Source organism: Cryptomeria japonica, chromosome 4 (genome assembly GCF_030272615.1).
Source record: "Cryptomeria japonica chromosome 4, Sugi_1.0, whole genome shotgun sequence".
Taxonomy (NCBI): domain Eukaryota; kingdom Viridiplantae; phylum Streptophyta; class Pinopsida; order Cupressales; family Cupressaceae; genus Cryptomeria; species Cryptomeria japonica.
In genome coordinates, this window is record NC_081408.1 from 45857843 (window position 1) to 45929931 (window position 72089).

Consider the following 72089-nt stretch of genomic DNA (forward strand, 5'->3'; position numbering starts at 1 on the left):
AGATCCTCAACACTAGGCATCAACAAAATCAGAAGTCTAACATTCAATTGGAGAAGAGTTACTCTTGAATCCTCAACTTGCAATACATTACCAAAGGGTTTTAAGTAGATTAAGAATAATTTCCATTACTTAAAAAAGACATTTATGATCTCCATCCGTTTAGGAGTGAATTTTGGTATAATTTCGTCACTTCTATCTTTTGGGAACCAAGAAATGACCCCAAATAAAGATTAACCTAAATTCCAAAACTCTTTCTTACGAACCCTATCTTACCTGCATACTTCCAACTTTTGTAAAAATCCACAAAAGACCTTGCTCCAACATCCTAGAGAAAGGAACATATATTCCCAATTTCTTACCCCAATATAGGCAACCCAATTGTTAAAAAACTTCGTGAAGGAAGAAAGCTTGCATCTAAACACACAAAGAATACAACAAAGAATATAGAACAAATAAAATATAATACCGGTATTGGGATTTTTAAGCAAAAGGGTACTTTGTTTACAACCTCTCTATTGAAATGATTTTATATTTGTTTTGAAATTGTGGTGTTCATGTGATATGCAATCGTTGTTCGTGTGTAACTGATTCCGTTGGAGCGTTTTCCTGATTTATGCCCTGGCCCAATTGGGTGGGATAAACCCTAGGTAATTGCAAGAAATGTGATCTGACAATTGTGTTTCCCTATTTGCATTATTAAGCTGCTTCGCACACTCATTTTTCCCCTTTTTCTCTCCAGGTTGTATCTACTAGTTGCAAATTAGCTGTTGCCATATCAAATCCAACTTTTTTTTGGAAATGGTTATCCAGCCTCTAGGATCTATCAATGCATAAGTTATGGTGTGTGCAGGTAATTTATGCATTGGTGCATCGTAAGATCTAAATAGCCACTGTCCAACTTTTTTGATTTCATATGACTTTTGAACCATTAACAATTTGCATGATTAATTTTTTCGTATATATGTGTATGTCTATGCATCTATATGGCATCATATTTTCTATTACCCAATTCAGGCAGAAAGAGACAAATCCCATGTCAGGTAGAAGAGTTGACTATACTGGGTGATGCATATTTTTCTCGGATCCTGCCTTTAAACAAACTCTGCTGTATATATAACAAAGGAAACAGCAAAATGGAAACAAAAGATAACCATAAATCCGGGCTGCTAGCCCTGCATTCCCAGAATTTATTTTAATTCTTCCTTCAGATAGTTACAACCTCAAAAACTAGCTCCTACGTTTACCAGCAAATTCCATTTTTTTGAATGAGTAATCCTAAATTCCATCCTATGGAGATTAGGATGCAACCAGCTCATTAACTGGAGAATCTCTGCCTTACTTCACTCCTACGTACCCCTCCAATCTGCTGAAAAAAAGCTCCTAAACTAACTCAACCAAACTCTAACACTAACCAGATCATTGGACAGCTGTAACAAAGAGGACCAGTCAGACATCTAGTTTGGAACAGGTGGCTAAAACTTATAGTCAAGCCCCAAAAAGACTGAAAAAAGTCACCCACAATTGAACATGAATGGATGTTAGGCTAATGCTCCGCATCACTGGGGCCATGGGGCCATTGTTGTATAAGCTTGGTTGCCAGATTTGTTAAAGCTTAAAAGCATTTGGCTGTTGGGACAAATTTTCTTAAATTCTCAAGCATTTAATAGTTTTTTATGATTAGTGTAACTCCCCCAACAATTAGGGTGAAATGAACACCGCCAGATGTTCAAACTGTTTGTTTTTGTGTTTCTATTTTAAATTTTGGGTGCAACATACTTGTGCCATTTCCATGTACCTTTTCCCAGATCATAATGCAACACATGCTCCCAACATTCTTTAGAATGCTCTGGTGGGCCTCAAATAAAGAAAAAAACAGTCGACCAAAAATAAAGCAGCTAGGAGAAAAAGGTTAATTGCATTTTTAGAAATTTATAATTTAATTTCTACATTTAAATAATAATAATATAGAAATAAATCACAACAGTCCACCTTTTCAATTGTAATTGCAAACCTTGTAGGTTTGGTCAATTCATCACAGAGACTTCAAGCTTAATGTAAATCGTTTACCTGAAAACTTTGCCTGATGTCGCTGAAAGCTGTGTAGGAAACAAAAATACTTGCTCAAATATGAAAACTGCCAAAACACTTAAATGTGAGGAACAGTCACATTTTTGATATTATTTATGTGGGGAAATCCTAAAGGAATAAAAAACCGTAGGAAGCAGGAGTAGATGCTTGATTATTGGGAATGGAATATTAAAGAGCACATACATGATAGAAACTAGTAAAAACTTGATGTTTATATTTAGCGGTGTGTTGGTGTGTGTTTTATGACACACCGAACACAAAATAAAGATGCCCAAAAGACACTCTATCCTCTCTTGAATAAAATCATTGCGTATGCTAAGATTGCAAAGAAGATCATATGGCTATTGCGAGGTTTTTATTGCGAACTAGCGAATTTAATGTTGGATATAGCTCTTTTGGTGATGTATGCTGGTAATGCAAGGGGGACTTGCAAATTTCATTAATTTCATTCACAATGAAAACTTTCAGCTTTATTTTTTTGGATTTCAACAAAAAGGACAAAAGGAAAAGGATTAAGGAATTCTATACTATTCCTAGGAAATCAAGAGACGGTAGTGATTGGGTGAAACTAAACCACGCCTTGGTTTGCCAACTTAAACAACTAAACAATGTGGGTGCAATCTTCAAGGGTTGTGCTTAGAATTTTCATACCATGAATAGTACTATCAAAATGACCAATACTTATCCGAAGGTAGAAGTTAAACATCCACAAAATATGCTTAGGCTAATTTTGCACAATGAACAAAAATCATCTTGTGTTCATTTAACAACTTTTATAAAGAAAATTCTATTTTATGTTGAAGCAAATATGAAACCATGCAACTATGAGATAACATAGAGATTCAAAGCAATGCAAATGAACTATATTATCATAATAGTCTTAAGCAATAATCTCACCAATTTCTTCCATACAAATGAGAAAAGAGGGGTTTATAATTTATATATATTATAGTGTTTTTAAAAATGAATGAAAGGCCCAGATCAAACATAGATCAATGGCTGAGATCAAAACATAGATACCCTAACTAGGGTTTACAATAGCTCTCTAACAAGAGCAAATAAAAGATAGACACATGTCATATGGAGCTTTCTTTTAGAAGAATGCGTCCCTTATCCCCTTTCTATGGCAGCATATTCGATGAACCTGGACACAAGAGGATTAACCTCTTCCATTGTGACATGTGGCAGCATGTTTATTTTCAATTCGATCACATTCAAGTCATCAGCATGGGTGGCAAAAGCATTCTCCCAGTCTAATTCCTGTTTCTAAAAGGCATCCTTGATGGAAAAAAAAGTTGATGCCTTAGTCAAATTTTGCTTAAGGATCGGTCTTGTGAAAGTGAAGAAATTCTCTTGAGCTTTGACCTTTGGATTTTCCATGTTCATTTCATTTTCTTGAATTGCTTCCTTTCCAAGCACATCAGCGGCCACAAGGAAAATCTTATTTTGAATTTCATCAGCTCTTCAATTTTGACACCATCAACCTTTACCTTCTACAAAATTTCATTTCTTGCTATCAATGCCCAATACCATGTGTTGAAGTCATAGTTAGTAATAAAGAAGTTTGCCCATATGCCAACATCAATTATTCCATGAATGTGACAACTTCATTATGGATGTCTGCCTTCCATTCCTTAGTTTCTTTAGCTGTCGCCTTCATCTCCTCAAAGCCTTCAACTGTTTCTTGTGAAAGAGCCAGCCTTCAACTGTTTCTTGTGAAAGAGCCAAAGGCGGGGGAACTGCTGCATTTCCTTGAGCAATATGATTGATCAAGTGTTGGAGATAATTTCTCGGTTGCTCATTCTCTTTCTTTAATTCTTCTGTCTTTTCTACTTCTCTCTTCAATCTTTCCTTGATTGTCTTTGAAGTCAACATGACCAAGGTTGGTGTCTCCAACCCTCTTTCACTTTGAAGTGATTTTAGATTCTGGCTGTGCTCCTTTGTTGGCGAACTTCATTTGAACTTTCCTTGAAAGTCCTCTTTGAGTGGTCATCTATTGCCTAAAAAAAGACAAAGAAACTAACTTTTCTTTCAGCATGTGAATTCTATGTCTGACAAGATTTTTATTCCTGATTTCGAACTTCGTTGTCTCAACTTTTCACCTTCAGCCTGTCATAAATTTGAAATCTTGTGAAAAAAAAATCAGACTTATATATGAAAAGAATCTGCTCAACACTCAGTAAAATTTGTGAAAATTAGCCTTTGAGACAGAAAAGTGATGGAAAAAATCAATCTACAACTAAAATTCTGGACTGAAAATTATACATTTAACTCTAAAAGTTGATGGAAAATCTGTCTTCACTTTTGAAAGAAGATGAAATCCTTCAAGAAATTGATCAATTCTTTCACAAAACTCAGAAATTCTCTTGTTGCTCTTCAAATATTTCACAAAACTCAGAAATTCTCTTGTTGCTCTTCAAATATCTTCTTTCTTCTTGAATGAGAGAGAGAGAGAGAGAGAGAGAGAGAGAGAGAGAGAGCTCGAGCTCTTCAATTTTGAACTTTAGAAGGAGTGAAAGTGAAATGAAATGTTGAATTTGAATATAAGGCTAAGAGGTTTGAACTTCTTTAGCATCTTTCTGTTCTTTTTTGGGTTCAATGAACTTGGTCTCTTTCCCACATCTCCTTCCTTGTTTTTCTCTCCTAAAGATGGCGACTTCATCCTTCTAGAAGATTCCAAAATATATTCTTTCCGTCTTCCTTAGCATAATTTCACAAAGCCATTTTTTCTTCTATCTTGTTGATGTGTTGGCAAAGAATCTTCCCTACATTTTCTCTTGGGCGAACTTCACCTTGGTTTTCATACTTAGCCAAACTTTTTTCACTTATCCACCTAGGGCGGATTTGGCCATTGGTTAAGATCATCTTTCTTCTTGCCTTGGCGGACTTCATCATGTTTCAAGACATTTTACACAAGGCTTGGGTAGGCTTTGCCTTGGCGGACTTTATCATGTTTCAAGACATTCTTGGGAGGACTTTGCCTTGGTTCAAGACATTTTCTCAAGGTTTGGGTGGACTTTGCCTTGGTTCAAGACATTTTCTCAAGGCTTGATCGGACTTTGCCTTGGTTCAAGACATTTTATCTTTACCATGAACACTTAGTAAAATTTCTTGCTTATCACCACATTTATCTAGAACTTTCTGGATCGACGCCTTGTCTGGAGAATTTTCTTGATTTTTCTCTTTGAAGATACAAACTTTTCCTTTTGAAAACAAGAACCTCATTGTTATGACTTGAATGACCTAATCTTAGGTCAATTTTCCAAAAAGCTGAAAAAAGCAAAAAGCAAAAAACAAAAAAGCAAGTAAAAAATTGCTTCCTCGATTGGTCCAAAGTGCCAAAAATGAAAAAGCAAAAAACAAAAAAGCATAATACCACAAAAATAGGAAGTTGTCAGAATTGACCTTAACAGTTGCGTTTTTCGTCCTTTGGCTTGAGTATGTGTGATCTTCATGATATTTGAGGATGTTGACATCTTGAGGGCTCAAGGAGTCCTTGGTCGAGGTGTGGTTTTATGCTTTCATTTGATATGTTATCATGGTTGTTCTTATGTCATGGTACACTCTTGATTGCGCATTAGAGTTATGGCATGTTACAATTATTTGATATGTTCATATGGAGCATGTTATCTCCTTGGAGGAGATGGTTAGATTATGATGTCATGTTTATGTTCCTAATTCAATTGTTGGAGCTTTGATATTGATCTTGGTGGTTCTCTTTGTATTGAGTGCATGATCATTTGCTTGATGACTTCATGATGGTGTTATGTTGCATTTGGAGTGGCATGGATTGATCGGTTACAGGTGCTCATAGATACATGGAGATGTTGGTGATGCTGGTATTCACTTCTGATTAGAGATATGTGTTGAGATGGTCGATTATTTCAGCAGGAAGATCGAGGAGCATTCACCTGGTATGGACTTGAGAGGAGATTGTTCTTAGTGTGAGTCATGATGATTTGGATAGCTTGATGAGCATTCTCATTCCCCACTCTTAGTCTACTCAACAATTTACTACTCGAGAGGTATTGCCCATTGTTCCTTCCAGGTGCATTATGTTTATGCTTATCTTTCATAGATATGGATCTTGAGCTATGGAGATGTTTAGTTCCGGAGGGTTCATTTGAGAAATGTATAGCATTGGCTATCTCCTTGTGCATACGGTTTGATATTATGATATCATTTTGAGGATGTTAGGAGATGGTTTAGTGGGCTGATTTCCTTCATTGGGAATGGTTGTTATGAGTTTGATCTTCTTGGTTATGAGACTCTTACATCCATGTTGGCATTATATAATACTTATGTTGGTTTGATCTAAGAGATTGAACGAGGGTTTTGGGTGTCGTTTTGGCTTCCCTTTTGGAGTGTTTTGGAGAGGATCATACTTGACACAACATTGTTTATTTGGGGTGTTGGTAGAAGGATAGGTTATGGTTTACAGGTTGTCTCTCTTCATTCTATGTATTCTTTCTTGTTTGGGAGGGTGGTGACATATTGTGGGAGAATATGCATCAGTTGTGTTGCATGTGTGGATCATTGTGGTTGTTCTTGGTACTGCATGTTTTATTTACTTATCACACCTTGAGCGGTTATTGGTAGACTTTGTATGCTTTGAGCTTCATTTCAGATTTGGTATTACCCATGTAGTGGGAGTTTCTGGATATTTATGTACTTCATTGACAGGTTTTGATATAGGGAGCTTGATTGCGGTTTATGGGTTGATATGATATTGGCATGAGTTTACTGATGTTCTTTATACCTAGGAGGTATGGATGGTTGGATGTATTGGCATGTGTTGTGGATGTCATTTCCGATCATGTGGGTTTTTACTTTATGACAGTAGCTTGGAGCCTTTGTTATCACATTGGATTTTATGCTTGTGTTCATGGATTGGTGCATCTTCACCTTGGCTTGTTCCTTTTCTTCCATAGGTGGCATGTTGGAGGATGAGAGGAGTTCTTGCTTGAGATATTGGTCACTTGGTTTTATTGCAGGTATCTTGTTGGAGGACGAGAGCATGTTGGAGATTCATGTGGTTACATGTATAGCTATGATGATGTATCTCATTGATTGACCCTTATGCAATGTATACAACAAGTGGGAGAATGTTGGGAAAATAGGTGTTGTACACCTTGCATAATAATGTTGTAATTGTAATATTTATTTATTATGTGGTTTCTCATGGACATGTAATGTATTATTTATTTATTTGATGTTGCACATGGAGGTGTAACATGTAGAGATTCCTTGGGAATATTCTCGGGGCCACTTGATGAGTTGTATTGTAACATTGGGATTATCATATTGTATTTATTTAATATTGGGGAATATATTTTAAAAGAGAATCTGTTGTGAGGTATTCACACATCACCCCATCGCAAATGGGGACCCCACATTTTTCTTGCTTTCTAGATAGTGTTTGGGTCATTTGCTATTAGCCTTTGCATTTGAAGGGTGTAGGTCGTCAAAAATGGCAAGGAGTCAGGTGAATAGCCTTGTGTGAAATGTGAAGTAAGTGAGTAAATTTATAGGGTTTGCATGTCAAGATGGTTAATCAGGAGTCTAGCTAAAGAGTTGAATAAAGTTGCTAATAGCATCTGTAGTCACATAAATCTGTCCATTTTAATTAAATGAATATTTCGTATTTATTTGGTTAAAAATCCACTAGCCACCAGTTAATTAAATTAATATTTAATTAATTCATCCCCAAACATTCTTCTATTAATTAAATAAATTATTCAATTTATTTGTAATTAATTCATTAAATCAAATTTCAAATCAATTAAATAAATAAAATCTATTTATTTAATTAAAATCTCCCTTTTCCTCTTTTAAATAAATTAAATAAAATATTTATTTAAATCATTATCCCCACCCCACTTTCATTTTCCTACAAAAGCAACTTGCACACATTTATTGAAATAAATGAATTTTTATTTTAATAAAATCCTATTTTCTCTCACCCACCAAATCCACTTGCAAATCTAATCCCCTTCTAGATTCTTCTAACCCCTTCCTAATTAGCCTAATCCATCCCCTAATTATTGTCACATTCCTAAGCAAAATGGAGTCACTTCTCAAAGTCTAAAAGTCTTTGATAACCATTAAAGGCTTTCAACCTTCAACCACTTAATTCCTCAAAGTCTTTGATAACCATTGAAGGCTTCCAACTTTCAACCACTTGATCCCCAAAGTCTCCAAAAACCATTAATGGTTAACCCAAACCCTTCCACATGGTTAAAACATTTGTTTTGACTCAACCTCTACCCAACCCAAGGGTCTCATCAAGCCTTTAATGCTTTGACCATGATTATCTCTTAATCATTTGCACAAAGGTTTATCCTTGGATTAACTCTTAATCCAGTGGATAATCTTAATTTAGGCTTGACCCTTAGCCTTTAGATAACCATGAGGTCTTCTCAGGCCTTTAATGCCTCCAACCTCTTCTTTCAACCCAACCCTATGTTGACATTTGTCACCATTTCATTGGTGTCAATTAAGCACATGGATCCCCAACTTTCAAGCTTGACCCTTGATTAAACCCTTCAATCCTGGCCATCCATTGCTCCATTTTTCCTATAAATAGAGCCCATTCCTTCATAATCCAGATCCTGAAAACTTGTATGCATCTAAGCTATAGACATTTTAGAGAGCATTTTAGCATAAACAATCTAACATCTTATCATTTTGGTTAAAATACATCATTTTAGCTTAGTATTAGCTTTTTATTTCACATTTAGAGCTATACTACAAATCTCAATCCTCCATAAGCATCCATAGCGCAAAAAGCTGCTGAGAGCTACACTATTTTGGAACTTGGAGAGGAGAGGAACAAGGGAGAAGAAGCTAAGGCCATGCTAAGAGGCAGTTGGAGATGTCTCATGATCTTTGTTCTACTTATTAGATATATTAGCATGTCTCTTTGTGTTTCTTTTGGTATGCCTTCATATGTTTAGTTTTAGATTGACTAACACTAACGGTTTTCGTGTCTTTTGTGTTGTTTATCATAGACTAACCTTGTGCCATTTAGGAGGGCATCAACATCAATCCAATAGTTCAAGGTTGTAGGTAAGCTCCAATTATTTTAATTTCCCCTTGAGTCTTTTGTTTGAAAATCGGTGAGTTTGAGCATTTGAGTGTGTAATGAAGGGATCATTAGCTCATTTGTAATCCGCCTCATCTCTAAGTCTTTGTTAGGTTTTAACTTCATGACTTCACAGTTTGAAGCAAAGTTTAGGTTTCAAGGATTTGGAGCGACCTTCAGGTGTGAGAGGTTTGGAGCAAACTTCATGAAGGAGACTGAAGCGAATTTCACCTTCAAGGCTTCCTAAGCGAGATGAAGAGAAAGAGATGAAAGAAATTTACAAATGCTTACTTCATGTTCAAGTATCCATGAATGAACTTCAGGAGTTAACATCTTGGAGCGAACTTCATGACTTTGCCTATAAGAGCAAAATATATTACTTCATGACTTGAGCTTTTGGAGCGAAATTCCTACTTTAGGAGTTGTCATCTTGGAGCGAACTTTTGGTTTGAAAGATTTGGAGCGAACTTCAGGTTTGAAGGGTTTGGAGCGAACTTCAGGTTTGAGGCTTTTGGAGCGAACTTTAGGTTGGAGAGTCTTGGAGTGAATTTCATCAATGAGCGTGCACAAGCAATCCTACATGAGCAAAGTCAATGAGAAATGAAGGATGATTGCCTTGAGTAGATGCAATGCCAAACGAACTTCATGACTTTGTGTTTTGGAGCGAACTTCATGACTTTGTAGTTTGGAGCGAACTTCATGAGTTCATCTTTTGGAGCGAAATTCTATGATCTCACAAGTTGGAGCTATTTACATCTTCAAGCCTTCATAAGTGAAGTTGGAAATAAATGAATGAAGCGAATTAGAAAACATGAACTTCATGAGTTGCAAGTTGCAAATGAAGTTCATGACTTTGCTAAGTGGAGCGAAATCCTTACTTCATGAGTTGCAAGTTGCAAGCGAACTTCATGAGTTGCTAAGTTGGAGCGAAATTCACAACTTCATGAATGAGCAAATTGGAGCGAAAAACACACTTCATGAGTTAAGGATCTCAAGTGAACTTCATGAATCAAGAAGGAGGAGCAAATTTCATGCAAGACTCAACTTCATGTGTTGCCTTCCAAGAGGAAAATTTACTTCTTCATGAGTTGAGCAACAAGAGCGAAATTCGCTTCTTCATGAGTTGAGTGACAAGAGCGAAATTCCCACTTCATGATCTCATAGTTTGGAGTGAAATTCACATTTAAGGCAACTTCGTGAGTTGAATTATTGGAGTGAACTTCAGTTTGGAGAGTTTTGGAGCGAATTTTACAACTCCATGAGTTGCTAGGTTGGAGCGTTGTTGATGTGTTTTTTGTACACATGCGAACACAAAATAAAATACCTAAAGGTACCTTATCCTCTCTTGAACAAAGTTCTCGACTGTTGAAGATCTCGCCGAAGGATCAATCGAGGCAACTCCAAGGTTCTTGTATGTAGGTTCTCTACGTGTGGATAAGCTCTTTGCAGTACGATGTGATTTTGCTGGAATCACAAGGGGACTTACATTTGACGACTTGAACGTTTGATTTGCTTTGGATATTGCTAGATGTAATATCCCTTGCCCAAACTGATTGATTTTGGCTCAAGGAATATTGTCAAAAACTTTGTATGCTGTCTTTCTCTATTCTGATTTTTGTATTTCAGATTGTTTGATACACTTTGAAAGTTGCCAAGAAATTTAGGAAGTTCACCAATGATGTTGACAATACCTCTTACAATGAACTAGTATGCGAGTGCAGTTCTTTTTGGTATTTTTAATGCATATACATGAAAATTAGATATGGAATGCATACCTACAGCCAACTGACATTTCGACAAACAACTAGCATGCAACTATTATGCTGATCATATATGCTATTAAAAGGACATTTCGTCAAACAAATGGTATGCAACATATATCTTCTTTATTGAATCCATTCCTAAGTACAATGCTGCTATGGATTTGCCAATACTAATTGGCTTACAAAAAGACTACATCAATGCCAAATCTGATTCTAAGTTATCACTTACAACAGCAAAATTATATGCCTAATATTTCAATACTAGCTACTAATAGTTGCAAGAGGAACTTGATAATAGCGATGCTTAATGATGGAGATGAAAGTTGCAATCGGAATCAAGCAAAATACTGTAGCGCGGCACTGTTCATGCGCATTGTTCACGCGCACTGTTCATGCGCACTGTAGCAGCAAGAACAAACTTGCAATTTGCTCTTAAAACCCTGAATAATTTGTTGATAATCTCTCCCAACAAGAATGATATAACTCCATGTGCCAAAGAAGGACGATTCACAACCAATTATAAATGTTCTCCAACAATAAACTTCAAACCCTTGTAGAAAAATTCACCAATTTGCACAAATGAAAGAATTGAAGTATTCTTTCCCACAACTGCAATAATTCAGGTGTTATTTCACACCTTCAAAATTACTATCAATAGGAAGTTTTCGTTTCCTATGATCAAAGAAGAAAATTGCGAAAGCCCAAGGCTCCACAATAAAAATCATTCAAAATACTATTCATCAACTGGATGCCGAGAATGAACTCTTGCCTTTCCTTTTATTCTTTCCTTAAGAGAGCTCAAACACCTTCCTGGCCAATGTGGGATAAAAGATTTATTCCCACATTAAATTATTCACTTAACGCACTTTATTATATTAAAGTGACTTTATTATTATAAAGTTACTTTAGAACTTTATAATAATATTAAAATATTAAATAAATCACTTAAGTCACTTAAACTTTAATATCTCTTGATGTACTTGTCTGATTGCTAAGCCGTCTGAGCCAGGAGTCGACTCTCCCTGTTCTCCATGTGATTGGATGCCTGTCTAAAAATAGAAACCCTGAATAGTGACTTACTATAAATAGTAAGTATGTGGAACTGAGTCTAGAAATAGCTGCAAAGGCCCAATCAAGGTCGACACTGCCAATAAGCTCTGCTCAGGTGTCTTTCTATTAATAGGAACCCTGACTCTCCCAAAATAGTAACTTACTATAAATAGTAAGTGTGCCAATCTGAGTCAAAAAACCTGTGCAAAGGCCAAAACCTGAATCCAGCTGAAGAGTAATGTCTCTAATCACCAAGTAACTGCCACACGAGGCCCTCTATCAATAATTATTAGCCTACGAGGGTCAAATGATAGGCTAATTCTTACAAACTCTGATGCTCGCAAAATGGGGACATTACAGTCCGCCCTCCCTGAAATTGCTTGTCCCCAAGCAATCTCCACTGCAAAGAAACTCCAATCCTCAGGAGGCCCAAAAGGAGAATTGTGAAATGTCCCACACATCCTTAACCGACTCCTGTAGCACCAACATAAACATAGTTGCGCACAATATTCCTGGATCCCAAACCCGGAATGGAAGTCTGCCAAGCCTAATACCCTCTGACTTCCTCTGCGCTACTCTGATCTCAACTTCACCATGCCAGAAGTGGTGAAGCCAACCAATGGGACCCATCCAATACACTGTGCCAAACCTGTCGCCTCCTGGATCCCAAAACAACTGAACCCCACATCCATTCGCCATATAGAGATAAAAATATCTGGAAGCGTCTATAACACAATATCTCTCTACAGCTCTCGGTAAACTCCCATGGATGTGATAACTAACCAAACCATCATGCCCACTGACACCATAGTCATTCTGTAACCATGTACCCATAAGAAAACTTTGTGACATAGAAGTAGCAAACCCTGTTGGATACATATCAGCATGATGTATAACTGACAGCTGTCCCTGCAAGTAATCCCCCATAAACTGCTGAGTCAGGCGCTCGCAACTGCTAATCCCATCTTCTGAAGATGATGAATACCCATCCCACAAAGGATGGCATCTCGGAGCCAATCCACACGGATGCATCATCAAGTCCTCTGTGTGTGGATCAAAAGAAAAATGATGAGCACTCCTCACTGTGTAGTCGCGGTAAAATGCTCCAACCTCTGTCAATGGCTCGTCACTAACAACACTTGAATCGAGCAGCTGATCCCTTTGATTCTGAAAAACAACAAGCTGGCATCCAAAATCAGCTGCATGGGATGAAGTGACAGATTTGCTTCCAACAGATGGAAACAAATCAACATGGGAGCCATACTCCCAACTAGATGACACTCTGCAAATGCCCTGTGAGGACGGAGTAGCGTTGTGTACTACCACACAACTCTCAAGAGAATCCACCATTGTGACACAAGAGCTACCAGTAAACTGTCCTGCATCAACTGTCACTGTACTGACCTCAGGAGAACTTGATGCAACTAGTGGTTCTCTACTGCTCTCAACCAAGGTACCCATCCCAGCTGAAACTTTCGTACCTATATCTGTGATAGATGTAACCACATCCTCACTACAACCAGTGGATATAAAATCCTCATCAACTGCCTCTGTATATAACTGTACTATATCTGCAGTTGGTGGAGACTGTGCCAGACTCAACTCCTCGGTAAGCTTCTCAATCTGTAACTGTGACTCTTGAAGAGCCAACTCGGCACTCTGCCATGAGTCCATAGTCACCTCAAGCTCATGAGTGAGCTCATCGACCTGCTCCTCCTTTCCCTTCAATGCATCATAACAAATGCAATCCCACTCGAGAAGAAAATCCCTATCCGCAAGTAGTTTTAGGTAATTTTGTTTCATCATTCCAATTGCTTCTCGAAGTGCATGTATCTCTGCAAGGGAAAAACCACTATCACCATGCTCATCTGTCAAAGGAGTACTCCAACCATAGGTAGCCAACATCTGACGAGCAACATCAAAATGCTCAATGGTTGTGGCAATCATATTGTCATTCACTTTTAGTTGCCCAACCAAATGATGAGGATTCTGTAGCTTATGACCCCCATACAAGTTTTCCGGTTCACAATATGCACTATGATATGAGGCTGATTCGTCATCACTCACTACATGATAAGCAGCATCATGTGTGCTTTCATCCATGCACACCTCAACATCTAAGGTACTGCTGCTTTGTACCTCAAAGGATGGCTCAACTGATAAGGTAGAAGTTGCTGGTATGACAGTATCTTCACACACCTCCACTATCAAAGTAATTGCATGCCCATCCAAAGCACGATCTTGGGATTCCGTATCAACATATGAATATTCTAGCTTGTTTTCAAAGGTCTGATCTGGAAAATCAGACTCACCATGACATGAATCCTCCACATACAATGCATCATTAGTACCCAATTTCTGAGTACTTTCATGTGACAATTCAATAGGATCATTTTGCACATGTGAAAACACTGCTGTCTCATGCTCATGCAAAGTTTCATCATCGCTGTCATGAAAATCAGAAGTAGCCTCTATATTAGAAACTTCTTGAGTCACCTCTTGCAAGGATGATGTAGATAAATCATTACCCAAAGTTGTGCTAGTGTCATCTTGAATCAAATCAGCATGTCTATCAAATTCATCATATAAATTTCTGCATACTTCATAGGAATTTGAAGATACCAAATCATTTTGATGAAGAGTTGTATCATCCTTATGTGTAGATTCTCTATCCATTTCATGTGTAAACAATTCATGAGCTATAGTGTGATATTTCTTCCTTGCAAACTCTGTCTTATGGCAAGGACTCGGGTGCAAATCCATGTAACTCATGAAAGGAAGTTCCTTCTTAATTTTTTGAGGAAGAGTGCTATACTCCTTAAACATGCTAATCACTTCTTCTTCTTTGTTTTGTGGTGTTCGACCTTTGCTGGTAGGAAGTGAATTGAATCTTTTAGGCAACCCAAACTTTGAAAGCGTTTGCTCTAAACGCAACAACTCTCGACTGAGCTTGTATTGTGATTGTTCAAGTTCTTTCAGTGCCTGTTTATCGCTGAACAATGTTGTCATGTAGCCCATTTTCACTACCCAACTGAAAATCAAATCAAAACTGATTTGTACACGGATGATTTTCCCACCAATTGAATGCAACCATCACCCAACAGGTTGGCAGGAAACCGCTCTGATACCACTGTAATATCCCTTGCCCAAACTGATTGATTTTGGCTCAAGGAATATTGTCAAACACTTTGTATGCTGTCTTTCTCTATTCTGATTTTTGTATTTCAGATTGTTTGATACACTTTGAAAGTTGCCAAGAAATTTAGGAAGTTCACCAATGATGTTGACAATACCTCTTACAATGAACTAGTATGCGAGTGCAGTTCTTTTTGGTATTTTTAATGCATATACATGAAAACTAGATATGGAATGCATACCTACAGCCAACTGACATTTCGACAAACAACTAGCATGCAACTATTATGCTGATCATATATGCTATTAAAAGGACATTTCGTCAAACAAATGGTATGCAACATATATCTTCTTTATTGAATCCATTCCTAAGTACAATGCTGCTATGGATTTGCCAATACTAATTGGCTTACAAAAAGACTACATCAATGCCAAATCTGATTCTAAGTTATCACTTACAACAGCAAAATTATATGCCTAATATTTCAATACTAGCTACTAATAGTTGCAAGAGGAACCTGATAATAGCGATGCTTAATGATGGAGATGAAAGTTGCAATCGGAATCAAGCAAAATACTGTAGCGCGGCATTGTTCATGCGCACTGTTCACGCGCACTGTTCATGCGCACTGTAGCAGCAAGAACAAACTTGCAATCTGCTCTTAAAACCCTGAATAATTTGTTGATAATCTCTCCCAACAAGAATGATATAACTCCATGTGCCAAAGAAGGACGATTCACAACCAATTATAAATGTTCTCCAACAATAAACTTCAAACCCTTGTAGAAAAATTCACCAATTTGCACAAATGAAAGAACTGAAGTATTCTTTCCCACAACTGCAATAATTCAGGTGTTATTTCACACCTTCAAAATTACTATCAATAGGAAGTTTTCGTTTCCTATGATCAAAGAAGAAAATTGCGAAAGCCCAAGGTTCCACAATAAAAATCAATCAAAATACTATTCATCAACTGGATGCCGAGAATGAACTCTTGCCTTTCCTTTTATTCTTTCCTTAAGAGAGCTCAAACACCTTCCTGGCCAATGTGGGATAAAAGATTTATTCCCACATTAAATTATTCACTTAACGCACTTTATTATATTAAAGTGACTTTATTATTATAAAGTTACTTTAGAACTTTATAATAATATTAAAATATTAAATAAATCACTTAAGTCACTTAAACTTTAATATCTCTTGATGTACTTGTCTGATTGCTAAGCCGTCTGAGCCAGGAGTCGACTCTCCCTGTTCTCCATGTGATTGGATGCCTGTCTAAAAATAGAAACCCTGAATAGTGACTTACTATAAATAGTAAGTATGTGGAACTGAGTCTAGAAATAGCTGCAAAGGCCCAATCAAGGTCGACACTGCCAATAAGCTCTGCTCAGGTGTCTTTCTATTAATAGGAACCCGGACTCTCCCAAAATAGTAACTTACTATAAATAGTAAGTGTGCCAATCTGAGTCAAAAAACCTGTGCAAAGGCCAAAACCTGAATCTAGCTGAAGAGTAATGTCTCTAATCACCAAGTAACTGCCACACGAGGCCCTCTATCAATAATTATTAGCCTACGAGGGTCAAATGATAGGCTAATTCTTACAAACTCTGATGCTCGCAAAATGGGGACATTACACTGGAATGTGAGATTTTACTGGTCCTAGATTTTGAAAAAAAGGAAAAAGGAGAAGGGTTGAAACGGGATCTATTTCTAATACTAAGAATGTAAGAGCAATGAATGTCCTTTGATGAAATTCTAACTAAGTCTTGCTTTGACATCCTAGGACTATCTCCACAAGGTTAGTGCGATCTTTTGAGGAAAGCTTTATGATGTTCAGATCACTGCTACAGGCATGGACACCATCAGGCTGATGCATATCAATGAAGAAGCGACAATTGAAATTAAGCTTAAGTTGAATGATTCCAGTTGACTACACAAGGCAAGCCTGTAATCAACAAATTGCTAGTAGTATGGATATACAAATTTCACCATCGATCATACACATTTCTTCCACTCATCTAATAACATGAAATCAAATTTGAGAAGTATAGAGACCATGCAAATTGTTGAATCGACCCATAGAATTCACCATTTCTTCAATGAAGTTTACAAGTCCTTTACAACATCTTGGCAACAATCTTTGCCTTCTCTTTCTATTTTACTAACTATTTCCTACTCTCTGACTATTCACTACTATCTATTCTCTATTAACCAACTATTAACTATCAACTAACTATTAACCTTTACAAATGAGGAGCTAGGGCTTTATATAGAGAACCCTTTACGAACAGACGACTTTGATTGACTTAGAATCAAAGGCTAGGATTACAAGATAGAAACCCTAATTAGGGTTTGTTGCAACAAACTTCCTCTAGCCAATGAGAAAATTACATTCCAGAAGTGAGGACCAATAGGAAGCAGGGGTAGGTGCCTTGAAGTTTGTGCCGCCTTAGGTAAATTAGGTACATTGAATCTGGACATGCTAAGGTGGACCAATCCGATTGGAGGAATGATGACTGGGATGCCACCTTGCTTGACACTTGTAACTTGGTTGATATTGAATTTGATGATGTTGAGAAGCTAACTTTAATTAACTCTTCTGAAACTATTTGCTTCTTCAATGGACCCAGGTACCAACCTTGGTTGATTCTTCTCTGTCTTTGATGTGTTTGATGAATGGAGTACCTCTCCTTGACTCCCATGTGGTTCCTTAGTGCGGCAAAGTGAAGGTTCTGGAGGTAGCTGGTAATTCCTTGAACACCTTGAGTCTTCCCTTTTGCTTGTGGAACGTCCTTGACGATGATGGATTGGAAGTGGTCATCCTTGATGATGCTGGATTGGAAGAGGTCGTCCTTGATGATGTTGGACTGGAAGAGGTCGTTCTTGATGATGCTGGACTGGAAGTGGTCGTCCTTGATGATGCTGAACTGGTTTTCTCCATCCGCAAAACAAACCAAAAGGTGATTAAGTACATATGACATGTTCATTTCAACAAAGCATTTTCCACCTTAAATTATCAACAAGAAGACTTTAAAATAAAGCTCGCTCAAAATCCTTCCCAGGGACAGGTCCTATAAGAATTTCGCCTTGGACCCTTTGGAAGGGTTAGGAGCGAAATTTGCTAATTTGCCCAATTTAGACCTCTTTTCAACATTATCTCACAACTAGCTCTTCGCCTGGCCCAAACAAGGTGAAAAATAGGAGTTTCAAAAGATTTCACCCTGGACCCTCTGGAAGGGTCAAGAGCGAATTTTGCATTCCAGGATAATTCTATCACTTTTTTACTCCAAAATTCTTCCCAAGGCAAACATATGATAGTTTTCCTTCCTCCAAAGCCTAGGGATCCATGCTTTGACCTTTATCATGAGCAAGTCAGGTGAAATTGAGGATTTCGCCCTGGACCCTCTGGAAGGGTCAGGAGCGAATTTCTTGATCATGGACAAAACACTCACTTCTTTCACTCACAACCCCTTCTAAGACATGCTTGTGGCAATCTTTAAGCCCAATCTACCTTGATCACTGTTTTGGTCTAGCACAAATTTGGAAGAAAAAGGACATTTGGTGAATTTCGCCCTGGACCCTTTGGAAGGGTCAGGAGCGAAATTCATGATTTGCTTGTTTTCCTTCACCAAGGTCTATCTTTTTCACTTTCTATACTTGGACTCTTATCCTTGGATCCTTTTCCCATGTTTGCAACATTTTGTTTGACTTCAAAATGACTAGAAAAGAGAAATTCGCTAGAAATTATAGCCAGGGACAAGACCTATAATGGATTTCGCCCTAGACCCTTTGGAAGGGTCAGGAGCGAATTTCTTCCTCTAGCCCAAAATCATCATTTTTGGAGACAACAATCCATTCAAGGGCAATCTCAAGGGCTTCTATCATCTTTGTCTAGGCCCGACTTGGCACAAATATGAAAGGAATAGGTGTATTTTAGGAATTTCGCTCTGGACCCTTTGGAAGGCTTAGGAGTGAAATTCATGATTTGAGCTTATTTTCTCATTCTCTCAACTCCAATCTACCTCCAAGACCAAGGATACATCGCCTCACTCCTATCTAGGCCATAAAAACCAAAAACTCAACTTGTCTCGCAAAGAAAATAGGTGATCCTAGGAATTTCACTCTGGACCCTTTGGAAGGGTTAGGAACGAAATTCCTGATTTGGCTCAATTCCTTCATGTTCACGAATCACTAGCAACTCAAAGTTTTGCTCAAGGACTTCTCCAATCTTACCCCATCCTGACCCACACTTGACTTAGCATAAAATTGAGAAAAAAGGGTGGTTTTGGGGAATTTCGCTCTGGACGCTCTGGAAGGGTCAGGAGCGAAATTCAAGATTAGGACACAATTCCATCTCCTTCTTCCCTTGCTATGCCATGATTCTCACCTTTGGACTCCTTCCTCATGAAGACAACACTTGTTTGACCCCCAAGAAGGCCTGGAAGGAGAAATTTGCTCAAGACCATGGCCAAGGACAAGACCCATTTGGATTTCGCTCTCGACCCTTTGGAAGGGTCAGGAGCGAAATTCATGTCCTAGCTCAAAATCATCATTGTTGATGGCAAAAAATCAACTCCAAGGCATGCCTAGGGATCCTTCTAAGCTCTATTCATCTTTATCCATGCTTAGCTTGACACAAAATGAAAGGAAAAGGTGGATTTTAGGAATTTCGCTCTAGACCCTTTAGAAGGGTCAGGAGCGAAATTCTTGTTTTTAGCATATTCCTTCATTCTTTCAACTCCAATTCACCTCCAAGACCAAGGAACAAGGTTTTAAGCCCAAACAAGGTAAAAAATAAGGTTAATAAAGAATTTCGCTCTGGACCCTTTGGAAGGGTCAGCAGCGAAATTTCATTCTTGGACAAAAACCCTCACATTCAATGCTTTCATTCACTTCTCAAGGCAAGAACACATCAATCCACCTTCCAACATGCCTTAGAGACCAACACTTAGCCAAAATTAGGAAGGAAATGAGGGTTATGAGGATTTGCTTTGGACCCTTTGGAAGGGTTAGGAGCGAAAATCATGTTCTAGGCCAAAATTCTTCACATTTTCACATTCCATCACTTCAAAACTAGAATGTTGGTCTAAACAAGGGAGAAAATGAGGTTTATAAGGATTTTCGCTCTGCACCCTTGGGAAGGTTCAGGAGCGAAAATCATGCTCTTGGACAAAATTCTCACCTCTCAGTGCCTTCATTCACTTCTCTTGGCAAGAGTACATCAATCTATCCCCACTATGTCCAAGGAACAAGGTTTGTAGTGCAAACAAGGAAGAAAAAAGGTGTTTATTGAGGATTTCGCTCTGGACCCTTTGTAAGGGTCTGGAGCGAAAATCATCCTTGGGCTCAAATCCTGACTTCATTTTCACATTTCTTCACTCCAAATAAGTGTTTTGCCTTTACAAATGCTTGGGAATGAGCTAGTTCATGACTTTGGGCAATGTAGAATGTCTTATGGAGAATTGCGCTCTGGACCCTTTGGAAGGGTCAGGAGCGAAATTTGACATTTTGGTCTCTCCGTCAGGATTCATGTATGGAATATAACATTTAAGTATAAGTTTTCTTATACTTTAAGTTATATTCCATATATACTGTCAAGATGTTTGAGAGTGGTTTCGGACCTCCAGGAGTTATAATGCAAAATCTAGTTTTTGGAGGATTCTTCAGTTTTCCAGACTTAGTCATATTTCAGGATCAGGAAGACATTCCAGACTTAGCCAAATTTCAGGGCATTTGAAGATCAGGATGACATTTCAGACTTCATCACTCACCAACTTGACCTAGCTCAGACCTTCAAGGATGATACTCACTCACCAAGCAAGACACAATTAGCAACAAGAGCAAAACTAGGCCCTAAGGAAGACTCTCAAAGAAACCCTAATTCTGGGGCCCCGTGGACTCACCCTAGCTCAAGTAGAGCCTGCCATCCTAGTGATCCCTCTGGCAACACTCAGCATGCAAAGGCTAACAAACAAACCCTAAAAACCTAGAAAGCAAACCCTAGAAAGCAAAAAAGTAGGGGTCCCCACTTGCAATGGGGCGATGTGTAAATACGTCACAACAAGCGTATTTCATGTATGGGATACTTGGAGCGAATTTCAAACATACTTCATGAGTTAAGGGTCTCAAGCGAACTTCATGAATCACTAAGGAGGAGCGAAGCTTATACTTCATGAGTTGATAATCACAAGCGAACTTCAGGAGTTTAGGAGTTGGAGCGAATTCCATATAACAAGCAACTTCATGAGTTGATAAAATGGAGCGAAATTGACTAATGCATGACTTAGGTGCCTATAAAGGTAAGAGTGAAATAATCATTTTAGCATCAAATCAAACGATTATTCTTTCTCTCTTGAGCAGCAGTCAATGAATTTCAAGTACAGATTGTAAATTTCAACAGCAAGGAAGCAAAGTTTATCTATTCATGAGAAAACTTCACAAACTCAACATATAAAAGTGAACTTCACAAATGGACAGAGGGGAGCGAACTTCATGTTCTGAGCTTCAAAGGTGAATTTCAAGTGAAAAGTTATGGAGTGAATTCTACCCGAGGATGAATTTGCAAGATTGACTACAAGACCACTACATTGAAAGATATTTGATGATTGGAAAGAATCACTTTGAGTTGAAAGGATGAAAGGTGAGAATTCAAAGATCACTTCATGAGAAGCAAGGCGAACTTCAATGTGTGGAGGCTTGGGAGTAGACTTCAAGAGCTCCTCATCACGAGCGAAAAACAACTTCAAGTGTTGATTCATGAAGGCAAATTCTCTTTATATGCTCTTACTAAGCCTATATATCAAGTGTATTTGATACTTGCTTGTTTGTTTTGCAGGAGATGAAGAAGGATATAAAGTGATCAAACAAGAAGCATTCACTTGCACGAAGACATGATCTACAACATCAACGACATGAAGAAAGTCACAAGAGAAAGAATTCCGAAGGAGAGATACAAAGATGACATCAAAAGTTCATTCTAAGGCATTCCAGAAGATAGTTCCAAAAGAGTTATTCAAAGTTAGAAGATCATTGTCATCATTGAACAATTGGATAATGTTGAGTATCAAGAGATATCTCTCAACATCCCTTTATGATGATGAATCAGATCAAACCTACAAAGCGCGAGTTGAAGTGGCATCCTAACCATCATCCCAGTCTCCACTCACCAATTAGGGAAGGTCTACTTCTGCATGTCTTGATTCAATGTACCTGACTCACCAGTGATGGCACAAACTCTGAGGCACTTACCCCCGATATCTATTGGTCATGCCAAAGTGTTGTAATCATTTCATTGGCTTAACTGAGTTTGTTGTAACAAACCCTAATTAGGGTTTTCATTGTAAAATCCTAGCCATTGATGGAGATTCAATCCTGACTATTCATTGTAAATGAGCTCTCTATAAAAGCTCAGGATCTTCATTTGTAAAGGCTAATAGTGAATAGTTCGCTAGTAGTGAATAGAGTAGTGAAAAGTGAATAGAATAGCAATTAGAATAGAAGTTAGAATAGGAGAAGGCAAGGATTGTTGCCAAACCTTGTTGTAGAAAACAATTGATTTTATTGAAGTTATGGTGAATTTGTTGGGTCTTTCAACAACTAGCATGGTCTTTGCTTCTCAATTTGCTTTCATGTAATTAGATTGAGTGGAGGAATTTGTTGAATGTATTCTTGTGGAATCCGCCTAATCCATACCACTAGCCTCTTGCTGCTTGCAAGTGTGCCTTGTATGGTCAATTGGAATGATATGAGCTTAACATCGAATCGTTCTACACTCATTGCTTATGCATTAACTTGAATGGTGATCAATGTTTGATGGTATTGATTCGAACATCCTTGAAACATCCTTAGGAGATTGCACTGGGCTTGTGTCAAATTGTTCAGTTTGATGGTGAGACCTCGCTTAGTAGGATTCTAGCTAATCATTCAACTATCCTCTTACATTATAGGCTTTAGAATAGACTCTCTTATACCCTTAATCTTTTTCCTTTTTTTTTATCAATTCAAGTTAGTTTAGGATCAAAAAAGCATCACCGTATTGTAACATCAGATGATCTAAGTTCTAGCAAATCGAGCATTCAGGCATTCTAATGTAAGTCCCCTTGTGATCCCAGCATAATCACATCATCCAATGAGCTTATCCACATGTAGTGACCCTACATTCATGAACTTGGGAGTCTTCTCAAGTGATCCTTAAGCTAATCTTCAGCATTTGAGAGATTTTGTTCAAGAGAGGATAAGATACTTATGGTATTTTATTCTGTGTTTGCATGTGCGTTAAAAACACATCAATAGTACCCAATATTAAGTGTGGGGTCAAAGGGGTAGGTAAGCACATGGTTTTGTGGCTGTTTTTATGTGAGCTTTTGTCTATATAAGCAAGCACATTTTTAGTGGTTAAGGCAGGCTGGTGGTTTTGGGCTGTCATTGTATTGAGTCCTTTGGAGGTTTGCATTTGTGAAGCATGGCATGGGATGTGTGGATTTATGTTGGACACATAGGAATGCATTGGAGGGCTTGATGATTCAGAGGTATTCATTGTAACTCTATGTTGCTTTATGGCTGAATAATATAATGGAATATGGATGCTTTTGGAGGCTGGATTTTTCCTCATGAGAGTTTTCCAGGATATATCTTGTGTTATCTTGTGGCTTGTCTATTTGATTTTTGCATTATGGTGATTCTGCAAGCTTGTATGCATGCTTTTCTCTCATAGGCTATGTAGAAAATGGATTAAATGTATGTGGGTTTAAAGCATTATTTCCTAATAGTCTTGGAGGCAAAAGACTAAACACCATATGATGCATATCCAAAATGTTTTGCAAATCAACATGATATGTGCATTGCTTACTCTTGGATAAATTTTTAGTTACAACTTGCCTCTACAAAAATTCCTCTTCATTCTTTTTGTTTTAACCACTCATTGTGGTCCACCATAAATTCCTTCAAGCACCACATATTTCCCTCCAAATTAAAACTTAAGCTTCATGGATTTATGGTTTTAAGAAAACTTACCAAGGTTTTGCAACCGTTGTACATCTAAAACTATGCTAGTCTGTCCTAAACCCACAACATAGAAATCATCACATGCTTTGTGATCTCCTATGGCTATGTCAAGTCATTGGGGTGTTTTGGTGCATGGAATGGCGAGTGCATTAGGAACAATGATATTGAATCCTTTAGAATCCCCAACTTTCAATTCTTATTTAACCTTCAACACTTAATGAAGTTGTTGGTATCCCCACTATCAACAAGTACCTTTAACCTTTGTCCAAATGTAATGTCCACCCCTGATTTTTTTATTTTGTTGATGGAAATAGACGGAAATGGAGAAGTGTTTTATTTTCAAGTTTCATTCAACAATATTGATTGCAAATATGGATTCCAACGTAGCATTGCAAGAGGATAACTTTGCCTTACACTAATGCATATAGCAACCCAGTAACAATACCAAAGAGATTTGATTTACAAATCGAAATCAGATTCAAGAAATGAATATCAGACCTGTTCACAGGTTAAACAACACATTTTCAGGTCTTCCAATGAACAACAAACATGTTCCAGCTCCTTAGGAAAGTTTTTATGCAAGTGCCAATTAACCTCCAATCTGTTTTTTTTCATTAACCAATCACTTTACCATGCAAAGGATGCCTCAAAATGCAGATTACAGACCTCTGAGAGTGCAGATATAAATTCAGTCTGAGAACCTAGTCAAGAGGAATGGTATGACCTCCTTGTAGGGGCAAGTTTGCCACCAAAAATCAGTTTTCCAGCAAATACCACAAATGAATGGTCAAAAAAAGTTGCCCAACTGTAGTAAATTCAAAGGATAAATACCCAGAATGATAGCTATGTGTCTCTCAGAGATATTATCAATTTTATGTTTCTTAGCTACTAAGAAAAAGCATTTCCAGAATTCTAAAAATCAGCACCAGCACTTACAATCAAAATCTAATCATCTCTAAACTCACACCACACCAAAACAAACAAACCCACATCAAAATACCCACATCAAAATACTGTATATGTCTTCTTTTTTTGAACTCCAAAATCATCCTTTCAAGCCAAATTCATTGTAAGAATTGATAACTGTAACTCCAACCAGCTAGGGTCGGTCTTTCACCACCAAAACCAGCTAACTAGTAGAGGGTTTTTATTCTCCAACCAGCAGAAGTGAATTCTAGAAGAAATCCAACAGCATATAGGTAAGTTGTCAAAGCAAGCATATAGAAATGAGAGCTCAAAACATGAATACATAGGCTATCCTTTAATTCAAAAGCTTTTTCCTCCAAAACCGAAACTTGAAATCCCCAAAGAAGTTTGAACTTTTTTGAGTTCTCAAATAAAACATGTAAATTGACTTTTTTGTCTCTTTTAACCCGTAGACGTTCCCTTAGGCATGTAATATAAACTCATAGAATTTAAATACATTTCCTTCACTTAGGCATCCCTTTAGGATGACAAGGTGGCCTCTCTTTAAAAACAACGTTGTGTTACTAGGCAAAGGGGGGGAATATTTTAGAAAGGAATTTATAAGACTTAGTGGGTGAAATAAATACAACTCTTCTGAAAACAATAAAAAACTCACCAAGTCCAACCGAAACCCATTGCAGTGAATTGAGGAAGGGATTGAGACCATGGCCAAGTGCTAAAAATGGCACTCATTAAAAACAGCAGTATGCCAAAAATTGTAAACGTGCTAGAAACACTAAAAATCACAAGAAGAGTTCACATCAAGACATTGAGTGCTCTAACCACATCCACTTAGGCTACGATATCCTTGGAATAGGCTAATGGAAAACTCATGCTGAGCTAGGTGCAAGAAGGGGGACATGACACTGTTGTGACATTTTCACACATCGCCCAATTGCAAATGGGGACCTGTTGACGTGTATTTTATACACCATCATACACAGAATAAAATACCAATAGGCATCTTATCCTCTCTTGAGAAAATAGTCTCTAACTGCTGAAGATTCGCATAAAGGATCAGTTAGGTGGACTCCAAGGTTCTTTTAGTAGGGTCTCTACGTGTGGACAAGCTTCCAGCGGTATGATGTGATTTGCTGTTTCCTCCAAGGGGTCTTACGTATTCCGAAAGTTCAAGATTTACTAAACTAAGAAGCTTTTCAAAAATAACAAAAGGATAGGGTTTGAAAGAGGTCTAATCTAATCTAACCCTATGAATGACTTAGTATGGACAAGACTTGGCAAGATTCAACCAACTTCAATTTTGCTATAAGATAACAACTCAATTGAAATTAGTGCGATCTTCTAAGGTTATAAACTGATATCCAATGCATCCAAGATCATGGACACTACCACGAAGGTACATATCCAAGATACAATAATGATTGAAGATTAAGGGACTCAAAGTATTCTCCAGTCGACCACGCAAGGCGTTCTTACAATCAGCAAGAAGCTAGTGGTTTGGATTACGAATCCTACCAAAGATCAAGTCTCACACTATGTCCTTCAAATTAACAAGCTACCTTGATTGAGCACGATTCAAGTAAATCAAACAACCATGAAGATAACTCAAGAAGTTTGCAACAAAACACCATAACTTCAATATTTTATTGATTTCCAAGTCATCATATACAACAATTGCTTGAATTCCTCTCTTCAAAACTCAATCTTGCTACAAAATAAAATTGCTTCTAGCTCTAATCTCTCTTCTCTATTACATCAACTATTGACTATTACACTATTATTCAATGAAATGAAAAATGGGGGTATAAATAGCATCCCCAATTACAATGAAAGGTCCAGATTGAAAGTAGATCAACGGACAAGATCATGACACCTAAACCCTAATTAGGGTTTGTTACAAATGGCCTCCTTTTTACTGAACAATATTAAATACATAGCCAAATATTAAATTTGGCACAAAAACCTAGGAGACATAAACCAATGACAAATAAAATGCCATGTCATCTATAACAACCTTTCATCTAGAATCTTATTCCCTTTCCAATGTTCTTTTTTAGCATATGCAATGAATCTTGTCACGATTCCTTCGATTTCTGCAATTGGAATCTCGGGAAGATTCTTCATACTCTCTTCTAAGTGGATGACCTGATCGAATGCATCTAGAAGAGCTGCGTCCCATGAAGGTTCAAGTTCCTTCGTCTTTTCAATCAGGAGCATGGTGGCAAACATCTGATCATACTGCTCATCTGTAACATTTGCGTCCTTGCAAAAGATGATCTTGATTCTATCCTCTAATTCCTGCATATCCACATCTGTCTCGACCTCGATCCTTCTGCCAAGAATGGTACGAAGTACCTCAAATATTCTGTCCTGGATCGGATTGATCACCTCCTCAACTTGGCTACATCTAGTATTGATGTCTTCAAAGAAAACATTCTTCATATGGAGTAAGGTTGACCAATGGAACAAACTGTGAGGTTCTCCCTCCAAGATCTTCTCCTGCGCTAAAATCTTCCTTGAAGTATGTCTAATAACTTTCAAGACAGGAATGATAACATCCTTGGTATGGGCGAATGCAGCTACTGTTATCATCAAATTGTGGATCATCTCAAGAACCTGGATAGCTTGATGAATAATCTTCATCATCCTTGTTACAAACTCTATAGCCACTGTATGAGATCTATCCATCCAATTACTTGTACGTTGGACCATGTTCCTGAATCTTTCTGCTTCATTGATTGATTGAAGCGGCAATGCTTGTACTGGTGATCTAACTGGATCCTGACGTCCCAAAGGTTCATTGATGTGACTGAAATATGTCCTCCATGCACCGACCTCTCTCTCAAGCTTTCTATTCTTCTCCATTTCTTCTCTAAGCTTGTCTTTCAATGCTTCAAATGAATCGGTAGCATCATCCAAAGTCTGTATATCATATTCTTCTGCTAGGATCTCACCTTCATATTTGTCTGCTGCCGGTGTAGCTATCTGCAATTTCCTGGATCCAGTCTCATCTCGAATCATCTTGGACATCTTGGTAGCCTTTCTCTTCTCTGTTACTTCGTGTGAACGTCCAACAAGGCTCTCTAAATCAATTGCATTGTCCTCGTCCTCTACTATGATCACCTTGGTTAATCTTTCCTTCAACCAATCTGGGATAATTGATCTTGTTTCTTGAACTTGAATCTCTTTATGCACTATTTCTTCTTGTCTGGGAGGAGATGTTATTTCATTGTCTTCTTTGTCTTCATCTAATTCATAGTCTTGGAGAGATCCATCAGGTGACCCATGCTGTGCCTGTCCTTCCTCCTGCCTGTCGTTCTGTACCATAGACTCCATGGATTCTTCCACTTGAATTGTTCTTTTCTCAGGTCTAGAAGAAGTACCGGATGATCGATCTCTGTTAGCCTCTTGTTTCTTCTTGGAAGATTCTCTCTTTCCAGGTCTCTCTTTCCTCTTCGAACTTCTTGAATGGAGATTGCCCTCATTGGCACATCGAAGGTTTCCTTCACCTGAATTTCTAGGATTAGGATTGCCTTCACTCACACTAGCTCCACCTTCAGCAGGTTTCTCTTCCAAAGTGAAAGTCATGGCTATGCCTTGTTCTCTCAATTTCTGATGTTGTATGTCAACCCATCTGCGAGTACAAGACAAGATTGGTGCCATCAAAGTATCTAAATCCACGACCTCGGGCTCATTCCAATCTAACCTTATTGTTTTGCTTTCTCGATCATAGGAAGACTGGATATGTCTGCCACTGTCCTGAGCTTGGTCGGCCACTCTGTATATCCTGCATTTCCTGATGAAATCCAAAGGTAATCTAGAATGCATCTTTCGTTTCACTTCAAGATCATCTAAGAGATTCATCATAAAATCTTCAATCTGATACTCATGTCTAAACTTCCTGCCGACTGTCTCCTCTAAATGTCCATGTGGATCAAAGCTTTCTCTCAAAGCAAAAGATGAAAAAGAATACAAGGCTAACTCCTTCTCTGCGTCATCCATAGCTAAAGCATTAGGACATACCTCAACTGAGTTACCCAAAATGATAGGTACTGGAACTCCATTCTGATGTCTGTGTCTGAATGCCTTCACATATGCTGCCAACTGTCTTGTTACTTCAAGTAACACAATTCTGTCTGTCGGATATCTCGGCAACATGTATGGAGGTAAAGGACATCCATGCACTCTAATATAAGTGAACTTGGGAAACTGAATGAACCAAGCACCGTACCTCTTTATGAATTCCTGGGCATCCTGAGATAACCTGTTGTGAATTCCACCTTGCAACGTCCTTGTGATGTTCATCGTGAAAGTATCATTAACCAACTTGTAGTTGCTCCCTGGCGGATGATGCAAGTAGGCATAGGAATCACAAGCTCTGACCTCGCCGGGTCCTCTTCCAATCACTCCTCTGTGAGGCAGTCCCGCGTATTCAACACTCCTGATCAAGGCATAGATGACATATGAACTCATGTGGAAGGACTTAGTAGCCTTGAGTCTCCTCAACTGTACGTCTAAGCAATGGCTAATCATCCTAGCCCAATGTATCGTACCTTTCCCTTGAACGATCACCTGGATGAAGTAAAACATCCACTTCTCAAAATAGAAGGCATGAGGGGCTCCTGTAACTCGGTTGAGCATGGTAATCAAATCTCTGTACTCCTTTTGGAAATCAATCCTGTGCGGTGTGTTCGGGACCTTGCTCAGACGGGGACGGCTCTTAAGTAGCCAGTTCTTATTGATAATGCTTAGACAAGCATCTGGATCATCTTCGTACATTGATCTGGCTCCTTCTATGCTCTTGTATATCATGTCCCTGTGCTCTGGAAGATGGAAAGCTTCACTTATAGCTTCCTCTAAAAGGTACGCCAAAGTGTTTCCCTCTTTGGACACAATCGTCCTGGACTGTGGATCATAGTGACGAGCACATTCGATCATCAACTCATGGCACTGAATGGCTGGAGGAAAGCCGGCCGCCTTAATGATGCCACTCTCTATTATTCTCCGGGCGACAGGTGATGGCTTGCCAATGTAAGGAACCTCTCGAAACTTCTTCGTGCTGAAGTTGCCTAAGTTTGTATCTCCAATGTGGCTCCATTTCGACACGATCTTAGTCTCCACTTCTTCGGTCTTCTGATCTTCTTTCATGAGAGCTGAGCGACTGGTGGATGCTCCCGCCTTCGGGGTCGCCATACCTACACAACATTTCATAATGAGAACTAGATTTTGCAATAAATAACATAGATTAGAGGGATAAATTTTAGGAAACGTCATGATAAGTCTTTAGAGTTATCATTTCCTAAAAAAAAAAAAACGATTGAGCTAGGAATTCAAAATTCAAAATTCAAAATTCAAAATTCAAAATATGACGATGAATAAACAAAACAATAAAATCAAATCGCCATACCTCAATAGAGAGCTAACTCTAGAATGCAAAAAGAACAAAATTCGCCTAGGCAAAATTGAGGTATAGATGGTCTTCAACGTGATCTCCTCAAGATAGTAATTTCGCCACCTTTTGTGTCCTTGACGTGATCTTCAAATTCCCCTTTAACGTGATCTTCAAGCCTTGGCAAATTCGCTCAATATAGATTCGCACCACCTTGGAAGTTACTAGCGCCACCTTGGATTGATAGTTCGCACCACCTTTGATTAATAAACTCCAAATCGCACTTTCAAACACAATTTCGCACCTTCTTCCTCAAGATCGCATGTAAGATAGGTAAAATGATGATGTGAAAATGAAGATTTCACTCTCCCTTTATAGCGCTCACCTCTCCACTCACCCCCAAGGCCGACTTGGTAAAAAATAAGGCAATTTTAAACGATTTTAAATAAATACAAGGGCCGACTTACTTAACCAAGCGCTCCAATCGATTTTTTTTTTTATTAATTAATTAATTATTAAATGCCTTTTATTTTTAATTAATAAATTTCGATTTTTTAAACAAGGCAAAAATAATTAATTAATACCAAGCACAATATTTAAATGCCATTTTTAATTAAAATATCGATTTTGCTAGCATTTAAATAAATTCAAAAATGTTTATTTGAGCGCCAAAATATTTTGAAAATGAAGTATACGTACCTCATCGCCCTGGTCCCTTCCTGAGGGACAGGAGCGATCCATCATGTTGGTCTCGATTTTTGCATTTTTGACGTTCAACCTCTGCATTTCCACGTTCAAATCATCATTTTTGTCGGGTCCTTCGAGCTAGATCGATTTGCTTGTGCGAACAAGTACCCTTTGATTTGATATCGCCCTGGTCCCTTGGAGAGGGACAGGAGCGATCTATTCTTTTCTCCTTAATCTTTGTAACTTCGAACTTCAATCTTCGTTGTGATGGACAAACAATGTCATTCCTTCATTCCACGCTCATTTTGGCTTGAATTTTACAAGGCATTTTGATGTTTAGAGGATCATCGCCCTTGTCCCTTAGAGAGGGACAGGAGCGATCCATGTCTTCTAGCTTGAAACTCATCGTTTTTGATTCTAACTTCTCCTTTATTACCTTTCAAAAGACGTTTCAAACCTTGTGCAACTTTACTTTGACGTGGTCTTCAAAGAATATCATGCGTTTTGGCAAATATCGCCCTGGTCCCTTGGAGAGGGACAGGAGCGATCTCCATGTCCTGGCTCAAATTTGTAAACATCTAACCTTTTCTCTTCGTTTATTGCCTTCCAAATAACGTCCTTTACCTCGTCTATCTTTGCCTTGCCTTGATTTTGAAGGAGCATGAGTGTTTTTGTAATAATCGCTTTGGTCCCTGTCCAAAGGACAGGAGCGATATAGACTCCTTAGCTTGATTGATAACATTTGGACGTTCCAAACTTTGATATATCACTTTCAAAAGACGCCTTGAACCTTGTATGACCTTGTGAAGTCTTGACTTAACGTGATTTTTGCATGAATCGGTCAATACTTTCAACATCGCCCTGGTCCCTTCCTGAGGGACAGGAGCGAAGTTCAATATTTTGAGCTTGTTCTTGTTTTGATCAACTTGCAATTATCTTCAACGTGTGAAATAAAGTCCTTTGATTCCCCTTGGTCGCCTGAAACTTACTTAACTTTTGAAATCTATGCCTTTATGGAAATATCGCTCTGGTCCCTTCCTGAGGGACAGGAGCGAATTGGGAGTCTTAGTGCAAATTCCTTCAACGTGGCGACCTTTGTAACCTTGTGCTTGATGGAGATGCCTTGAAATGCCTTTGCCACCTTGTTCCTCGTCTTAGAATGTCTTGAACTTGGAGGAACGGTTTTGAACTTGAATAGGAAGCAACAAACTCATTGTATCGCCCTGGTCCCTTGGAGAGGGACAGGAGCGATCCTGCTCTTGTGGGCTTCATTTCATTTCGTCATCTTCAAAACTTATATTCAACGGATTCGCAATGTACCCCTCCATTCATCCATGCCTTGAGATCGATTGTAACTTGGCGAGAAAATCATCTATAACAAAAATCGCTCTGGTCCCTTCCTGAGGGACAGGAGCGAACTTAAGCATTTAGGGTCCTTGCTGACGTTTCAAAATCTTCAATTTGTCTTCAATAGTTTCATTTCACCTCTGTCCTTGCCTTCAAACATAAACTTGAGTTGATCTTCGCCTGAATCTCGCCTTATGAAGAACATCGCTCTGGTCCCTGGGAAAGGGACGGGAGCTACAATGTATTTCGCCCTAGTCCCTTCCTGAGGGACAGGAGCGATTTTGGCATTCTAGACCATTTTTCTTCATGTTTGCTCTTCAAGTTATATTCATTTGACAAAACATCTCCCTTTGGACCTCTTCAAATTGTTAAGTCGTTGGAATCCTGCAAGGACAAAGCAATATTGGATTTGTAGCTCCGGTCCTTCACTGAGGGACAGGAGCGATTTTTCTCCTGGAGGTATTTCTGTGTTCGTGAAAATCTTCAATTTATATTCAATGGAAAGATCTCGCCTTTCTTCATCACTTCCAACTCGAAATTCATCTTGGTCCTGCAGGAATAGTAAGATATTCGAAAACGAGCTCCGGTCCTTCACTGAGGGACAGGAGCGATTTTGCTCCTACAGGCCAAAATATCATGATTTTACACATTTTATCACTTCACACGGCGAAAACAAATCATTTCCAATGCCCGGGATCAAAAATCAAAAAAGTCAAAATTTGGTCAAAATATTCAATCGGACAAAAATTCACATTTCATCATCAACACTTAGACAAATTTAAGCTCTGCATTCAAAAAATTCCAATTGAAAATAGACCATTCTGGCGAAATCATTGCATTCAAAATTTGCATCCTTCGAAAGGAAGCTCAAAAGCTCTCAAAATTGACTGGATTCTGGCTTGAAAAGACGTTAATTAAAACCCTAAGGGTTGATCCTAAATCCAGACAACTGACTGACTAACAGAATCCTAAAAGCGAAACGAAAAGCGAGCGAAAAACGAGCAAAAAGAGGGGGTCCCCATTTGCAATGGGGCGATGTGTGAAATGGTCACAACAGGACCCCCACTTTTTGCTTAAATTAGGTGTCTTAGTTTTCTTAGCTTGGCAATAGTTTCTTTAGTCGTTAACCTTTGCTAATGGGTAAGAGATGTCAGGTTGTGGTCATGTTGCAAAATTGCTTGAGTATGTAGTTTGTCAATAATGTTAATATGATCAACCATCAAGTTAAAGAGAATTTCAACCTCCAACATCAAGCAAGAGCCTGCGCAACAACTTAAGTTGATAGGACGTAAAACTTGCTAAGTATGAGAGCCTGCGCATCAACTTAGTTTGATAAGAAGTTTTAAATGAGACCCTGCGGATCAACTTAGGTTGGTAGGAAGTCTCTAAGTGTGCCTACGGATCAACTTAGGTTGATGAGAAAGTGAAATTGCTCAACTAAAATATCAACCCTCAAAGATAAGAAAGGGGCGGCAGATCAATTTAGGTTGATGGGAAGTGAAATTGCTTAAACTAAAATATCAACCTTCAATGATAGGAAAAGGATTGCAAATCAACTTAGGTTGGCAAGAAGGGTCAATTTTGAGGGGGTTACATTTTCTTGGCAAATTAAGGAATAGTCCTTCCTAACTAAGAAGTCAATCAAGTCTAGAAAGCAAAACCATCAAGTTTGAAGGATTAATCAAGAGCATTTCGACTTAGGCTGATATAGAACCTCATGCGACAACTAAGGTTGGCGGGAATTGAACAAGTATTACGAGCTTGCTTGCGCACCAACTTAGGTTGGTAGGAAATGAAATTTGCTTATTCGATTTCAACTCCCAATGACGAGAAGAAATTTTGACACCAACTTAAATCGATGGGAAATCAATCTTCTTAGAAGAAGAAAAAGGTGCACACCAACCTCATTTGATAAGACATAAGACATCGATCTTGTTAAGAAGATGAAAAGTGCAAATTAATTTGAGTTCATGAGAAGGGCAAACAAAAGAGGTAAAGGTTAACTTCTAATCCTAGAAGGTAAAGAAATACATCGAACTTGGTTCTATAAGCAATGAAAAGGCAAAGTTCAAGGAAATGAAATTCACAAAAACCTAAGTTGAAGTCTACCTGATTTAAAATCAAACATGAAGCGAAGTAGGTTGGATAAGTAAAGGAAGGCAAATTTAATCAAATGTTTGTTCTAAGTTGACTGAGTGCTGGAGAGGGTGTGAATTTGATTACAAGCAAAATAAAATGTTTTTTTTAAATTGAGCATTGAAGATGAAGCATATAAAGTGGAGGAAGAAAGTGCTAGTTCTTACAAATCAAACTTAGAATTCTCAAAGAAAATTCATATTAAGGAAAATATTCTCAAGTTCGTACTCAGCCAGTAGGTGTTAGAAGTCGAAATTCAATCAAGTTTGCAGCATTGAAAGGCAAAACTGAAGAAAAAAATTGCTGGAAGAAGAAGAAACATAAAGTCAGACCTAAAATGCAGAGCGAATTGGAGGCCGACCTAGGCAAAAAATAAGAAAGTGCAGGCCTGAGCGAACTAAAGAGGCAAAGATTGGACAAAAAATAAAATAATTAGAGAGTGCGAATTTGTCAAGACCAGTTTGGGTGGAATTTTGGGTCATTTTCATTGCTTTTACAAGACCTGATTTGAAGGACATTTTAGTGACTTTGGAGCAGATCTTAGATGCAGACTTCATCAGATTCTGGAGGAATTTCCTTATACCTGGAAGTGAATTTGAATATCAACCATGGGTGCAAATTTATAAGGTCTGATCTGGGAAACATCTGTATCTGTTTTGAGGCTGATTTGGAGCAGATCATCAGCAGCCCTAATGCAAGTTAAGCAGACCTGATTCTGATTTCCAGAATCAGATCTGCATCATATCAAAGTCAGCCCTAATAAGTAGATTGAAGATGATTTTAAAGAAAACCAGATCACAAGCTAATTAATTCAAAATGAATCAATTGCACACCAGGGACAAATCAGACCAGAAGTCTTCTGTTTTCAGATCTGTGTTAGCATTTGCAGTCCTAAAGTGATCATTTCCAGATTTTAGAAGGGCTTTGAGAAGTCAATTTCATGATTTAATGTTGTAATTTTGAATGCCATTTAATTAATTTCTACTTTCCTTTTTTTCAGGTTTGATGCAAGCAAGGAATAGGAAACGTGGAGCGTTGAATGAAGAACTTTTCCACCACATGACAGGAGCGACACTTACAAGATTCATTCTTCAACATGGCAAACAGAGAGGAAGATTACCAGCAAAGAACACAAGAATAATGTGTTACAATATAGGGAGGATGAGAAGTCTACAACTTCAAGAAAAAGGTCAAGATGCACATTCAAGGCTACATCAAGGAAGATGAGGAACTTCAGCCATTATAATGCAAGATCATCCAGGCTAGGGAAAGTGAACATTCAAAGATGCACGAAGAAGGATATACGTCACATGTATTCCTAAGGATCAAAGTCTACTTTTCAAGACAACAACATGTTCCAAGTCCAAGACAAGGAATCTCAAGATCAAAGAAGATTAAGGAAGAACATACTTTATGATGCAGAGGTTGAGATTGTGAATGCATCACAAGGAGGAAAATTTCCAAGTTAGAGTAAAGAAGAGTGAACGTGATCAAGGAATGGAGATAGTTTCAAAAGAGCCTAATGTGGCATCCTTTTTGCATTCACCCCAATCAAGTTACTTCCACATCAGCAAGTTCAAGTTCGATGAACTTGATTCATCACATGGCGCATCATCAAATACTAATTTATGTACCTAACCTATTCTCTCATTGGTTAGAAATCAAGATGGACATGTGTCCAATTCATTGTAATGATCTTATTGGCCAGAAGAAAGTTTGTTGTAACAAACCCTAATTAGGGTTTCCATCTTGTAATCTTGGCCATTGATATGAGCCATTCATTGTAAAGAGCTATCTATATAAGGCTTAGTTTTCTCATTTGTAAAGGGGCTAATAGCATTTTTAACAAGAGTAGAGTAGTAGTTATTAGTTCAAGAATAGTTTAGTAGCAAATAGCAGCTAAAGTAGAATAGGAAGAGAAAGCAGAAATTGTTGCCAAAGTTGTAAATGAACTTCCTTTTCATTGAAGTTATGGTGGAATGTGTTGTTTCTTATACAATAGCATGGTTTCTTGTTGGATCTTCATGTTAGATAATGATATTTAGATGAATGAAAGAACTTTGTGCATGATCAATGGTGAAATTCATATATCCATACCACTAGGGATTTGTTGATCGTAAGTTTGCCTTGTGTGGTCAACTGAAATCTTTAAATGAGCTTCAATTGCTCTTTATACCTTGAAATGTATCACCTTGATGGTATCCTTGTTGTTAATAGTGATTTGAATGTCATTTTGCTCTCCTTAGAAATTGCACTAAGCTTTGTAGAGTTGTTGCTTTGCATTGTGCATGATCAATGGTGAAATTCATATATCCATACCACTAGGGATTTGTTGATTGTAAGTTTGCCTTGAGTGGTCAACTAGAATCTTTAAATGAGCTTAACTTCAATTGCTCTTTATACCTTGAAATGTATCACCTTGATGGTATCCTTGTTGTTAATAGTGATTTGAACATCATTTTGCTCTCCTTAGAAATTGCACTAAGCTTTGTGGAGTTGTTGCTTTGCATGTCAAAGCAAGGCTGAGTCGAGTTTCACCAAAGATTGTCTATCATTCCTACATTCTTAGGATTAGAATAGACTCCTCGAACCCTATGTCTTTTGCCATTTTATTTTCCATGCAAGTAGTTAGAATCTAAGTTCCAACAACATCCAAACATTCAAGCATTCAAGTATTCAATGTAAGCCCCCTTGGATTACTAACAATCACATCAACCAATTGAGCTATCTACATGTCATGACCTGACTATAGAAACCTTGGAGTCATCTTGGTTGATCATTCAATTTAGCATCCAGGAAGATTTTGATCAAGAGAGGATAGAATACTTTTGGTATTTTATTTTGTGTTTAAGTGTCTAAAAAACACATCAACATGCACCAAACAACACTCAAATCTTTAATGGATGATATTTGACCACTCTTGAAAGAGTTGCAAGTTTCTCTATTTGTGCTTTTTTCCTTTACATTTTTAGGTTCATGTTCCTTTATGGTTGGTTGTGGCTCAAGTTCTTCTAGATTTGAGTCATCATTAGATGTACTTCACTATAATGGACTTGGCCCTTGCCAAGGCAACTATGGCAAAGTTCCCATGGCTCCCTGCAAGAAAAAGATAGCTTCCTTCGTCTAAGTTCATTTTCGTTGTAGTCCTTTGCCTTCTTTGTTGTAAATGGTTGAGGTGTGATTTTCCTTGGCTATGAATCAATGTTCCACGACCATTGGGGGCGGGTTTCGGGGACAGGGGGATGAAGGGCCTAAGTTTGGGGACGACGGCGGGGGATGGTGGGGTGGTGGTGTTGATATAGTTATACATATACTTATAGTACTTGAAAAACTAGTTGTGAAAAGATGTATAGCAATATAAGAATTACATTTCAAATGAAACTATAGAAAATTAGTGAAATTATAAAATAGCAAAATTTGAAATACTGAATCTAAATACAAAGATTTCTGAGTTTTTCTCCTCTTCAGCTATTTGGTAAAAAAAATCAGTATTTTTAGTGGTTTTGTATTGCATTGGAGAAGTGGTGGGGCCCACATCAAATTAGCGTTACCGGCCAACCCCCAAAAATCACCCAAAATTTAAAAAAATAAAAATTTCAATTGCTTTTTGACGTGTTCAAAGGAGAGACTCTTGCAAGTCTCCCCACCCCTCAAGAGATACCTGGGAGTCTCCCAAGGAGTTTCCCAAGGATTCTTGGAGACGTCGAGGCGTCTCCCAAGGAGATTTGGAGACTCTTGGCATCTCCAAGAATCTTTGGAGACGTTTCCCCGTCTCCAGTAGAGCACCGGTGGCGGTGACGGGAGACACCACGTTCCCGTCTCCCTGTCCCGTAAACGTCCCCATCTCAGAAACACGGGTCATAGGCGGGGGGGGGGGGCATGTTTCCGTGGAACACTACTATGAATATGATCCCTATTTTTAAAAATTCCATTTATGTTGCATAAGGGTGGGTTCCTTGGGTTGGAATAGGAACTTGTTGTTAAGCATATATAACTCAAGCATTAGTGCTTTTTTCATTGCTTCTTGTAGTGAAGTGGGTGCAAAAGCCTTAACAATACCTTTGAGGAATCCAAACTTACTTTTAACAAATAAAAACATGATTTTTTCCCTAGTTTTATAAGGAACCTTTACTAAACTCACTAAAATTCAGTAACATAGGATTCCACAAAGTTATGTTTTTTGATACTAGGAAGTTCTTTGAAATACTAATCCTCATCCTTTCACTTAAAGAAACCCAAGATGGGAAAACCACGGTGAGAAATGCTGCTAGGATCTACTGTACTTATCCAGCCTCACAAATATTATGTTTACAACTTTTTGAAAAGCACCAACCCACCAAATTCTCTGCTTGAAGCACCAACCCTCACAGTCACAACCTTATCAATCTGAGCACCAACTCAGAACCCTTATGACACCAACCAAAAGGATATCACAAGTAAAACATATTATCACTAATTTCAAAATCAGCAAATCTAGATTTCTACAACTTTGAAGATACACAAGTCTACAAAAGTATTACAATCTGAATATCATTATTCTTCAAATATGCTGTTCTGTTTCACACACCACAAACCGTAATAGTCTGAAAATAAGTTTGTATAATCTCAATACTATCAGCAATCTTTTGATGATCTGCTCATATCACCTTAAAAAGAGCTCATTAGAAGAAACATATCATTGTATTCTTGATTCTGATTTTGTTCTTAATAAAGTAGACTAAATCACAGATAGTATGATTTGTTTAATTTGTCATAACAAAACTCATACTTATAGTGCTGTGGCATTTTAACAAAACTCAGTGCTTCTACATTTAAGTTGCCTTCACAGTCTAAACAATATCATATGAACTAGTCAGTCTTATATTCTTTCACACACATATCCCCAGTGTATTCTTTATCATACACTCATTGACAGATATGCAGACACAGATTTGTTCAATCTTCTTATCAGTAGTCCTCCATGCTGCTTATTTAACTTTGGGCTTTAAAGACACCGCAACAATGATGCACACCTATATATATATATCTTTTTCGTTGAATCTGTATAACACTTTTCATTCCAGCGGTTCCACTTCATTCTCACAGTTAATATCAGATATAAAACACTCATATTTGTTTTGTCTGGCTTGAATGAACTTCTTCTCTCTCAAAATGTTCTGGGCAAACTTTTAATAATAATGCCTTCACACGTTCGTACCCAACAACCGCTCATCGATATCTTTTTTCATCTTTAAATAATCCTTGCTCTATCTCTATCGGTGAAGAAACAGTTAGAAAACTACCCAACAGTACGTTGGTTATAACTCCAACAACAAATCATCAAACCATGTATATGTACAAGAAAGAAGAAGTTTATTAAGTGACAGCAAGTCAAACTAAATGAACAGGTGGCAGATATTTCCGTTCCATTATAAAAGCGGTGCATATATAAAAATCTTTGCAAATCGAACACACCCAAACTACTGTCGTGGCAGAACTAATTCTTCAAGACAATACGTGCCTTCAATCTTTAAGGCATATCACAATATTGATAATAATTCAAATATTTTCTGAGGATAGACGTGTCAAGTTTGTTTATAAAAAATGTTCGGACTGACTCCATCACTGTGTTTATTCTTTAAGTCGCTGCTCTATATAGATATGCATCTGTTTGGACTTTTGTATCATCAGCAATATCAGGTCTGTATGATTCTTTTTGACATCAATGACAAATCTATCAAACAATAACAGAATTATGTGATCAAACGAGACGACTCCAAGGTTCTGATATTCAGGTCTTAACTTTATACGTGGATAGACTCAGTGTGTTGATGTGATTTTGCTGGAATCACAAAGGGACTTACGTTTTACTTGAACTTGCTGGAACGTGGAATCTCAAATTTACTTGATAAAAAGGCAAAAGAATAAAGGGTTGAGAAAGATTGTGCTACTCTAAGAATGCAAGAAATGACTGTTGATTGAATGCAACCAAATCAAGCTTTGCTTCGCTATGTTGGAACAACTACACAAAGAAGGTGCAATCTCCTAAGGATAAATGAGTGATTTTCATATCACCCATGCACACCAACATTATGAACAATGAGCATACAATGATTGAAGTTAAGCTTTTAATCAAATTCACTTTGACCACGCACAGCAATTTGCAATGAACAAACTCCAAGTTGTATGAACATAGGTTTCACCATTTATCAACAACGAGATCTTTCATCCATCTAATCAAAACATTAAAACAAATGAGAAGTAGAGACCATGCAAAATGTTGAATCAACACATGAAATTCACCTTATCTTCAATGAAAATAACATGTTTCTTGCAACAAAGTCTTGGCAACAATCTCCTTTTCTCCTACTCTACTCTATTTCGAACTGCCTTTTGCTACTACTATTAATGACTTGTTGATCAACTATTAACTATTGACCTTTACAAATGAGGAGACTGAGCCTTATATAGAGGTCTCATTACATTTCAATGGCTCAGATTGTTTCTCAAATCAATGGCCAAGATCTTAAAATAAAACCCTAATGAGGGTTTTCTACAACAAACTCTTTTCTTGACCAATGTGATCATTACAATGAATTGGACTCATGTCCTTTTTGAATTCTGAGTTTTTACGGAAAATAACGTTATGATAGGGCATGTAAATACATTAATTTGACAAATGAAATATTTTGTAAACATAGTTTTAATTTGAGGATGATGCAAGTGCGTGCTGTTTAAGAGTTTAGCTTCAAATACTATTACCTAGTTTGAACTGAAAACAGTTATTTAGTAACTTAGTTATAATTATAACATAAAGTTCGGAAATGATATTAACAGTGCCTTCAAGAAAGAAGTATTTAGGTGCTTAGAACATAAACTCTTGAAAAGAAAGAAGGAAAAGCAAAGGCAAAAATAGATGACATAACTCGTTACTTTTGTAGACATTCAGGCCATGTAGCTTGAAGTTGCACAGTCAAATTAGGTGATCTGCTCAAAGGGAAAGAGATGGAGATAATTTAAAAGAAAAGACAAGATGACAGACAACAGTGATGCTTGTTTGACTTGATAAGCACAGTTGTCTTGGTGAGCAAGATTCTATCTCTATTTGGGCAAGAGCTATCTTATGGAGCATTGTCAAGAGGTCTAGGTGCATTCAGTTATTAGACTTTACCCGAGGACCTATGGTTGTTGATATCCTGGCTAGATCCAGCTTTGTGGAGTGTCAAAGCTTGTATAAGTTTCAATTTTCATATGCAAGTGCAGGATGATGACCAAAGATTTGAAGCTGAAGAGTTTTGGACTAAATCCATATGTTAGGTATGTACATTTTGTATTAGATCATTGTATATGTTGGTGTAAATAAATATTCATTTTGGATATTACACTTTACTTAAGTTAACTTAGGATAATGCATCTCTTCGTAGTTTGGATTTGAGACACTTAGGGAAGTGTGCACATAGGGATAGAGCTTGTAGGAGAAATTCCACCTTTTGTGGTCTTATTTTGCTGTTACACTCCACATTCGGTGGGTCATCCACCTCTTGTGGAATATTATATTATTTCTCCTACCTACCCCTAGTATTTCTTACCTACCCTTGTTTCTCATTGAGCCACATGTCATAATTGTGTGCTCGTACATCCATATGGCCTTGCCTATATAAGCAGGCCTATATTCATTGTATTGGTTAATCCAGTTGATCATTTTTGCATATTGATGAGAATACAGTTTGTTCTTATCATTCTATTGTCTCTCCTTTTATGCTTTTCATTGTGCCCTTGATCTTGGCAAAATCCTACATGGTATCAGAGCCTAAAGGGCTTCATTGATTAGTTTTTTGGAGACATTTTGGAGGCTTCAATTTTCGGATTTGGGGATCTTCATTTTTTGGGGGCGTCGTACAATGATTTGGACATCACTGTTGAATCCAGGAGGCCGTTTCCATGAATTTCGACTATAAAGTCGACCTATTTTGGTGAGAAATTTTTTTTCCCCATTTTGGCTATTATTGTACGGATTTCGAAATTTTTTTTAATTATTTTCCAAAAAAAAAAAAAAATTTCGGAAAAAAAAAAGTGATAAAAAAAAATATTTTCGTTGTTTTTTGGGGGTCCGCAGACCCCCCGTACTTTGCAGTACCCTGCGGCCGTACCTTCTGTCGGAGCCGCCACCGCCGTCGTATACCTCCTGCGTCGCCCAGCCTCTGCGCCACCCAGCTCTCGTGCCGCCGGGACCCGCGCCACCCAGCTCCCGCGCCGTCGGGACCCCGCCGGCCGCCGCCCACACCTTTCGGCGACGCTTCCCTCTCGCCGGCAGTTTTTAAACCGGCGACCCATGTCCGCCACTGGCTCGTGGACATATAATCTCTGCCACGTCAGATCCGTACGCCACGTCAGCCTCCCATGGTACGTCCGCCACATCAGTTGCACAGTCAGCATGTCCGTACGGTACGGATGCCACGCAGGGGGGAGATGACATTTTTGTGACAGCTAGATGGGCATCAAATTTAAGCCTGTCATTTGCTGACATCAGCGCCACATCAGCAGACTTTTGAAATTTTTTGACCCCCTCTCCATTGAGCTTTTCAGTTTTGCAGTCCAACTTTGAAAGGCCATATCTTGCTCATTTTTGCTCCTTTTTTGGTGCAATTTTTTTTGAAATGGGCTAAAATTTTGTGATCTTCGTAGTGGTGTGGTTATTTTCTGATTTTGGTGCACAGGTTTTTTGGAATTTTCGGATTCTCTCAGTTGTACTTGTCCAATCCTCAATTTTGCAACTTCAAAGGCCTCATTTGAGCTCATACGACCTCCTTTTCAGGTGTCGTTTTTTTTGAAAATGCATGTTTTTTCATCTACTTTCATAATCTATGATCAGATTTCAGAGATTTTGAGTGGAAATTGTACTTTCAGATATTGGTCTTATTTGGCCTATTAGGTACTTGTAAAGTGCTTGGATCTTAGTTTAGATCTCTTGCATTATTAGTTTGAGTCTCTTTTGGCCTTATTGAGGCAGCTGTAAAATTGTAATCAGAAGTCCACTTTGCCATTTTTTGCAAGTGGCCCATTGTATACGCACTAAATATAAAGTGCCAAATCATCACTTTTGGGGGGGTTCTTTGATTGAGTGAATTTGGGGGGGTGTCTTGTGTGATTGTGCTTCTCTTTGTGCTCTTTCATTTTTGTTGCAATGAGTCCTCATAAATTTCCACCTTTACCTCCACATAATTATGCATCATGGAAAATTAAGTATGGAGTAAATTAATGGAAAAGGGTCTCACGCATTACATATATGGAACAATAACAGCACCACCTAATCCTAAGGCTGATCCTAATGCTCAGTTAGAATGGCTCACTAAGAATTGCATGGCTCTTGGAACTTTGCGCAAGTATGTATCAGATGATCTCATCTTTCACATTGAGAAGTGTACAACAATCAAAGAGGCTTGGGATATGTTTCAGAAATTATATGGTCAAGTTGATGAAATCAGAGGTTATAAGATTGACAATGAGCTCACCAACTTGGATCCCAAGAGTTTTGATACAATCCAAGATTATGTCACCAAAGCAAATGAGCTAAGAGCAAAGCTTAAGGATTGTGGAATTGACAAAAAGGATGCTCAGTTGATATTCAACTTGTTGGACAAGCTTGCACTAGAATATGTAGCATTTGTGTCTAGCTTCCAAACTCATTGTTTGACAGTGGGGAGTTCCTATGTTATGCCTTCATTTGATGCTTTCACAGAAATGTTAATATTGGAACAATCTAAGTTGTTGAACATGGGGCTTCTCAAGTCTTCAAAGTCCAAGGCTTTGGTGGCAAATCAAGGGAATCACGGAAGTCAAGGCACAGATTCCAACAAGAAGAAGAAGCACTCTAAGTCTAAGCCACACCAGGAAAAAGGACAATCATCCTCTCCATCACAAGGCGATTTTTCATCCTCTTCCAAGAAGGGGACACCACCTAAGAAGGATAAACCAACTTGTGCATATTGCAAGAAGTATGGTCATGATGAGCATCGATGCCACGCAAAGCAAGTTGATGAGTTAACTAATCTTCTTAAGAAAAACAACATCAACTTGTCATCCACCTACACAAAGAAGGATTCATCTCCTTCCTCATCCTCACAGTCTAAGGGAAAAGGGCAAGCATTTGTGGCTACAACAAGTTCTTCACAGCAATGGATACTCGACTCAGGTGCCTCATATCACATGGGTTCTACAAAGGAGTAGTTTTCTTCATTGGAGCCATCTAAGGTACCTCACATTTACATAGGTGATGATACACAAGTAGAGGTTGAAGGGAAAGGTTCAGTTGACATGGATGATGGAACATTTGAGAATGTTCTCTATGTTCCTAACTTGTCTACTAACCTTCTTTCTATCTACCAAATCACTCACTATGGGAATGGGAAAAAGGTTGAGTTTACACCAGATTCAGTTGTGGTAAAGGAACTTGATGATTATGCCTTGGTAGCAGTGGGACAAGTCAATGACAAGTCAAGGCTTTATTCATTCTCCCACTTTGTGCCAAGTTCACCTTCTAGGGCCTTGCTTACTCATTCAAATTCAGAAAGTAAGCTATGGCATGAGCGGGTCGGTCACCTCAACTACCGCTATCTTTAGCAGCTCAGCACTAAAGACATGGTCACAGGTCTACCTCGAATCAGTTTTTCAGAGGGTGTATGTTCAGGTTGTTCCATGGGCAAGCATCCCGAAGAGAAGTTTGATAAGGGGAAAGCTTGGACAGCTTTGGAAGTTCTTCAACTTGTTCATAGTGATGTAGCAGGTCCATTTCCAGCACCTTCATTTAGCAAGGCCTGCTATGTCCTCACCTTCATTGATGACTACTCCCGCTTCACTTGGGTCTACTTTCTCATTCATAAGAGTGAAGTATTTGACAGATTTCAAGACTTCAAGACTCGTGTGGAGAAGCAATCAGGGAAAGTGGTCAAGATTCTTCGCACAGATAATGGAAGAGAATATGTGAACAAAAGACTTGAGGATTTTTGTACATTTGAGGGGATTGATCTTCAGCATTCTGTCGCATACACTCCACAGCAGAACGGGGTTGCAGAACGCAAGAATAGAACTGTCAAAGAAATGGCTAGCTGTATGATACATGCACGTTCTCTTGATCCCGCCTTTTGGGCAGAGGCTATTAGTTGTGCCACACACATCCAGAATTGGGTTCCTCACAAAGCTTTGCAAGGTATTACTCCTTTTGAAGCTTGGGCTGGTAGGAAACTGATTGTGAGACATTTTAGAGTCTTTGGGTGTCCAGCATGGGCTCGCATACCTCCGCAGAAACGCAAGGCATTGGAACCTCAGAGTCGGCCTTGCATATTTGTTGGATATCCTGAGGGTGTTAAGGCATATAGATTGATGGATCCTGAGACACATGAGGTGTTCATTGAGAGGAGTGTTCACTTTGAGGAAAGCTCTCCTAGCTTAGCCTCTCTACCTCCTCCACCTTCCTCCATTGTGGATAGTGATGTTAGTGATTTAGATGATGAGACTCCTACAACTCCGACTCGCAGGGTTACACCTCCGCAGGGTCCACTTGCAGTTGAGGAGCCTCGTTCTCCACCTCCACCTAGACCTCGTTGGGCTCGATAGACACTTGAGTCCGCAGGTTCTCTTGTTGGGGATCCTTCAGATACACGGAGAACTCGATCACAATATCAGGATCTACCACATGCATTCATTGCTACTGCTTCCAATCCACAAACATTTAGGGAAGCATCAGGGGTTCCTGAGTGGGACCAAGCTATGGAGGAAGAGTATAGTTCCTTGATGAGGAACAACACTTGGGATTTAGTCCATCTCCCTAAGGGGAGAAAGATGGTTCGATGTAAGTGGATCTATCAGACCAAGTTTGCAGCGGATGGTAGTGTGGATAAGTATAAGGCTCGACTTGTTGCGAAAGGTTTCTCTCAGGTTGCAGGTGTTGACTATACTGAGACCTTTGCACCCGTAGCCAAGATGAACTCCATTCGTTTGACACTTGCTATTGCTGCAGCTCATGGCTGGGCTGTACATCAGATGGATGTGAAGAGTGCTTTTCTTCATGGTGATCTTGATGAGGAGATTTATATGGAGCAGCCACAGGGTTTCATCCAGGATACTTCCTTGGTTTGCCGACTAAGGAAATCTCTCTATGGCCTTAAGTAGGCCCCCAGGGCTTGGTATGCCAAGATGGATTCCTTTCTTCTCTTTGCAGGGTTCACCAGGTGTCATTCGGATCCGAATGTCTACATTTTGCGACAGGATGACTCTCACTTGATACTTGTGCTCTATGTTGATGACTTGATCATTACAGGGAGTATCGCATCCATCATTAGCAGGGTCAAATTTGCTTTGCATGACAGATTTGCTATGACTGACTTGGGTCTTTTGCACTACTTTCTCGGGATAGAGATTTCACAGTCACCTTCCGGGATTACACTATCACAGCCCAAGTATGCTCTTGATCTACTTGCACGCTTTCATATGGCTGATTGTAAGCCTGCCCCGACTCCCTTTCTTTCAAGAGTCAAGCTTGAGGCTCAGTGTTCTTCTCCACCAGTTGATGCCACTTTGTATCGTCAGCTTGTGGGTAGTCTCATCTACTTGACTCATACACGCCCTGATATTTCATTTGCAGTTGGCATGGTTTCTCGCTTCATGCAGGAACCACATGAGCTTCATTGGAAAGCCGCCAAACGCATCCTTCATTACATCCAGGGTACACATCACTATGGGATTCACTATGCAGCAGGCACAGGACTTCGCTTGGTTGGTTACACAGACTCTGATTGGGCTGGCGATCTTGATGATCGTAAGTCTACTTCCGGTTACAATTTTCACCTTGGTTCGGGCCCCATTTGTTGGTAGAGCAAGAAGCAACATGCTATTGCTCTCTCTTCGACTAAGGCTGAGTATCGAGGCACTGTTAACGTAGCGACTGAGACCATTTGGCTCCAGCAGATTCTCACAAAGTTTGGATTCACCACTCCACGGCCGACAGTTCTACATTGGGACAATCAGAGTGCTATTGCAATCTTGAAGAACCCGGTCCAGCACTAGCGGACCAAACACATCGAGATTCATATGCACTATATCCGAGAGCTCATTCAGGAGCAGGTCATTGATTTGCAGTATTGTCCTACAACAGAGCAGGTTGCTGACATATTCACCAAACCTTTCACCAAGAGTAAGTTCCAGCAGTTGCGAGCTCTCTTGGGGGTGCGGGATGTGTCATTAGGGGGGGTCAGCTGACTTCTCCTTCCTCTCTTATGGGGGGGACTTTTTCCTCTTTGAGGTTTTGTCCTTCTTCTTTGAGAGTCTTTTGTACATTCATCTCTCTTTTGGGGGGGAGTTTTTTCCCACTGGGTTTTCTCCCTTTCTCCGTTTGTGAGAGGTTGCATTGCATAGTCTTGCTTGCATTTGCATTTTGTACATGGGTACCTATCATGGCCTAGTAGCCGGGACCCATCTTGCATTGTTGACTTGAGTCTTCATTCCCCTAAGTTGCACTTAAGGGGGGGTGTTGGTGTAAATAAATATTCATTTTTGATATTACACTTTACTTAAGTTAACTTAGGATAATGCATCTCTTCGTAGTTTGGATTTGAGACACTTAGGGAAGTGTGCACATAGGGATAGAGCTTGTAGGAGAAATTCCACCTTTTGTGGTCTTATTTTGCTGTTACACTCCACATTCGGTGGGTCATCCACCTCTTGTGGAATATTATATTATTTCTCCTACCTACCCCTAGTATTTCTTACCTACCCTTGTTTCTCATTGAGCCACATGTCATAATTGTGTGCTCGTACATCCATATGGCCTTGCCTATATAAGCAGGCCTATATTCATTGTATTGGTTAATCCAGTTGATCATTTTTGCATATTGATGAGAATACAGTTTGTTCTTATCATTCTATTGTCTCTCCTTTTATGCTTTTCATTGTGCCCTTGATCTTGGCAAAATCCTACAGTATAGAGATAACACTCAAACCTCTAATATGTACTTGGATTTGATGCTGATACACGCAATAATTTGTAAAGACGCAGAAAAACAGTGATGCACAAAAAAATGAATACATATCAAATTGATAATATACTCCCAAATTCTCAATTGTACTCAATTTTTGCTTGTCAAATGAAAGATGATGTGCTTTTGCAATGTTCTTTTAATAATGAAAAATACACCATTTATTATTCATAAATTGTAAACCTTGATTCAGTTGCTTATTTTACCTCAATAATTATTTTTGTACAGTAGTTCAAGAAGCCAATTCCACCAGGCTCCCAGCTATGTATTTTACACATAGTTATTCATTGGAGAACTTTTAAAACTCGTTTTTAGCCCTGCTGTAGGAAAATATACATTGAATCTGCCTTGAATGGTTATTGCTAATAATGCCAAGAGTTTCTCAATGTCACTTTGGGGACTTAAGTAGGAAGATTTTTTGAAATCATTTATAAGTTTAACAATATTTTATTATTTTAGGAAAATGGTAGTTGAACGTCCTTAAAAATCTTGATAATGTTTGGAAGGTGGGTTTATTTGTCTCTAGTACTTAGTGAACTTGAATTTTCCCAATTTCAATGAATTAATCCTCCTTTATGAGTTTTTCAATCTGGCAGGTTAGTTTAATTGATCATTGATCATTACTCAAAACCAAGGTTACCCCAAGTTTCCGGGATGGTGGGATGCATTTGCAGGACATGGATTTTTCAAGCTAATATTGGGGATGGCTATAAAAACAGGGAAAATTTAAATATATAGGAAAATTTAAACTATCCATATGAAAACATGGATAAAGTATGCACATATACATTATAGAACCTTAACATATAAGAACTAGCAGAATTCTTATGTCAATATTGTGTTAAAGTGTGAGTCAAAGTCAAATTGCTTATTGAATTCATTGTCAAAATTCATTGCCAATATGCAGGATTTATAGGGATGTCCCCTAGATGTTTCCTGTCCCTGGGACATCCCGGAGATGGGGACGCCTGAAAAAAACCGGCTGGTAACTCTGCTCAAAACCCTTCTAGACTCTGTTTTTAGTTTGTAGTACTAATGATAACCAATGATAATAAAGAATAACCTGGATGCCAAATTTTCTGAATTGACTAAACTGAAGCGTCTGGCATGTTTTTAGATTGTAGTACCTTTTCTTATGTCTGGATTTAGGTGAAATGAAAACTGTAGATTCTGGTAAGTTCTTGAAAGCATGATATGCTAAATTCAAAAATGTTTTTAGTAAAAACTATCTGGTTTATAAATGTTTTTGGTGTGAATGCTGTTGTGTAATGATAGCTAGCTGATTGATTTATTGGTTTCTGGCATTTGCAGAACAAGGATATTAAACGACTATTTTTTTCAGCTTTTTATCATGTGGATGATTCTCATTTTGTATACAACATGGAGTCCTTGTTGAGGGAGGGAGTTCAATTGGAAATGAAGGGAAGCACTGATTTTGCTTCTGCAGTTGTTGTGCTACTTGGTATGTCACATGGGATAGAGGTAATCCTTGCAAAGATTCTTGCAACATTCTTTCATTACCCACATTACTATTTCTCTGACTGTTCATTCGAATTTTCACCTGTGTTGTTTTCTTTAAAGATTCTCAATTCAAACCCCCTCAAGAAAGAATTAGGTATACGAAAGAGCTTGCTTGGTGATGTTAGTGGTATCATTGCAGGATATCTCTACCTCTGGTTACAGAGATTCTTCTCTTGTAGCAATCCTTTCCGTCCAATCCTGAGGAAATTTACTTGGGTTGTGTGTTTGCCCCTCAGACTAGTGCAAGGTTATTTAAATTGGTGGTAGAAGAGGATCACATTCAATTGGAATTGGAAGAGCTGAAAATGCCAACGCAGTTTGGTGCTGCTCAGCTTGTATTTTTGACATCAATATACATTTAGATTTCGTAATATGTGGTACAAAATGAGGAAATATTGATTTCTGTCCTTCAGCTCCATTGTCACAAACTGAAACCAGAATCAGCTCTCGTGACTTGCCTTAAAGAGGAATTACACAGATGGTGACTTGAGCATTTCAATAGATGATAACTAATGAATATTTTTCTCGATTGTGATCTTTTTTATGTTGTAATCAGCAATAAATATGTATCTTACTATCTAGTGATATCCTTTTCTTTTCGAATTAAGATCAAATACTTCTGAAGCAAATTTGCACTGACATAATGTACAGTGGTTTGACTTTTGACGATACTTGATTCAAGCCATCTAAATCATTAGATTTTTCTCTGATGATTATTGTGGCTTGATGGAACCAGTTGGCTGTGATTATGCTATTGTTTTACCCCAGTAGCAGGGTTCATATCCTTAAGGGGTTGTGCATGCCCTTATGGCACTATTGAGGAACATAATCCAATGCTTCCCTTTTTTAGGTATTCCTAAGGTTCATTTGGTTGGGGATGCTCAAGTTATTAAAAACTATTCTAATGGCAGAAACAATATGATCTTATCCAACTTACACCAAGGAAATAATTCATTGCAAGCAAGCCAAATTAAGAGGGAGAAACAATTTTGACAGCTTGAGATGAGAAAACAGAAGGAATGTTGAACACCTTTTGGACATATCATGGACCTAGCATATGATAAGATCACCATCTAATAGTTTAAGTTGCACTGATTCTTTTGTTGTTTTCATTGGAAGCATCCCTGTTGAGATGTAAGTTCTCCCATCCAGATAAAATTAAATGGAGTGTTCTAGAATAGCCAAGAGAGAAGGATGAAGTGGAAATATATTAAATATTTGTTAGTGAGTTTTGGTAATGTAAAAAAATCGGCCTAGATTCTAGAATCATCTCTAAGATCACTATATAATGAGGCATCATGTAATGGTTTAAGTATCAGATGTTTAACTGATCGAAATGTTTGTATCGTCAAGCGATCATGATTAAAAGATGAATGCTGTAGTATTCAAGAGCTATGGGTTTGTACAGTTTTGATCAAGTTTAATTGAAGAGTATTTGTTGTAGCATTTTATGTTTGTGCTTTTTTATATTATGTGTTGTTGATCCATGTCCATTCACCACACAAAAGTGGTATCAGAGCAGGAAGACCTAAGGTTATCAGAGCAGTTTGATGGTGTTTCTATAAAGCCAGATTGCAGCTTCTGAAAGGGTGAATAAATGTGTCTAAAGAGATTGTGGGTTTGAAGCAAAAGAATGAAAATAGTGTTGGAAAAGTGCCTCGAATTCACTTGACCCTTTGTTCGTGCTGATCGGCATAGCCTATACCGATGGAGCCACATTGCTTGTTCATTGGGGATTGGAGTAGCGCGATGGAGGTCTGTCCGATAGCAGGACTTATGCCGATGAAGTCGCCTATCGGCAATCGGGAGAACATGCTGAGTGCTATGCCGATGACTCGATGGAGTCGCCTATCGGCGATCAGGAGATCAGGAGAACCTGCTGGGTGCTATGCCGATGACCCGATGGAGTCGCCTTCGGCAATCGAGGTATCATCAGAGATCGGGAGAACTTGTTGGGTGCTATGCCGATGACCCGATGGAGTTGCCTTCGGCAATCAGGGTATCATCGAAGATTGGGAGAACCTGTTGGGTGCTACGCCGATGGACTAATGGATCCGTCTTCTTTGGTCATCGGAGATCGGGGTAACTTGGAAGTGGTATCGCCGATGGTTGATGCTTTGGCGATGAAGTCATTTTTCGGTGTCATCCGAGATCGGAGTAGCTTTTGCCGATGGAGCCGCCTTGTTCAGTCGATGAGTGTCTGCATGGGTCAAAGGTCAAAAGGGATTCTTGCGGACAGTTAGGATATTCGTGTTTAGGTATATGAATACCAACTGACGCATCATCAGGACAAATGTGGGATAATGGACAGTCGATGGTTAGACTTCCTGGCGGTTGGAGGGACTAACTGTTGGTTTTCTGAATGACAAACCGTTAGACTCCATAACGGTTATGCTTAACCGATACGTTGTAATCGATGGGTAATATATGGGTTGCTAGAGATGTAACAGAGGGGATGAGAGGATATTGTGGAAGCCTGAGTGTTCTGCATTTGTGATGACTGTGATCCGAACATAGATTCTGAGAGCAAATGCCTGTGAAGAGGATCTGTAACTTTATTGTAACCTTCTGTTAACTGTGAATAAAGTGATCTCTCTTTGGTGGTGGGGTTTTTACCTGTAAGGGTTTTCCCACATAAATCTAGTGTTAACTCTTTGTTGTGTTTTTTGTGCGATTAGTTTTTTCATTAGTCTGTGTATATCTTAATGTTTTGCAAAAGATTTAAAGACATACATGTCTGATTCCCCTTAGAATTGGCATTAGGAGAGCGTCTTCCGCATTGTGCTTTCCTTACAAATAGTGGTATCAGTGTGTTGTTTAAAGTTGCTGCTACACGAAAGGAGATCACAACTGTTAAATGGGCGATAACAAAAGGGAAAAAGAGCATTTTTCTTGAGAGGCTGTAGCTGTTTGAAAGGAAAGATCGCAGATATGTGTCCACACCCATAAAAATAGACAGTCATGCTCATGTTAAGTCATTGCCAATAATAAGAAAATCGTTGGTGCAGGAGCACCTCCAATTTTCAATTTCAGGTCAAAGATGCCGAAACTTTCATAGGACATTAAGACAAATCAGAAGAATAACATGTGCGATCAAAGTCATATTGTGGTTTTCAAACAGTGCCATGTCTTGTTATATTTGTAAGGTCTTCAAAGGCTCATTTTGTGTTTTCAATGTCCTTCAAGAGACTAGAAACTTAATTGTAATGTCCAAGTCTCAAAGAATGTTCATGAAGTCTAGGAAGTAGGAGTGTTTGGGAACCTTTTAAGGTTTTAAAGTTTAGTAGTCAAGTCGGCTTTTAGTGTTCAAGTCAGTTTTAGTTTTTAAAGTTAAATAATTCAGATTTTCAAAGTGAAACGGTTATGTAGTCTTTTTGCAGTGAAATACCTTTTAAAAGATCTTTAAATATTGTAAACGGATGTAACCAACAAAAAATGGGGTTGAAACAGTTGTAACCGGGATTAATGTATGCGAAGGGAACTCAGTGTACACAGATGTTCTCGGATACACAGTTTGGCGAACAGTTAATAAAGAAAGACCATCAAGTTTGAATAGGCCCAGATCTTTTATATTGATTTTGGAATGATCGACTGACGTTCTGAAATGTATTGAGCTTCCTTGATCATTATTTTTGTTTGGGGGTTGAACTTTATCATTAATTTGAATTCTCTGTTGCGCCGTTTATAGTAACAGTAGTTTTTTTTTATTTGCCGTTGTTGAGTTTACAGCAGAGTTTTAGAAGATGAAAGTCATCCCATGAATATGTCAAGGCCTTATATTCATGGGAGACGTTTTCTAACATGTAAAATATATCACTGACTATGCATGTGCAGTTTGGAGAAGTTTAGGTGATCACCGTTGATAAACAGGGGAAGATGCCGATGAGTGAAGGTATCGAAAGAACAGAACAATTTGTTTATGAATCGGGTGTGCTGGGTATCGGGTTTTAACAAATTCTTGTTGTTGAATACATGTTGAAGTGTTGAGCATCGGGTTTCACCGTTAAGTGAATGATATCGGGTTTATTGGAGGGAATTCATAATATTGTTGGAATCGAGTTTATACACTTGCCCTGGTTCATGAGTTATCTGCTGTGATGAACGTATGTTTATGAGTATCAATTCGTAGTTTAATGTATGGTGTGAATTCCACAAATAATTCTGAAACTATATTCTGGTGACAGACCGTGGGTAGTAATGGTGTCTTTGTAAACGTTATTCGCAGTCAATAATTTCATTGGAAAAAGATTGAAGTTTTAGCAGTCGCTTTGAAAGAATAGTGATTTGGGGTATCGATTTGAAACTCTCACAGATTTGTTTAACCGTTTGTGGAAAACATTTAAAGAAATCTTGTTTGGATAAATTACATTGCCGATTGATCCTATAACAGTGCCAAAAGTTTAATACATGAATATCTAAACAGGGAAATGGGTGTATTCTGTTCCTAAGAAAATACAAAATCAATGTTATGAACCAGTATCAGTCTTAGAAACTGATTTCACGATAAAAGGAACGAACTCTGTTTGGGTCTATCAAGTTTCAGTTGTCAAAGCTCTGCATCAATCGTGGATCTGTCATGCTTGCACAGTTAGAGAATTAAGCTTGCCTACCTTCCCAGCCCAAAAAAATTTAAAGAGATTGAAGGTTGAGATAACGCTATTTAATCTGGTATTTGGTATCAGGCGCAAGAAGCTCGTGGAAGTCAAAATCGCCCCTGTCTAAATGTAAAGAAGCCGACTGTCAGATGCTGCCCCAAAGAGGGGAAAAAGAAAAATCACAAATAAAACAAAGCTAGCATATCTGCTTAAAAAATATATCTAAAATATGCAAAATCACAAATAAAATAAAGCTAGCATATCTGCTTAAAAATATATATATCTAAAATATGCAATTCTACGCTAGAGCATTGTTTAGATTTATTGTTAGGTGTTGTGCTTTATTCATCAGAGTGGTTGATTGTCTTGCTTGCTTTTTTTAAAAGGTATTTCTTGGAGAACTTGTTTAACTAACAGTAGTTTTTTCAAATAAAAATATGAAGTAAAATAAAATAATTTTAAAATATTTTTTTAGATATATAAAATAAAACATAAAGTTTCAAATTCAATTCATAAGATAGTTATGTTATATGTTGTCACAAATCAAAATGACTATCACAAATTAACAAATCTTGTAAGTATACTATTGTGACTTAAAATATCATTTAAAGGGTTGTCATCAACTATACAACTAAGTAAAATAGTCATAACAACATTTAAAACAGCACAAGAGATGCAAGCACTATCATGAACTACAGGAATAAAGGTTGCAAAAGTTTATGAAGAGTAGAGAGTCATAAAGGTCCTAAGATGGTTAGGACACAAATAATTAACACAATAAAATCCTACCAATAGGGAAAGACATTAAAATGACCATACAATTATCATTAGTCTAAGACTCATCAACTAATCACAAATGTATATCATCATTTATAAGATTGTCATAAATATCATTTAAGGACAATCATGAAGGATAGCATAGTATTAGGTAAAAAGCTCTTGAGATTACATTACTATTTGCCCCAATATGGAATAAAATTCTTATTAGCATGTGAAGAAATTTTTAGCTTGTCAACAACACAGATCTTATTCACATGACATTGTAGGTGTTGTAGCCCATCGTTTTTCTTTGGACCTGTTCTCGATAAGATTCAATTATCCTCCAATAGACATAAGTTCATCGTCAATACTATTGAATACTTCACCAAATAGGTTGAAGTTATTCTCCTTACATATAACATTGACTAACAAATCATCAAGTTCAACTTCCACCACATCATCTCTCATTATGGTATCACTTTTGCCATTATCACTGATAATGGTAATTCACTTATGAACACTTACACATCTAACATTTCTAGTCCACCCCATATTATTGCAAGGAAATAATCAAGTAAAGTTGGCTAATAAAAACCTTCTAAAAAATCTTCAAGAAGATAGTTAATGATGTTGGTGATAACTGACACTTTTAGCTTGACCTTGCCCCTTGTGCCTGTTGCACTAGTACCACACATAACTAGTGCTACTCCATCTTCACCTTTCTTTGGCTTTAAAGACATCCTACATATTAAGATCAAGATTATGTCATTGTAGGTTTCCTCACACAATAACATTGATGATGACGAGTATGTAGTTGCACACTTGCATTTGTTAGAGTTATCTTGTATTAGCTAATAATTATTTATTTAATTATTAGTCTATTAAACTCTACGCTTAAGCTAAACTTAGACATTTAATAAATATTGTAGGTATTTAATAATTATTCTGATTATTAAATACACATTATCCCTTTAGGGTTTCTTTAGGGTTGCATATCTTTAGGGTTTCTATTATCCTTTTATAAAGATTGTATTGTACTTATTCATTAAATTGATTCCCTTTCTGAATGATAATTTTCTTCTTCAAAGCATTTATGCTTTTTTGCTTTATGTGCCTCCATTCTTCTCTTGTGACAGGTATTTGCATGTAGGTGTTCTTGGGATCTCTGAAGTTGTATTTCCTCAATTTCTTCATGGTATCAGAGCATTTATGCTTTTTTTGCTTTATGTGCCTCCATTCTTCTCTTGTGATAGGTATTTGAATGCAGGTGTTCTTGAGATCTCTGAAGTTGTATTTCCTCAACTTCTTCATGGTATCAGAAAGTTTATGCTTTTTTTGCTTTATGTGCCTCCATTCTTCTCTTGTGACAGGTATTTGCATGCAGGTGTTCTTAGGATCTCTAAAGTTGTATTTCCTCAACTTGTTCATGGTCATATGGAGGCGCTTTTTCAAAAACCTTATATCGTCGAAAAGCTCTTTTCGAGCTCTCTTCAGATCTGGAGGTTTGATCTTCTGATTTTTCGTTTTTGATGGTGTTTTTTGCTGTCAAAGTCAGAAGCTCCTTTTTGCACTCCGGGAGACATAACTTGAGCATCCGAACTTCATTTTTCGAAAACTTTATATCGTTGGAAAGATTGTCCTGTGTACTTTCCAGCCATATGAGTTTTATTTCCAAATTCTGCTCCAGGAATATTTTCTTCAGTTTTTTGCTTTTTCAGCACTGTGGATATCTTGGTTGTTTCAGGTCTTGGGATCTCTGAAGTTGTAGGATGTCTCGTTTTTGGTTCTCTTTTCTATTTTCAGTCTTCTAATCATTGTAGCTTCATTTATGCAAACGCACTAAGATAAAGTGTCATCATGCATTGTTTACTTGGGATCTTGCACATTTTGTGCCTTATTGTACATGCACTACTTATAAAGTGCCATGAGGGGGTTGATGTTTGTCTTTTGTTTGCCATCTACCTTTGTTTAGTGAGTGTTCCTTCCATGACATTCGCCTCATGATGTGTGTCAAGTGAGTGTTCCTTCCACGACACTATGTACTTTCTCTGCACCTTCGATGTTCCTGGTTCTTCGTCATGCAGTTCTTGTTGGTCGTTCTTTTCAGTGTACCCGTCCCTCTCCCTTTTCAACATTATGGGGAGGTTTGTCCTGTTGGTTCTAATGCTTCCTTGGTTCGATTGATCAGCTCTTCAAGCTTTGGTGTCTCATGCCATCTGTATCTTCAAGTTCAGTTGTTTGCCTTTGTTTACTATTTGATTCAAGTAGTGTCATTTGAGGGCACTCATGCAGATTACAGTCTTCTCTACCTGGTCATGTTCTATTTCAGTGGAGGTTCTTCAGATCAGCAGCTACTCTTTGATAGTGTTTGTATCTATTTCATGCTTCAGTGGTGTTCTTCTTGCTTTTCCATCTCTTTTTGGAGTATAGTTTTTTTCCCACGTGGTTTTCTCTATTTCTCCGTTTCATAGAGATTTGGTTGTGATTGGGTACCTCATCAGGCCTTGTTGCCAGGACCCAAATTTGCCTTCATCATGTAGTTGCATTTTTTGCTTCATGCATTTAGTTTTTTAGCTACTCCCTTAGTTCATCTTAAGGGGGGGTGTTAGAGTTATCTTGTATTAGCTAATAATTATTTATTTAATTATTAGTCTATTAAACTCTACGCTTAAGCTAAACTTAGGCATTTAATAAATATTGTAGGTATTTAATAATTATTCTAATTATTAAATACACATTATCCCTTTAGGGTTTCTTTAGGGTTTCTATTATCCTTTTAGTAAGGATTGTATTGTACTTATTCATTAAATTGATTCCCTTTCTGAATGATAATTTTCTTCTTTAGAGCATTTATGCTTTTTTGCTTTATGTGCCTCCATTCTTCTCTTGTGACAGGTATTTGCATGCAGGTGTTCTTGGGATCTTTGAAGTTGTATTTCCTCAACTTCTTCAGCATTAACTTAACTTCTTAATGAGTGGCATCTCAATGGCCTCAACCATTTGCAATCATACCAAAATAGTCTTTGTTGTAGCTATAATAAGAAAATTAGACCCCATGAGTTTGATGTTGGTGATCTTGTGATTAAGGAAAATAAGAAAAATATATGACAAAGATATAAAGGTTAAATTTGAGCTCAATTATTTTGGACCATATGTTGTCACCAACAAGTATGGTTTAAGAGCATATCAATTAGCTACCTTGAAGGGTGATTCTCTAAATGATCCCAATGACATCATCCACTTGAAGTACTTTTATGCTTAATCTAAGGAAGGCCTCGATAGCAAAAAATTAATTAAAAAATGAAAAATGAAAAATGAGAAAGCAAAAAAATTTGAAAATAGGAAAGGTATAAAATTGTTCTCTAATGAAAACCACTTTTGGTGGGCCTTGGACAAGTACCATGGTGGAAATCTACTCATATATGTTGTGTAATAAATCAAAATCCGCCATCTTTCAGATTCTCATCTACCACTTGACTATAAGTCTACTTCATTTACCCATTCCTCTCATTGTCATACACCTCTTCATCCCTAGCATTTCATCCCTTATTTTACATTGGGTTAGGTGTTTACCTCTTGCTTTCAAAAATAAATCTTTAGATTTACCATTTTCATTAACTTCTTGATTTGGATCCGTTTCATAATAAGTAAGTTTTAGCATGAACACACTTCCATTTCCCATCCCATCGATAATTTTTTTCCTCCCACTAATCCCATTCCACTTTTTCATCAATAAAGTTTCTCACAGCAACATCTCCATCCAATATAGTACACTTGAAACATTACACTTTATTGTCAAACCAAGAAAGGTGTAAACATTGACCTCAATAATTGTAGTTGTTACATCATTTTTAATTGTCAAAATTTCGTATTTCATTAATAATTTTCCTTCACATGATGTATCTGTTGTCATTTTATCCATCCAATATAGTACACTTGAAACATTACACTTTATTGTCTGTTGTGACCATTTCACACATCGCCCCATTAAAATGGGGACCCCCTTTTTTTGCTCGTTTTGCTCATTCTTCTCTCTGCTTTTTAGGGTTTTGGTTTAGTAAGTCAGTCGTCTGGACTAGGGTCAAGCCTTAGGGTTTCCGTTCTGATGTTTTCAGGCCAGAGTCCAGTCCATTTTTGAGAAGCTATTGAGCATCCTCGCGTAAGATGCAATTTTGAAATAAAGTGAGTCTGTCTAGGTTCAGTCGGAATTTTGAATGCAAGTCCAAATTTTGCCTAAGTGTTGGTGATGGGATTGTGGAATTTTGTCTGATTGAATGATTTTGACCAAATTTTAGAAATTTTGATAATTGATTCCGGGCATTGGAAAGTCTTATTTTTGCCTTGTCAAGTGATTAAGGTCTTAAAATATTGATATTTTGGCCTGTGGAAGCAAGTTCGCTCCTGTCCCTCAGCCAGGGCCCAGGGCGAAAATGATATTTTATGCATCCTGGTTATTAATTTGTTTCATTTGTCTTGTGCAGGGTCGCTAGGAGATGCGGTCGAACGTAAATTGAAAACTTTGATGATTTTGAGATTCGAAAATGGCAAATTTTTGGAGTTTTAGGCCAAATCGCTCCTGTCCCTCAGTCAGGGACCAGGGCGAAATGTCTTGCTTGAACCATTTTGACCCCATTTTGATCAAACTAAAGCGTTAAGGACATAATGAAAGGTGAAATCAACATGATGGAACATCCAGACTTAGTCGTTTGCGACGAAAAGATGAACATTTGCCCTCAAGGACAAAAATCGCTCTTGTCCCCCACTGAAGGACCGGAGCTTAAAATCCAAAATTGCCTTGTCCTTGAAAGATTTGAACGATTTCGCAATTTGAGAAGATCTAAGGAGGTACATTTTATCAGTTGAATATAACTTGAAAATGCCATCATGAGGAAAATAGGCCCTAGAAGCAAAATCGCTCCTGTCCCTCTACCAGGGACCAGGGCGAATTTTAGTGATAGCTCCCGTCCCTCTCCCAGGGACTAGAGCGATTTTCCTTATAAGACAAGTTTTGGGCGAAGATCAAGTGAGTTTTAAGTTTGAGGCAAACAAAGGAGGCGTAACGAATCCATTGAAGATAATTTGAAGATTACAAAACGCCAAGTGAAGTCCATGTTGTCCTAGGCGCTTCTGTCCCTCAGCCAGGGACCAGAGCGATTTCTTCCTAAGGAGAATTTCTCACCAAGATGAGGCAAATTCCATGTCAAGGATGAGTGAAGGGGAGCATGGCGGATCAATTGAAGATAGTTTTAAACATTGGCAAAGTACGAATGAGCCTACAAATGCAAGTTCGCTCTTGTCCCTCAGCCAGGGACGAGGGCGAAATCAAGGATATCTGATATTCCCTTCAAGTTAAAATCCCTCCAAGCCAAGGTACAAAGGGGTAGTGATGTTTGGAACGCCTCGAAGAGGAATGAAGTTGCAAGGACCGCAAAATGTGATGAAATTACCTAAGTTCGCTCCTGTCCCTCTCCTAGGGACCAAAGCGAAATCTCTAAGTATGCTTAAATTTTGAATGTCAATCCCATTTCATACGTTCAAGAAGGAATAAGGGACATCATTCTAGGCCTTGAAGACTATGTGATATCAATATGATGGAAAATTTGCACCATAGACTAAAGTTCGCTCCTGTCCTTCAGTCAAGGACCAGGGCGATATTCACTAAATTGGTCATTTCTTTCAAAAACCACGTCAAGGCAAGGTCGCACAAGGTCGCACAGGGTCGAAAATGTCTTTGAGAAGATGATACGCAAGGAACCAAACGTCAAAAAGTGGCTAGCATGAGCAAAGAGGCAAGTTCGCTCCTGTCCTTCAGTCAAGGACCAGGGCGATATTCATAAAATCAATCATTCTTTCCAAAGATCACATCAAAGCAAGGTTACAAAAGATCCGAAATGTCATTTGAAAGGTAACAAACAAGGAGTTAAGGTTAAAAGATCACAAATTTGAGCTAGAATGGCAAGTTCGCTCCTGTCCTTCAGTCAAGGACCAGGGCGAAGACCTCTTAAATGACAAGTTTGCTTTGCAAAGTGGGAGTTTGGCGTGTGTGAAACAAACAAGGGGATCATTGCCTACCTCACGAATCAATTTGGCAACTTAGAAGACAAGGACCAAGGAATAAATGCAAAATTCGCTCCTGTCCCTCAGCCAGGGACCAGAGTGATGTGGTTTGTACCTCTTTACTTCTCTCATGTTTTGGCGCCAACAACATTTTTTGAATTATATTAAATGCTAAAATCGATGAAATTTGAAATATTCAATTAAAATTAGCATTTAAAAATGGCGTACAAGGCATTTAATTAATTATTTTGCCTTTTAAAAAATTGAATTAATTAATTACGAAGGCATTAATTAATTAATTATTAATTTAAAAAAAAAAGAAGAGGTGAGCGCTTGGATTATATTTTATAGAAGTCGGCCTCCATTTTTTATTTTTGCCTTATTTTCAAGTCGGCCTAGAGGTAATTAAGGAGGTGAGCGCCTATAAAGGAGAGGTGAGTTATTGCATTTCAAAACATCATTCAATCATCCTTTGCATGCGATTTGGAGAAGACAATTACAAAGTGCGAATTTCATCAAGGAGGTGCGAAATTTCATCAAAGGTAGTGCAAACTTGGTTTGAAGTGGAGCGAATTTGCCATCATCACGTTGAAGACCTCAAAAATTGGCAAAGTTGACAAGGAAGAGGCATTCGCTAGAGGAGGATTACGTTGAAAACTTCAGATTTCAATTTTGTCTAGGCGATTTTCCTTATTTTGCATTTTAGAGTTAGCTCTCAAGAGAGGTATGGCGAAGTCTTCCTCTTGTCTATATTTTTGAATTTTGATCGTCATGGTCTTAATTTAAATTTTGAATTTTGAAATTTTGAAATTTCAGTAGCTCAATCGTATTTAGGAAATGATAACTCAAAGACTTATCATGAGGTTTCCTAAATTTAATCTCTAATCTATATTTATGCATTGCAAAATCTATTTCTTATTATGAAATGTTGTGTAGGTGTTACGATGGCGACCCCGAAGGCGGGAGCATCCACCAGTTGTCCAGCTCTCATGAAGGAAGATCAAAAGAATGAAGAATTGGAGACCAAGATCGTGTCTAAGTGGAGCAACATTGGAGATACCAACTTGGGCAACTTTAGTACGAAGAAGTTTCGAGAGGTCCCTTACATTGGCAAGCCATCACCTGTCGCCAGGAGGATAATTGAAAGTGGCATCATTGAGGCGGCCGGCTTCCCTCCAGTAGTCCAGTGCCATGAGTTGATGATCGAGTGTGCTCCTCATTATGATCCCCAGTCCAGAACGATCGTGTCCAACGAGAGAAACACTTTGCCTTACCTTTCAGAGGAAGCTATAAGTGAGGCTTTCCATCTTCCAGAGCACAGAGATATGGTCTACAAAAGCATAGAAGGAGCCAGGTCCATGTACGAAGATGATCCAGATGCTTTCCTAAGCATCATCAATAAGAACTGGTTACTCAAAAGTCGTCCTCGCCTGAGCAAGATCCCGAACACACCACATAGGATCGATTTCCAGGAGGAGTACAGAGATTTGATAACAATGCTCAACCGAGTCACAGGAGCCCCTCAAGCCTTCTATTTCGAGAAATGGATATTCTACTTCATCCAAGTGATAGTTCAGGGAAAAGGAACAATTCATTGGGCTAGAATGATTAGCCATTGCTTGGATGTACAGTTAAGGAGACTCAAGGCTACCAAGTCCTTCCACATGAGTTCATACGTCATATATGCCTTGATTAGGAGCTTTGAGTATGCAGGACTACCTCATAGAGGAGTGATTGGAAGAGGACCCAGCGAGGTCAGAGTTTGTGATTCCTATGTTCACTTGCATCATCCGCCAAGAAGTAACTACAAGTTAGTTAATGATACTTTCACGATGAACATCACCAGGACGTTGCAAGGCGGAATTCACAATAGACTATCACAAGATGCACAAGAGCTAGTAAAGAGGTATGGTGCTTGGTTTATCCAATTTCCGAAATTTACATATATTAGAGTTCATGGATGTCCTTCACCTCCATACATGTTGCTGAGATATCCGACAAACAGAATAGTGTTACTTGAAGTAACTAGACAGGTGGCAGCTTATGTGAAGGCATTCAGACACAGACATGGAAATGGAGTTCCTGTGCCTATCATATTAGGTAATTCAGTTGAGGTATGTCCTAATGCTCTAGCCATGGATGACGCAGAGAAGGAGTTAGCTTTGTATTCTTTTTCATTCTTTGCCTTGAGAGAGAGCTTTGATCCATATGGGTATATTGAGGAGACAGTCGATAGAAAATATAAGCATGAGTTTCAGATAGAAGATTTTATGATGAATCTCTTAGATGATCTTGAAGTGAAAAGAAAGATGCATTCTAGATTGCCTTTGGATTTCATCAGGAAATGCAAGATTTACAGAGTGGCCAACCAAGCTCAGGACAGTGGCAGACATCTCCAATCATCCTATGATCGAGAAAGCAAAGCAATAAGGCTAGATTGGAATGAACCTGAGATTGTGGATCTAGATGCTTTGATGGCTCCAGTCTTGTCTTGTACTCGCAGATGGGTTGATGTGCAGCATCAAAAGTTGAGAGAACAAGGCATAGCTATGACTTTCACCTTGGAGGAGAAACCAGCTGAAGGTGGGGCAAGTGTAAGTGAGGGTAATCCTAATCCTAGAAATGCAAGCGAAGGCAACCTTCGAAGCGCAAGTGAAGGCAATCTCCATCCAAGAGGTTCGAAGAGGAAAGAGAGACCTGAAAAAAGAAAATCGTCCAAGAAGAAGCAAGAGGCCAATCGAGATCGTTCATCCAGCACATCTTCTCGACAAGAGAAGAGGACATTTGAGATAGAGGAGTCTATGGAATCAATGGTACAGAACGATAAAGAAGAACAGGCACCTCGAAGGTCACCAGGTGGATCTCTCCAAGATAATGAGTTGCATGAAGATAAAGAAGATAACGAAGTAACATCTCCTCCCAGAGAAGAAGAAACATTGCCTAAGGAGATACAGGTTAAAGAAACAAGATCTGCCATCCCAGATTGGTTAAAGGAAAGACTAACAAGGATGATTGTGATCGAGGACGAGGACAATGTGATTGATTTAGAGAGCCTTGTTGGACATTCCCAGGAAGTGACAGAGAAGAGGAAGGCTACTAAGATGTCCAAGATGATCAAAGATGAGACCAGATCCAGGAAATTGCAGATAGCTACACCGGCCGTGGACAAGTATGAAGGTGAGATCCTCGCAGAAGAATATGATGTAGAGACATTTGAGCTTGGTCCACTCACAGCCGAGCAGACATTAGATGATGCCACCGATTCATTTGAGGCATTGAAAGACAAGCTTAGGGAAGAAATGGAGAAAAATAGAAAGCTTGAGAGAGAGGTCGGTGCATGGAGAACATATTTCAGCCATCTCAATCAACCTTTGGGACGTCAGGATCCAACAAGATCACCCGTACAAGCACTTCCCCTTCAATCAATTGGTGAGGCAGAAAGAGTTAGGAGTTTGGTCCAGCTTATGAGCTCTTGGATTGACAAGTCTCATACAGTTGCCATGGAATTTGCAACGAGGATGATGCAGACCATTCATAGGGCTATCCAAGTTCTTGAGATCATCCACAACTTGATGATAACGGTAGCCGCCTTTGCTCATACTAAAGATGTTATCATTCCTGTCTTGCAAGTAATCAGACAAACATCAAGGAAGGTCCTAGTACAGGAAAAGATAATGGATGGAGGACCTCATAGTTTGCTTCAGTGGTCAACCTTACTCCAGATGAAGGAAGTTCTCTTCGAGGACATCAGTACTAGATGCAGTCATGTTGAGGAGGTTATCCACCCGATCCAGGACAGAGTGTTTGAGGTACTACGTACCATTCTTCGCAGGAAGATTGAAGTTGAGACAGATGTGGATTTGCAGGAATTGGAGGAAAGAGTTAAGGTCATCTTTTGCAAGGATGCTAATGTTATCACTGATGAGCAACGAGACCAGATGTTTGCTACCATGCTCCTGATTGAGAAAACCAAAGAACTTGAACCTGAATGGGACGCTGCTCTTCTCAAGGCATTTGATCAGGTCATCCACTTGGAAGAAAGAATGAGGAGTCTTCTCGAGATTCCAATTGTTGAGATCGAAGGAATCGTATCTAGATTCATTGCATATGCTAAAAAGGAGCATTGGAAAGGGAATAAGATTCTAGATGAGAGGTTGTTATAGATGACATGGCACCTTAATTGTCATTGGTCTATGTCTCCTAGATTTTTGTGCCAAATTTAATATTTGGCTATGCATTTAATATTGTTCAGTAAAAAGGGGGCTATTTGTAATAAACCCTAATTAGGGTTTAGGTGTCATAATCTTGGCCATTGATCTTCTTTCAATCTGGACCGTTCATTGTAATTGAGGATGCTATTTATACCCTCACTTCTTTCATTTTGTCATAAGGATGTATTAGAGAATTAGAGAGATATTAGAGTTTAGAAGCAAGTTGTTTTTGTAGCAAGATTGAGTTTTGAGGAAGGAATTTCAAACAATTGTTGTACATGATGGCTTTGAGATCAATAAAATATTGAAGTTATGGTGTTTGATTGCAATCGTTGTAGTTATCTTCATGGTTGTTCATGTTCTTGAATCATTCTCAATCAAGGTAGTAGTTTTAGTTTAAAGGACAAAGTGTTGGACTTGATCTTTGGTAGGATTCACTTTCCAAACCACTAGCTTCTTGCTGATTGTAGGAACGCCTTGCGTGGTCAACTGGAGAAACTCGAATCGCTTAAACCTTCAATCGTTGTTGTATGTTGGATATGTGCCTTCGTGGTAGTGTCCTTGATCCTTGATGAATTGAAAAATCATTTGTTACCTTAGAAGATCGCATCAATTTCAATTGAGTTGTTATTTTATGGCAATATTGAAGTTGGTATAATCTTGCCAAGTCTCGTCCACATTGAGTCATTCTTAGGGTTAGATTAGACTAGATCTCTTGCAAACCCTACTCTTTTGATATTTTTTGAGAACTTGTTTAGTTTAGGAAATTCTTCGGAAGCGTAAGGCCCCTTGATGACACAGCAATCACAACGACCACTGGTGCTTATCCACACGTAGAGACCCTACTAAAAAGAACATTGGAGTCATCCTAACTAATCCTTCTTGCGATATCTTCAGCAGTTAGAGACTTTATTCAAGAGAGAATAAGATGCCTTTGGGTATTTTATTCTGTGTATGATTGTGTACAAAATACACGTCAACATTGTCAAACGAAGAAAGGTGTAAACATCGACCTCAATAATTGTAGTTGTTACATCATTTTTAATTGTCAAAATTTCTTATTTCATTAATAATTTTCCTTCACATGATGTATCTGTTGTCATTTTATGACACCCTTGGTCCATCAGTGAGAACCGATCAGAGATATGTTCCATGGACCAGCGCTGCCCCAGTTGATCAAGGAGAGGAGAATCATGAAGTGTGAAGTGTTGCCTTGTCCGGAGGAATTTCCTCCCTTGGCCTTTTCTTCTTCCCCGGAACTCCGGAACCCCGAGGTTCTGAAGTTCTTTGCCTTAGCCGCTTTCTTTCCCTCTCCGGAACTCTGGAACCTCAAGGTTCTGAAGTTCCCTTCCTTCCCTTAGTTTTTCTCCAGTTTCTCTGGAACTCTGGAACCCCGAGGTTCCGAAGTTCCTAGCCTTCCTTTCCTTCACCTCTCCTCTTAGGTTTCTCCTTTGCCCGAAACTCTGGAACCCTGAGCTTCCGAAGTTCCCCTCCTCTTTAGCCTTTCTTCTATCCTTGCCCGGAACTCCAGAACCTCGAGGTTCCGAAGTTCCTATGTGCAAGTTCCCCAGAACTTTAGAACCCCGAGGTTCCGAAGTTCCCTTCCCTTGCCTTCGCTAGAACTTTGGAACCTCGAGGTTCCAAAGTTCCCTCCTAGCCCTTTTTCCTTCTTCTCGGAACTCCGGAACCCCGAGGTTCCGAAGTTCCTTCCCCTTTTTGCCTTCTCTCTCTAGTTCCTCCAAAACTTTGGAACCTTGAGGTTCCGAAAGCCTTTCCTTCTCTTCTTCTATCTATCTCGGAACTTCGGAACTCCGAGGTTCCGAAGTTCTTCCCTTGTCTTCCTCACTTCGGGAGTTTGGGCTTCCGAAGTCTCCGAGCTTCCTTCTTACTGGCGACACTTCCAGATGGCGTGATCGACACTTCCAGATGGCGTGATCGACACTCAAGGCTTTTAATGCTCCTACAACTTGGTGACTTGTGCGCTTTCTTTTGTGGAGCCACAAGGGTGCATTAACTGTATTTTGGCAGGATTTCCATCAAGGAAGGTACATGGCCATGCTTGGTGACTCATGTCATGATTGACTTTGGAAGGCTAGTCAATCCACCATCTCAGGATTGGCTTTGGTGGTATGGCTAGGTTGCTTGCATGTACAAGTAAAGTGCATGCACTTCCCTGCACTCCCAAACTGACATACAGGGGTCATGATCACCCTTGTAACCATTCTTCTATATAAAGGTTGTTAAGCCTCATTGTAAAGGGTTCTCTCCCTACTGGCTGAAGCTTTCTTGTTCTCTTCTCTTCTCTTGAAGACTTGTAATCGTTTGCATTTCTGCAAATGTAAGATTGGCCTTTGGCCTTATGATTAATTGAAAATCTCTATTCTTGCCTTCCTTCAACTTATGTATGATGTGTATGTGTTCTTACCTTCATTATAAGTGTATGTTCGTGGTTTCCTTTCACATGTATGTTGTGTTAACTGGTTTTCCGAGTTTGACTTTGTGGGAATCCTTCTCCCCTCTTAACACTTAGAAAATTCTACCCTCCACATATGCGTTTGGGTCACTCATGTAATTGAATCTTGTGCATCTCTTAGGCTTTTTAGTTGATTCCTTGTGCCATTTCGAGTGGGGAGAGGAACAATCTCTTCTTGGTGCATCACCTCCTTCTATTTCCAGCATTCTCTCTTCCCTTTACCTCTGCAAGTTGTTTAGGTGGGCTTAGGAATTAGTTTTAGAGTGTTGAGTTGGTTCAACACCTACACCTATTTGAAGAAGGAAGCCGACCTTCTCCGGAGATTCAACCCTTTGCGCAAGGTCCCTCACTTCGGGGTTGTTTCCATGTTTCACAAGGTTGCTGAGTTGATGGCTTAGCAAGGGTGCAAGCTTTTGTAATAACAGTTTTTGGCACGCTCGGTGGGACTTTATTCAATTGAAATGCTAAGGATTTAGTGTTTTTTCTTAGTGTTCTAGCCTTTAGAGGTAGTGATCTCCCAAAGCACTTGGTGACTCTGCTCAAGGACCAGTTCTTGTTCACACAAAGTTTGTAGCTCTAGTTACTCCGAAACCCCGACCCCCCCAGGTTCTGAAGTCTGTAAACAACTTCGCTCCGTAAGTCCGGAACCCCTAGGTTCTGAGGTGCTTAGGTCCGTAAGCTTAGAACCCCCAGGTTCGGAACTCCCGAATTTCCTCACTCCGGATATCCAAGCTCTCGAGGTGCCGCAATGATCATACTCCGCAACTCCGGACCTTCCAACTTCTGAGGGCGGTTGCGGATTTCATGCCCAAAATTCATACAAGGGCATCTTCTAGAGGCAGTTTTCAATTCATAGAGCTTCCATCTGCAGGGTCTAGAAGGAGGAGAGACAGATCTTCATTATCACCAGTCAGGGGTGTCGAGGTTGTAAACACTCCATCTCCCAGGTCTCATTCTACTCCTCCATTTACAAGACCATTGCTATCAAGGGCTCCCACCACTCATATCAATAGACCATTGTTTCGTATGGCTAGAAATCAAGTCTTCGTTACCTTCAATGGGGGTAGTCCCCTTGTTTTGACTCAATGGAATGACATACTAGTGGCTGCTTTGAAGAGTATACCATACTTCATTGGTGAAACAACTACTACACCCATTGAGCACATTCAAGACATTGCAAACATTTGCTCTGTCCACAATATCACTCAGGATGATGTTGCTGTCAGACTCTTAGCCACATCTTTGAAAGGCAAAGCCTTGCAGTGGTATAGAGGGTTGCCGTCTAGTTCCATTCACAATTGGGATGAATTGGGGGAGAGGTTGTGCAACCATTTCGAAGACAAAAGTGATTACCTATCACTTGTGGAGCAATTAACTACGATCAAGAGGGCAACCCACGAGTTCATGAGAGACTTCAACTTCAGATTCCATAAGACATGGAACAAGATTCCTGCTCTAGTGAAGCCATCTCCAAATCATGCATTCTTGTATTATCTTAGAGCTCTCAATAGCGATATAGCTGTCATGATCCAATCAATGGGCGGAGCCTCTCTACATGGTGCATACGACATAACCATAAGAGCAGAAAATTGTTTGATCCAGGCTGGGAAGATAGCTCCAAGGTCTCCAATGCCTCTCTTCCCAGAAGCTCCCACTCAACAACCCACCTTGGCTCCTATCCCCATGGCTCCCGCAGGACAATCATCCACGCAATCTGAAGGTTGTATTACAAAACTTTGGTAATGAGTTGGTGGCACTAAAAAGACAGCAAACTTAGTTTAACAGACCTTACCAAGCACAAGGTCAGAATTATCAGCAAAATAGGCCACCCTTTCAAGGGCCAAACCAATGGAGCAATGCCAAGCCTTTGAATAGTGTGAACCCCACAACTACAAGCAGCTCAAAGGCGATAGTCTCAATGCAAAATAACCTTGCCCAAGAGCAAGATTGGTGTCAACCATGCAATCAACCACACAACCAAGGTGCATGCCAAAATGGAGGGTTTGTCCAAACCTTAGTAGTGCAAGATAAGCCGACCACTTCTGGCCAGCAATGTGACCCAAATCAGCCTAGTGTTGGCACACAGGCTCACTTACAAGGGGATTCCACCTTTGTCAATTGGCACGAGGTAGAATTATGTGGTTTGAACGAAACAAATGATGAGTCCATGCTGCAGTATGCAATGTCAAAGAAGAGAGCCATGGAGGCTGCCTCACCTTCAACATCAACCCAAACTCCAACAACCAAGGTAATCATCCATGAGACAAGCCAAAGTACCATGCAAGGGAACAAGAGGCAGGAGGAGGCCCAAGTCATCCAAAGAGCAAAGGTAGATCTTGTAGCCTCAAAGGGTCCTCTAAAACCAACTGGTGTCCCTTTCAACATAGTTGATCAAATGAAGAAGGCCAACCTCAATGTCACTATGTGGGAGGCCCTTTCAATCCCATCTCAAAGGGATTTGCTTCAGGAGGCACTGAAGGAAGTCAATCGATCAGGTGAGGAGGCAACAGTCAGAGAAAAGGCAGTCTCCACCAGTTTGGTGCAACCCAAGGAGGAGGAAGATTCAAGCAAGATCAACAAGCCTCCCCCCTTCTATCTCTCCTTAATCATAGGAGACAACTTGGTTCACAACTGCATGATAGATTCAAGAGCTAGTAGCTCAGTCATGCCTAAGAAGGCAGCTGATCTTCTTGGCATAGAATACGAGCCCATGACCAAAGGGGTGGTCCAATTAGATGGCACTTCTATTAAGACACTAGGGGTGGTAAAAAATTTGAAGTTAACCTTGCATGCATGCCTTGGTCGCACTGTCTTGCAAGACATATCGATCATCGACCTCCCCGTTTTCTTTGTCATCTGCCTGTCTAGAGACTTCACAACCAAGATAGGTGGGTACCTATCTTCTAACTTGTCCCATATGTTATTTCGAACAAGGTATGGTACCAAGGTCACCATAAGGGCAGAACCCATTGCCCAAAACCACATTGAGCCCTACACCCCTAGCCCTATAAACATGAATTGGACTTTGCATGAAGAAGGGGAGGAGTGTACTGCCCGTGAGCCTGCTACTTTTTTGCAGGACGTTCCTGATTGCTTGTTGGACAAATGGGCCAATGCTTTTCAGTTTGATCCATTAGTTGAGACTGAAGAGACTGGGCTTGGCACCTATTGTATCCATGAAGAGGATACTCCTATCCCTAACCTCATCAAGACACAAGGAGATTCAGAGGGGTTACGGAACATGTTTTTTGATGGATCAAGAAACAAGAATGGTGCAGGCATCGAGGTGATGCTTGTTTCTCCTGAGCAGAAGAAATATTTCTTCTCTTTTAGACTTCAATTTGGTTGCACCAACAATGTCCCTGAGTATGAAGCCTTGATCCAAGGTCTCCAACTTGCACAAAGCAAAAAGATCAGATCTTTGCAAGTATTTGGAGATAGTGAGTTGGTCGTCAACCACATCCGAGCCTAAAGTGTAGCAAAGAACAACCTACTCAAATCATACAAACACAGGGCTTGGGATTTGATTGAAGGATTTGAGGCCTTCAATATCCAGAGCATTCCTAGAGGTCAGAACAAGCATGATGATAGGCTTGCAGCAGTTGGTGCTTAATTCGACATACCAACGCATGTTGCAAGATAGAGGGAGCAACATATCAGACTTGTTGTGAGGCTTGCTGTCCCGGACAATCAGGTGAATTGGCAAGTGTTTGAAAGCGATCAACAAATCGTCAACTTCTTGCAAAACGAAGTAGAATTTTTTGGTAAAAATCAGTCTAAGCTGCAAGACCAGTATGGAGATCAAATCATGCAGCTCAACTCCAATAAGTTGCCTAAAGGTATAGTTACCT

General features: G+C 38.8%; 1 protein-coding gene across 8 annotated transcripts; it reads left to right on the plus strand.

Annotated features, from left to right (window-relative positions):
• Nucleotides 1-357: 357 nt before the first annotated feature.
• Nucleotides 358-50996, plus strand: LOC131056813 (uncharacterized). 8 transcript variants are annotated; one of them, XR_009108801.1, is made up of 6 exons: nucleotides 501-647; nucleotides 740-850; nucleotides 49530-49607; nucleotides 49740-49795; nucleotides 49934-50104; nucleotides 50283-50996. XR_009108801.1 is itself a non-coding variant. In XM_057991086.1 (4 exons), exons 2-4 carry the CDS (start codon nucleotides 827-829, stop codon nucleotides 50408-50410), a joined length of 402 nt encoding a protein of 133 aa, XP_057847069.1. In that variant the 5' UTR covers nucleotides 501-647; nucleotides 740-826; the 3' UTR covers nucleotides 50411-50996. The 8 variants fall into 8 exon arrangements, 1 of the variants encoding a protein (XP_057847069.1); XR_009108799.1 differs by lacking the exon at nucleotides 49740-49795; XR_009108798.1 differs by lacking the exons at nucleotides 49530-49607; nucleotides 49740-49795.
• Nucleotides 50997-72089: the final 21093 nt, after the last annotated feature.

What these genes read in the sequence shown, in the direction of transcription:
- LOC131056813 (XM_057991086.1), top strand. Translation starts at nt 827, where the DNA reads ATGCATAAGTTATGGTGTGTGCAG. An exon ending in ATAAGTTATGGTGTGTGCAG is followed by an intron (nt 851 to 49,933) that starts GTAATTTATGCA and finishes TGGCATTTGCAG; the next exon opens with AACAAGGATATTAAACGACT. An exon ending in GTATGTCACATGGGATAGAG is followed by an intron (nt 50,105 to 50,203) that starts GTAATCCTTGCA and finishes TTTTCTTTAAAG; the next exon opens with ATTCTCAATTCAAACCCCCT.